Source organism: Squalius cephalus (genome assembly GCF_949319135.1).
Source record: "Squalius cephalus genome assembly, chromosome: 4".
In the NCBI taxonomy this organism is placed as follows: Eukaryota; Metazoa; Chordata; class Actinopteri; order Cypriniformes; family Leuciscidae; genus Squalius; species Squalius cephalus.
The window spans coordinates 3999445-4071533 of record NC_137125.1 but is presented as its reverse complement, the minus strand read 5'-3'; the positions used below and the strand labels follow the sequence as shown (position 1 = coordinate 4071533).

At 39.8% G+C, this 72089-nt stretch overlaps 2 protein-coding genes across 2 annotated transcripts; one reads left to right on the top strand and one right to left on the bottom strand.

The window, feature by feature from the left end:
* Positions 1-28666: 28666 nt before the first annotated feature.
* Positions 28667-29695, top strand: LOC307157914 (histone-lysine N-methyltransferase Set8-like). Its single transcript, XM_079869905.1, has 3 exons — positions 28667-28824; positions 28940-29158; positions 29289-29695. Exons 1-3 carry the CDS (start codon positions 28740-28742, stop codon positions 29639-29641), a joined length of 657 nt encoding a protein of 218 aa, XP_079726031.1. The 5' UTR covers positions 28667-28739; the 3' UTR covers positions 29642-29695.
* A 33017-nt stretch (positions 29696-62712) lies between these two features.
* On the bottom strand, positions 62713-63488 carry LOC307157601 (uncharacterized protein; the record flags this gene model as incomplete). Its single annotated transcript, XM_079869531.1, has 3 exons — positions 63472-63488; positions 63079-63229; positions 62713-62982 (listed from the first exon to the last, which is right to left on the bottom strand). Exons 2-3 carry the CDS (start codon positions 63193-63195, stop codon positions 62713-62715), a joined length of 387 nt encoding a protein of 128 aa, XP_079725657.1. The 5' UTR covers positions 63196-63229; positions 63472-63488.
* Between the last annotated feature and the right edge of the window lie 8601 nt (positions 63489-72089).

Sequence of the window (72089 nt, the reverse complement as noted above, 5' to 3'; positions counted from 1 at the left end):
GTGCACCTAAATAAAAAAGTTAGGCGCACCAGTGCAACCAAGGCAAAAAGTTAGTCTGGAGCCCTGCAGATTAGATAACATAACACAGACTGAAACTGCACACCAGCGAGGCACACTCCACTGTGATGTGCTCTTCAGCTTCCTGGGCTTTGGCAGCATTTCCAAATGCCACATTGTTGAACCTTGGGTCCAGCAGTGTAGCCAGTGCCAAGGCTCTAAAACTCTCATAACCTCCACATCTGGAGTGCAGACCTTCTTGCAGATGTGAGCCTATGAGCCAAAACAGGAGAAAAACATATTTATAATAATGACAATAATATGACAGTTATGGCCAATTACATGGGTAGTATTGTCATTGTGGCCTGCCTAATTGTACAGTTGATTCCTGCGTTGCATGTGCTTTTTTCTGTGCAAGCTTGTGCTGCATCATCCTGTACAGTGGTATAAGCTTTGAAGCAGACACTCTTTTCCTCTGACATCTCTGTTTTGACATCTCAGTTTGAATGGTTGCAGTTGTGACAATGATTGTTGAATAATGTCATAATCAAGACTTGTCAGGGGAGCAGTATCATTGTTTAAGTTGGAAAGTGCAGCAGCCACTGGTTCACGTTGCTCACACAAGCGTTGAAGCATGTCGAATGTGCTGTCCCATCTCGTGTCAACCTCCTGTATCAGTTTCAGAGTTGGTCTTCCCATCAAGCCCTGCATCTCCTCAAGCTTGTCCTTTGCTGTGCAGCCGGATCTGAACAACCCCTCTATCTGTCTGGCTTTCTGGCGTATTTTATTGAGGACTGGGGTTTGACCTAGGGCCTTTTTCACAATCAAATTTAAAGTATGAGCAAAACATGGGACATGGCGAAGGTGGAGTAGCTGGGCATTTAGGACCATGTTGGATGCATTGTCAGTCACCATGCACTGAACTTTGGAGGTTATTCCCCACTCAGCCATTAGCAAGGTTTTAGCCTCCATGAGATGCTGGGCTGTGTGGGTTTGGTAAAACCTCCTTACACCCAGTACAACAGTTGCCATTTTTGCCTCTGGTGTTATGTAATGGCAAGTCACACCAAGATATCGGTCCATATTAATGGAGGACCACATGTCAGCCGTAAGGCTAACAAATTCGGCCTTTTGCAGGTCCTCCATTGTCTTCTCCTTGGCTTTGTCGTACCTTTCGCTGACCATTGTTTTAAGCACCTTTCGGGATGGGAGGACATTGCTTGGATCAAGCTTGTTCACAAAGGCCCTGAATCCCTCATCCTCCACGATGGTGAAAGGCTGCAGATCCTTCAACACCATGTTTAGAAGAGCCTCATCCAATTCCCTCTGACTTTTAAAAAAGATGAAACATACTTAAAAAAAAAAAAAACAGCTTCAAATAGTGCACTGTGCACAGCTATTAAAAGTAGCCTACTCGTTCATTATTTGGAAACCTTTCTAAACAAAGTTAGGTTATGAACGTTTGTGCTCAGTGTGCAGAGAAAAATGTAATGGAATGTAGAACTACAACAAATAGGAAAACCAAAATTATGTTGTCACTGGCTGTAGATTGGGTACTCGTATGTAGACCTAATATTATATTCACATTGAAGCTATTTTTAACATGATAGGCAGTTGTGATTGGGACATTAGGTTGTAGGGCATAGGGCTATGGACTTTCTAAACAGTGTCCCAAAAGTTTGAAATATAAATATAATAATAATTGAAATATAATCACAAACAATGCATACCTTGCTTAGATGGCCCAGCAGTGTCAGTAGCAGGCCTAGGTACAGGGGGAATGCTACCATCCTCTGCACCCTGCACAATGGCAGGATGAGTGCTCCTCAAATGGCGCATCATGGATGATGTATTGTTGCAGTAGGCTAGCTGCCGATCACAATACACACATCTCACTTTATTTGGGGTTTCTAAATGTAAGTGCTCCCACACCACAGATGTACGGCATCGCTTCTGGTGAGCCTCCATTTTATCTATATGGATATCTATGTGTCTAGATATGTATCTAAAATCTTTTGTGTTTTGTGTTATGGTCAAAAACTTTGCATCCGTTATTTTTTAATGCATAGCGTTTGTTCAAATTTATAAAGAAACGTGATTGGTTGTTAAAAACACCAATCACTATGTTTATTGGTTGAGTTGATGACCGTTTGGACGAGTCTGGGCATGGGGGTGGGACTAAGCATCAACAATCGTTCCTGTTTGGCTCAGAGAAAGAAACCACATGTGTTTCCTTGACGAATCACTGCTGCAGATTTTGATGACGCAATTACCGGCACCACGGAGCCACTGAATGACCAATAGAGACAACCGCGATAACACGGGAAAGCTGAGAATCTCATCTTTACGGTGCATTTTAAAGCATACTAATTGGATTAGTGACTCAAAAAGTTATTAACATTAACATTAATATGCCGCAGGCGGCTGTATCGGTCTTTAACTGTCACAGTCCCGTATACGGGACGCCTATGTTTACTTCACTATATTACAATTAAATCCTAATTTAATCATGACAAACTATATATCGTTGACAAGGTCGAAAACTCCTTAATAGATATTTCAGCACTGTTTTTTGTTACAATTTATGCAGGAACAGTAATAGATGAATTTATGACAAGAGCGCAACTCAAAAAATCTACATCATAACAGTTGAGTTCTGGCGTTTGTCACAAAGTCGACGCACACACTTTTAATAATTGAAACTTTGGTTTTCATGCTAAAAGTTCATAATAAAACATTTAATCTATTTTTCAATAAAAAAATATAAAATATTATTCTCTAAAAAGTATAATATACATATTATCCTCTATAATATAATATCTTTTTTATTGCCTTTTTATTGCATCACATTTTTTAGTAGTTATCATAAATTAGGTATCATTTGAAAGCTTACAAACTATTCATCCTGTGAAAATTGTTTTGAAATTGGACGTTGTGTATCCATAGAAACAGTACTCTAAATTATTTGTGAAGGCTCCTCCCCTTTTGGGCGTCGTCATGTTTCATAATTTATGATCAAAACCTTTTCTAATCTTGACAAAACACATTGTCAGGAAGGTCTGAGTCTCAATGTTCTATATTTTGTGACAGAAGTGTTATTTGGACAGAAATGTATTAATTTATGGCAGAATGCATACAATTAAATTCAATAGAATGTATGTCTGGGGTAAGGTGGCTATTGGTGGCTATTTCTGGTATTACGCCTAAACAAAATCTCATGGGAACTTCAATTTTTGTGATATCAACTTAAATTTATATCACAAGTTCGTTAGATATATGGCTTTGATTTAAAAAAAAAAAAATTCTAAAAAAGAATTTGTAAAGAATATATTTTAAATAAAATAAAAAAATATTAAATAAATTATATTTGATTTTATGTACATTTAAACTTACATAACTTTTTCATACTTTAATATTCGTGTGAGAGGGAAACATTCAAGACACTTTCGTCAGTGGTGTACCTCAGGCTCCTTGGGTGTTTCGGCTCTTTAAACACCAGATACCCTCCTCTGAGGCGGCCTATCCTGGATGATCAGTCCAGGACGAGTGTCCCATGACCAGTTTCTAATTGAACTAGACCAGATCCTCAAGGACCCTGTGGTTGGGTTCTGGTTCTCGGATTTTACCGATACTGATAAATCTCCTGAAATTAACCACCCTTTTCTTTCTCATTACAGGACAACCTTACTGGCAGTGCTAACCTCCGGACCGGAATCACCAATTAAGAAAGCATGACTTTCTGATCCTAACACTGTTACCTGCCATCTAGCTTTAGGAGACGTTCAATATCGAACTAACTTCCCAAGCTCTTTACCCGGTCAAAAGAAAGCTTCCCAATGATGCGGGCGTTGAGACTGGCGGATGCGGAGCATCAAGCTTCTACCAGGTCTTCGCCCTAAAAGCCAAGACTAACAGACCGACATCATCCCATTACAGGACAACCGCTGGCAACGTTGACTCCTGAATTGGAGCTCCCAGGTAAGAGATCCCGTCCCCCTACCGTAACTGAAGACGATACTACAATCAGTGTGTAAGTATGTTGTTTGCAAGATGTGCTGTTGCATGGAAGGCGCTAACCACCCGTAGAAGATTGGGCACCATTTAAGACCTGTTCGCCCCAGGTCACCTTCCCTGCGTGCTATCCAAGTGGACCCAGGGAGGCTGGATACGTACCGCTCTCCCAGGTAACCCTTCGTTAAAGGGGGGGTGAAATGCTATTTCATTCATACTGAGTTTTTTACACTGTTAAAGAGTTGGATTCCCATGCTAAAAATGGACAAAGTTTCAAAAATTTAGTTATATGTTTGAAGGAAAAATACTTCCGGTTTGTCACAAGTTTCGGAAAGTTTTTTTCGAGTATGGGCATGTGTGACGTCAGATGTGACGGAATTTCCTTATATGGGTCCTAAGGGCACTTCTCACGGAAGAGCGCGCGCGCACACGTAGACCAGAGCAGAGACATTCACTGACCAGAGCGAGAGAGCGAAATGTCACCAAAGTGTGTTTTTGGTTGCCAGGGCAAGACAATCCTGCACAGATTACCAAAAAAAACAGCATTAAAGGGGTGATGAACTGAGAAATCAAAATTTCCTTGAGCTTTTGACATACAAGAGATCATCATACTATAATAATATCCTTTAAGTTTCAGAACTGAAAACTACCTTGTTAGTCCAATAAAAGCTTTTATAGACATCAGGCTCAGCAAACGACTTGTTTTTCAAAGTGGGGAACTATGACGTCAAAGAGGATAAAACACCGCCTCCACAAAAGAAGATCAACGCCTACTTCAACACGGCCTGTTTAGCCCCGCCCACCGATTCGCCCAAACATGCTAAATAACATAGGACGACATGATGATTGCTAAACTGGATCGAGCTACTTCCAAGCAATAAACATGCTGTTGACTAAATATTGTACAGCGCCTGTTTGTGGAAGAAGACAGTCTGCATTTAGCTTCCTTCGGATTCCAGCATGGTTAAACTTTATTAAATCAGTCAATCACAATTTCCCGACACGGATCTGCCAGCAACATGTAAGTAACCATGTGTATTCTAATGCCTGATCTGCGATCAGTGATTTCTGATGTGTAATTATTCAAGTTCAGATATCTTTCTCTTAAAATTGTTCAATACTGTTTATGCATCAGTGACTAAACGATCAACTTCACATAATTTCTCGTAGTATTATGAAAATAACCTTTTTTAAACTGTTAATAAATTATATACAGAAAGCGATCAAAGAACGATCCCTTTCCAATCGCCCAAGCTGTCAATCAAACAGCACAGCGCGAGCCGCGAGAGCTTATCTGGACACTTACCAAACTCGTGATGAAATAATGACACTGTTACACTACACAACGAAGCTCTTACTGTGTTTTCACATCGTGTTTGAATTGTGATTTGGTGTAAGCATTTGTGAGAGAGCAAAAATTGCGTTGCAATGATAAGATCTTTATTCACGCGATCAACAGACTGTCTGTCATCTGCTCAGTGCTCATCATGCTGCAACCTTTCATGTGATGGAATAGATTTAAATATAATGCTTTAAACGATACTTTTCACGATTTGTTAATCTCGATAGCTGTAATAGTAAAAACGTAGTAAAAGTTTTCGAGAGAGTTCATGTAATACTAGCTATTTCATATGCAAGAATGTCAGCCAATCAAAGCAGTGGGCGTTTGCACTACAGTCTCACTGCAGACACTTAGTGCACTTAAAACAGAGCGTTCAAATCTTAGGCTGAAATCAGGCTTGGAAAAATGGCTTTTATTTATAAATTATGACAATTTATGATGTAAAAATCATACTAACATTATAAGGGCACCCCAGGCAACATTATAAAATAATAAAACAATCCAGTTCATGACCCCTTTAAGGTACCAGTGGATGGAGTTTATTTTTACAGAGCATCAACAGAGTTGTGCAAGTGTTTTTGTTTGTTCCCTGCATTTCGAAGATGCTTGTTTTATAAACAAGGCCCAGTTCGATGCCGGATTTGCAAATCGTTTATTACTTAAGGATGATGCAGTCCCAACGAAAAAGGGTCACGATCGTGCGTTGGAACCGCAGGCGGTAAGTAAAACTGCTTCAAATATCTCTGTGTTGTTAACTTAGCTATCGGCGCATAAGCACAGCAAGTAAACAACATGATCACGTATAGTTAAAGAAAAAAAAATACAACAACATAAAGTGGAACTTAGTCATTTACAAAAACTGCTAAGCAAATATATACAGTTTCAATACATACCACATAGAGACGTCCTGCTGTAGTCGTTGCTGCTGCTGCTCGTGTTCAATTTCAGCTTCGGGATCTGATTCTGGATCATAAATGTATGGCTGAATCTGACTGTTAGCCATGGTTTGTTTTGGATGATGTTTTTTTCACGGTAAAGGATGTCACAGCATCCAGACGCTCTCAACGCAAAAACCTATGCGCGCTCGTGATTCTTTAGAAAAAAGCCTGTGAGGAATGGTCTTCATCCGGGGGCCCTTTGTCAGTACCACTGACTTAACCCAAGGAGTTCTGCCCAGGAAGTCCCCAAATAGCAACCAACCTTGCTAGGTCCTTCTAACTCCAAAGGCAAGACTCCCGTGTCCACTCTTGATCGAGGGTCAAGACTGGCAGATTCACATTTCTGCATACCAAGCTTCTACCAGCCTCTTCCCTCAAGAGCAGAAGGGAAAGAGAGACTGAACAATTTAAGTCCTTACCCAAGGAATGAAATCGTCAGTCGCCGATATCACCAGATGGCGCCTCTTTGACCTATACCTTTTGAATGTGGTAACCTCAACCTCAAATTTTTTTTTTTAATTTTAATTTTTAATTTCTTTATTATTCCCAGTTCTTGCTCAAACTGATTTATCCAGAAACAAAAACCTGTCCCTCTCCTGCTCTATTAAGAGCTATCTTAGGGAAATACCAACTCCCTAAAAAAGCAAAAATTCGATTTCGCAGGGGAAAAAAGCGATTTCCCCCCCAAAAAATGATTTTGTTATGATACTCGGTTCCCAATCAAACCGATTTTTGTTTACTGACTTACTGATTTTTCGGAAGAATCGATTTCTCATGAAAAAATTGTTATGATATCCTCAAACCGATTTTTTGGTATTTAACTACCAGGTCTTATCCAGACTAAGATCTTGTCCATAAGGTTGTTATGGGCAGGTTAAGAGTATTATCCATAAGGCTATGGGTAGGTTTAGAACAAGAATTGGTGCAGACCTAGATCTAAACTGATCAAACACAACCAGGTGTATTCTCCATAGGGTAATTATGGGTAGGTTTAGGGCAGGAGTCGGTGCAAGCCTAGATCTAAACTGATCAAACACCACCAAGTGTATTATCCATAGTTACTATGGGTAGGTTTTAGGGCACCAGGTCCTATTATCCATAAGGTTGCTATGGGTAGGTTTAGGGCAGAAGTCGGTGCAAGCCTAGATCTAAACTGATCAAACACCCCCAAGTGTATTATCCATAGAGTTACTATGGGTAGGTTTTAGGGCACCAGGTTCTATTATCCATAAGGCTGCTATGGGTAGGTTTAGGGCAGGAGTCGGTGCAAGCCTAGATCTAAAACTGATCAAACCCAACCAAGTGTATTATCCATAGAGTTACTATGGGTAGGTTTTAGGGCACCAGGTCCTATTTATCCATAAGGCTGCTATGGGTAGATTTAGGGCAGAAGTCAGTGCAGGCCTAAATCTAAATTAGTAAAGCAAATTGCAAATCCAAATAATAACACTACCAGGTGTATCATTCCATAAGATTACCATGGGTAGGTTTTAAAACCAAAACTGGTACAGGCTCAGGTCCATCTAGACCAACCAGATGTATTATCTATTGGACTACTACAGGTAGGTTTTAAAGCAGAACACGGGCTCAGATTGAGAAGTAATTTCTGGAACATTCTTCCAAGGACATTTCCCCATCATCACATCATGCCCCAAATTTTTTTTAAATTTTTTTTATATTTTTTAAAATGTAAAAGCTGCCTTATTTCCTGTCCCCAATCCAATCCTCTGAATCCAAACTTGAGTTTAAGGAAAAGATGAACCAGAAGATGCTGAACATGTTTAGGAACAACACCTCCCTAAGAGCTGGCTTAGGCCCATATTCATCCTCCTCATCCAGCCCCCACCCCGACCCAGTAAGTCAGAGAGGGGCCAGAGAGGGTGTATTGTAGTTTCTTCCATCCAACCTCTGTTTTTCTGATGTGAAGAAGCTGAACTGTTATCCTGTCCAAGATCCAATCTTCTATCTCCAGTCTGATTTTAAGCAAAAGATCAACCAGAAGATGCTGAACCTGTTTAGGAACAACACCTCTCTAAGGGCCGGCTTAGGCCCGTATTCATCCGGCCCCCACCCCAACCCGGTAAGTCAGAGAGGGGCCGGAGAGGGTATATTGTAGTTTCTTCTATCCCACGATCTGTTCTTCCTTAAATTGTTTCCACTCCAGATTATGCTGCTACATCTCCTTTCTCTCGTTAAGACCATTTGGGGTCCAAGTTCCTAATTTTCTGATCCAAATGTATTCCTTGTACAAATGTATTCCTTGTACAACCTGTGTCTTAAAGTCCACTTCGGGTTATGTTCCAAACCCCTTATTCTCAACTTCTGCAGTCCATGTCTTCTAAAATGCTCAATCAGTACTCTCCTACTGGCACTCAAAACTCCCTTCCGGATCACATACCTATGTTGATATAGACGAGTCCTGATGGAATTCTTCGTCTGATCGACATATTGCTTACCACACCGGCCACACTGAATCGCATAAATACAGTTCTTCAGTTCTTCTCAGAGGAATTCTAGATAGAAAGAATGCCCTTCCTTGACACCGAGCTTTAATGACCCGAGGTCTATATATTGCTGGCGATTTCCTTCCCTCTTTTCTAGAAAGCCGGCTATGGACCAAGAAATCTCGTAAATTTGTATTCCTCTTGTAGGCTGCAAGGAGAGCAATATCCTGACCTTCCGGGATATCTCCCAATGTCCCCTCAAAATTCTCCCTGATCTCTTTATTAAGTCTAACAGCCTCCGGAGTATATGGAAAAATGGCGGGAACTAGAACCTTACCCACTCCCGAGGGCCTGGGCTCTGGGTTCTCCTCCAACCAACAATGTTCTTTATAAATTCCCCTAAGCTGTGATCTAGAGTAACCTCTCGCCCGAAGTGCACAAAACAATATGCGTTTAGCTTCCTGGAAGTCATCTTCTCTAGAACAAATCCTCCTAAATCTGAGAAGCTGAGATAACACTATACCTCTAAATGTATGTCTCGGATGGTAACTCTGATGATGCAATAAGGCATGGGTATCTGTCTCTTTAAAGAATATCCTAAAATCCAACTGACCCGTAGAAAGAAAATCCGGTCCTTTATATACCGTTGTATCCAGAAACTCAATAGTCTGTTCATTAACCACCGCTTGTACCTTAATTGAGGCATGATGAGCATTTAATACTCCCAAAAAGGTTTCAAAATCCTGTTGACTATGGATCCACACCCCCCAGACATCATCCAAAAACCGCAAGTATGATAAGGGAGTCTTTTCACACTTGGGAAAAACAGTCTCTTCCCATTGAGCCATGTATATATTTGCATATGCTGGTGCAAAGACTAAGACTTTCAGACTCTTGACTTTAACAAAAAATCATAAGTGTACCTAATATAACTAGAATGTCTAGTGGATAAGGGATTCAAATAAAAATCAATCAATTCCGCAATCCTGTGACTCTCACTTCCACAATCCGATACTATTGGACGATCCGGGGGCATGAAGGGATTAAGCCATTTCTTCTTAGGTTTGTGCACCTTTGGCAATAAATAAAACCGTCTAGGTCTAGGTGTAACTGCTCCCAGTAGGTAATTTGCCTGCCGTTTGCAAATAAAACCTGTCCTCTCCAAAGAATCCACCACCCCCTCAATGCGAGGCACTGATTCCATAAAAATGGGAGCCGTTAGCTTACGATAAAAGGATCCATCAGTCAACTGTCTCTGCGCTTCTTGCACATAACGCTCCCTATCCATAATGACCACTGTACTTCCCTTGTCTGCCGGTTTAATAACTGTCACGCCTAGAGATCAACTCCTCTAGAGCTTTGACCTCTTCCCGGAGCAAATTCTGTCTTGGAGTCCGTGCTCCCGATAAAGCTATCTGGACCCCCTCCACATTTGTCAAAAAATTCTCCCCTGGTAATTGCTGGGGCCTAGGCACCCAGCCCGATCTCTCACAAAAAGGCCGAATCTGAACATCTCTCTCTTCTCTAGGGCCAAAAAATACCGCTCTCTGTACTTTGGCATGAAACTGACCCAAATCCGCCAGAAGAGACCCCCTATCAGCCTTTTTCATTAAATGGGAAGGATTAAAGGATAAACCCCTGTCCAATAGGCTAACTTGTGCTGATGTCAATACCCTGGGACAAGTTAAATCCGCATTATGCACGGGGCCCTGACGGAATGGCCCCTTCAATCTTTTAGACTCTTCTGCCAATGTCTCAAGATTTCCTTTGCTGTTGCTGATGTCCAGTGCAGTTTGTCCGGTCCTACTTTAAATTGCCCCTCCGGGAGAAGGGGAATGCTACATCCCAACTCCAATATTTTTTTATTGAGAGCAGTTAGTCTAGCCTTCTGGTCCCCCGGAAGGGTTCGATCAAAATTGATCAGAGGGACATACACCTTAGCCCCTGGAAACGCCACCTTGGTTGTTTCTATCAGCATTTCCAGCATCCTCCCCAAAACTGTTATATTACCCTTGTTTCTGTCATTCAGGCCAAATGAGAGGACCACATGCTCCGTCACTTCTGACCCCTTTGTCCTATGCTTTAGGACTGCATATGCATCCACTATTGAGGCGCCCGGAGAGCTGTGGACCTCCACATCCCATGCCTCCGTCTTTGGCAATCAATTGAGGTTTGAGTCCCCAATGAAAAGAATGGGACTGACCGGGGATAGAGACCACTTCCCCGCATTTCCTCTACCCCCATGATTAATGTGAATGCTCCATTTTGAAGCTTCCTCACTTTCTGTTTTTTTATCCTTTTCTACCCCCTGAGGTGGCCTTTCTGAGTCCTCGCCCTCAAAGAGCCAGTCCAGGGCCCCTTCCTCCACCTCAATCACTTGAGGGCTCCCCTCATTTTCTTTGTTGTTGTTCTCTCGAGGTTGAAAAGGGTTCAGGGCCAGTAGTGTCGGCAGAGACACCCCTGCCCTATTTTTACTGGGGCCTAGCCCTTTCTTAGTCCTTGGTGTTTTTTGGCCACCTCCCAGAGGATTCTGTACCTCCTCGGTTTCCTCCTGTACTGTAGGAATTGCCAAGGAGGCGGCCCCCATAGGTTGGTCCACTTCCATGGGGACCGCCACCGTGTCCTTCTGACCCTGCTGATCCTGCTCCTGAGGAATCTCGGGCTCAGCTCGAGTTTCCAAACACCCACTTGTCCCTTCTCCTGCCTCCTCCTCAGGCTTCCTCTGGGACATAAGGGTCTTCACAAGTCTCCAGGCCCGCTGAACTGTGTCTTCTCTCAGCCTTTTATATCGCCTGCGGGTCCACTTGACTGCTACTTGCCAAGCTTCTTTCCACTCCAGGCCCAGGCTATTAACCATCTCTCGACTTGCCCTCCTTAAAGCCCCTTGATAATGTTCCTCCAAGATTGCTAGGCCATTCTGTAACCATTCGTTTGTATTATCCTGAAGCCTACACTCCGTTCTGACCGATTGGAAGGCCGGCTGTACTTTTTTTGCCTGTGCTGCTAGTTTAGTAAGCCTTCCAGGCGGGCCCTCTCGGCCTTCCTCCACTCCCACCGTGCAATGAAAGAGCTTCAGAAATGAATGGAACGCTCTTACTGCGTTCTTAAATTCTGGGTCACCTGCAGCCTTCTTCCCTTCATTTCCTCTCTCCTGCCCAAATCTCCTTTCTCCGTCCCTGGGCTCCTTTTCACGCCTCCTTTCTCCCACATCTGTGGCTCTTCTTCTATTATCCATGTTCCTCGTCCACCTCCTCTCCGTCTCTGGCTGTCTCCTCTCCCTCCTATTCCCCCATCCTTCTCTCCGTACATCCATCTACTCCTTCCTGTTCCCCCTTGATCACTGATCCATCTTCTCCCCCCGGAAGCTGTCTCCCTCCTCCATTCTCTTCGCCCACTTTCCTCTCTTCGACCACTCCTTCCTCCTTTGTTCACTCCTTCTACCAAAATATCCTCTTCTGGTCTGTTCTCTCCATTCTCTTCGACCACTCCTTCCGCTTTGTTCACTCCTTCCACCAAAATATCGTGTCACACCGCCTCTGCTTCTGCTACGGCAGCGCGGGCGCAGCCAGATCTGCCTCGCCCGCGCGCCGAGTGTGCACAACTCTGACTACTGTCATTGTCATTGCAACTCCCCACCCTGCCTACACGTTGCCCCCTAACTGTCCTATGAATACTTCGACCTCGTCTAACATACCCAGTGACATTAGACAAAGCCTCCACCACAATACTGTCGCCGCGATTGCGGAGAGGCACACGGTCACCATGGCTAGCGCGTTAAAAATCTCCCGCCTCGTTCCCCACAACACTAACACGCCTGCTAACTTGAATAACACGATGAACACTCCGACCCCGGGAAACATTGTTCCCACCACTGACATTGGGCAAAGGACCATCTATATTGGCCAAAGGATTCACCGTTTGTGCTTGATGTAGGGCCATACTTTCACTTTCAGAATCACCGTCATTTTCTGAAGGCAGATAACGTTATTCCCCTTCAGAATCAGGGTCCGCGAATAGAAGACCCAACACTTCATTGCGGGTAAGCTTTATTGATGCCATTAGATAATAATAATAATAATAATAATAATAATAATAATAATCTAATGCAAATACTCACTGACGCTGACAATATTGCTCTGATAAAATGGCTCACTCGAACACTAGCTCCGCTTTTGTTCGCACTGATTCAATGCACTCTAGCTCGAAGATTTTGTATAGAAAGGTTAAGAAGGATTTCAATTAACTTTTTGAAACACTTAAAAGACTGAAAGTTCAAACATTCATCAGTGGACCACTCCCAGCAAGAGGAACAAACAGGTTTACATGGCTGCTTGAGCTTAATACATGGCTGCAAAAAACCTGCAATATAAAAGGAGTAAACTTCATAAACAATTTCAATCTTTTCTGGAGTCAGAGACAACTTTTTCATCAGGATGGCCATCACCCAAACAAACTTGGTTCAAGAGTGTTAAAGGACAAAATGTACTTCTTCCTCAGTCATCCTTCTGCAGTATGTGCCAATCCACTCAATCTGAATGGCATAAACACACACCATGGGGGGTCCTGGTCATTTCAAGAGGGGGTCTCATGAAAACCAACAAAAAATACAGTCGACACGGCTAATAACTGCATTTTACTGCTACTAAACAACAAAATCAACAGAGCATATAAACTACTTTGTTTTTAATTAATCAATTGCAGTTTGCAAACAATATGCCACTGAATAATAAATAAATAATAATAATTGCGACTTTTTCTCTCACAATTCTGACTTTTTTTCACACAATTGCGATATATCAAATCAGAATTGTGACTTTTTTTCTAAGAATAGAGAAATACGAAGTTGTAATTCTGAGAAAAAGTCACAATTGGGAGATATAAAGTCAGAATTGCATGATATAAAGTCGCAATTGCGTGTTATAAAGTCAAAATATTATATAATACTACAAATATAATAAATATAAAGTGAGATATTTACTATTCTGAGGTAAAACAAAGAAAAGAAAAAAAGTCCATCTTTTTTTCCTTTAGAATTTGACTTTATCTAACAAATTGTGAGTTTATATCTCACAATTCTGAGAAAAGATGTCAGAATTCTGAGATATAAACTCGTAAGTGTGTGTTATAAAGTCAGAATTGCGTGATATAAAGTCGCAATTGTGAGAAAAAAAACCCAGAATTCTGACTTTAAGACGCAATTGCTACGTTATTTCTGAGAAATAAAGACAGACCGTTCGCAAAGACCCGCCCCCCTTAGTTACTGTCGCTATGTCCGACAAGCTACTACGCCGTTCTCACGCCACACCATGTTCTCACGCAGTGAAAAATACATCGCGGAGCAGAGAGGAGACTGACAACACGCTGACAGACAGGACAGACCAGGTTACTTTTCGGTTACGTTTGATATTAAACATATTAAACAAAGTCTCACCTTTCAAATTTGGTCATTTTTAAAAAGAAATTTCAACAATAAATACCGTTTTGTGGCTCTTTAATGTGTCGTGACAGATCGCTGTAGAGCATCAGTTAAAGCTGCTCGTGAACCGATCATCTCTTCCTTCTAGTTAATTTATAGCCTCAAATAAACATGAACAAACATAAGAAGGAATGATGTTTTAACCGCGGAAAGGCATCAGTAAACTCCGTTTTTCAAGTTCAAATCCTCCCATATTAATCTACTAACTGCTTTGTCGGACAAAATGGCGGATGGCGAAGTATGATTGGTCAGATCACCAGTCAATCAAGCTCCCTGCGAAGGGTGAGATAAAAAGTCGCAATTTTCTTTTAAAATGTTTTATTCTGTGGCGGAAACAATTCCATAATTCGCATACTCTCACCACCTTTTGATTAGTTTGAAGAGAAACATTTTTAAATCTTTATCCCGGGTATATATATATTTTTAATCAGGGGGTGGGGGGTCAAATGGGGGGGCAAGGCGTTTTTTGGGAGGGTCTTGAGACCCCCCAAGACCCCCCCTGGTGCCGCCGGTGCTCTTCGGCCTCTGCCACAACGCCAGGGCCCCTGCCACAACGCCAGGGCCCACACCCTCCTCCATCTGCTCGAGGTGAACCAAAAACAATTGATACCAGCTCTGTGATTTGTGTTGGGTCCCCGCTATGATAACAATAACTTTCTCAAATGTTTACAGAACAAGCGGGAACTCAGTGTGCCTGTATCTTTCTCTATTGCTGTTCTATTACAAGATAGAAAATCTAAGGCCTTCAATAGCCGTACAGCAAACCCAACTAATCTGGTGCCTATTACACGTCAAACTAAGATTGATGTGGGGACAAAAAGTAAGACTGTTAAGTTAGCACTTTTAAACATTCGTTCACTTAAAAATAAATCTCTTCTAGTCAACGACTTAAACGTACAGTAAGGAATTTTCAGCCGCTAGGGGTCGCTAACTTCTTTACAATAACAAAGGCGTAGTTTGATGACGCAACACATGCTAAGAATTATGGATGTTGTCGTCAACGTCAAGCCGGCCGATCTAATAATGTGTATGGTTGACTGAATACATCGATGCTTTTATCATGACTGTGATATGAAGCAGTTCGGGATTGCTAAGAGACAGCTATCAGCTCCACACGCGACACTAGCTCCCATGGATATAAAAGGATTACGGAATATATTCTTTGATATATTGATCTCTCCTGCCACTGAAGCTAGATCTGGGTCTGTCAAGAAGAGATGCTTAAATGAGAACACTAGTGTACTATTTAAGGCTATATCCTTAACACCAAGCATATCTGCAGACTCAGTTGATTTTCTCCTTGATTCTTTAAACTCAAAAGTTAAAAGTGCAATTGATGATATTGCTCCTGTTAAAATCAGGAAGAAGAGTGGCAGACAAAAAGCACCTTGGAGAAACTCAACAGCAGTGCAAAATATGAAAAGATAATGCAGAAAAGCAGAGCGCATGTGGTGGAAGACAAAACTTGTAGTCCATTATAACATCTACAAAGACAGCCTTCATGCTTTCAATATGGAACTAGGCAAAGCTAGACAGACTTTCTTCTCAAATATTATAAACAGCAATTTAAACAACACACGCACTCTTTTTGCTACTGTAGAGAGATTGACAACCCCCCCAAGTCAGATTCCCCGTGAAATGCTCTCAGACAGCAAGTGTAGTGAGAGTTTGCTTCTTTCTTTGAGAAAATCAATAATATCAGAAAGGTGATCAGCACATCCTTGAGTTGCACTGAGGTCAGACAGATCAGACCACCTGATAAAGTAGTTACTATGTCTGATTTCAAAGAAATTGATGGCAAAATTTCTTAAGAAAACTTAAGAATCTCAGTACTTAAGTAAAAGTACAAATAACCAGAGATATATTTAATCTCAGTACTTAAGTAAAAGTACAAATAACCAGAGATATATTTACTTTAGTAAAAGTAAAAGTACCACAATGAAAACCCTACTTAAGTAAAAAGTACCTGATTTAAAATGTACTTTAAGTATTAAAAGTAAAAGTACTTTCATAACAATTTATTCTCTTGATGTCTATATTCTAATAATTAGGGCTGTAAAAATATGCAATATGAAACCGAAATCGCGACACTCGGATCCACGAACCTGTGTCGCGGTGTGAGTGTGAGAAGCCAGAATCACAACACACCCCTTATTTGAAGTTAACATTATACAATACTTAGACCTGGATAAATTCTTTAAAATTGGACACAAAAAAAACTTTAACTTTTAGGAGGCAAAATATATTTTAGTAATTCTGTGAATTTCACTGCGCAAACCAAAAGTAATATACCCACCGGATGAAGAAGGGTTGGCTCTCCACAGAACATAAAATATTCATTTTATTTTTTGTTCACATATAGCCTATGAGGAAAAAACAATGTTATTGACATGAGCGCTCTGAAAGCGGCACTAAAATACAGCTTCAAAATGTTCACAGAGACCTCAAAAGCCCTTCTTTAAAGTGAATTTCGTTTCGTATTAATTGTATCTTAATTTTAATCAATGTTTTAATAAATAAGTAAATATAGCAGAAAATAGATCAGGACACGGAGGCATCATCAATACGTGCCATTGCCAGAAGGTTTGCTGTGTCTCCCAGCACACTCTCAAGAACATGGAGGAGATTCCAGGAAGACAGACAGCTACTCTAGGAGAACTGGACAGGGCCGTAGAAGGTCCTTAACCCATCAGCAGGACCGGTATCTGCTCCTTTGTGCGAGGAGGAACATGATGAGCACTGCCAGAGCCCTATAAAATGACCTCCAGCAGGCCACTGGTGTGAATGTCTCTGACCAAACAATCAGAAACAGACTTCATGAGGGTGGCCTGAGGGCCCGACGTCCTCTAGTGGGCCCTGTGCTCACTGCCCAGCACCAGGGAGCTCGATTGGCATTTCCCGTTGAACACCAGAATTGGCAGGTCCGCCACTGGTGCCCTGTGGTTTTCACAAATGAGAGCAGGTTCACCCTGAGCATGACAGACAGGAAAGGGTCTGGAGAAGCCGTGGAGAATGTTATGCTGCCTGTAACATCGTTCAGCATGACCGGTTTGGTGCTGGGTCAGTGATGGTCTGGGGAGGCATATCCATGGAGGGACGCACAGACCTCTGCAGGCTAGACAATGGCACCCTGACTGCCATTAGGTATCGGGATGAAATCCTTGGATCCATTGTCAGACCCTATGCTGGTGCAGTGGGTCCTGGATTCCTCCTGGTGCACAACAATGCCCGGCCTCATGTGGCGAGAGCATGCAGGCAGTTCCTGGAGGATGAAGGAATGATACCATTGAAGGGCCACCACGCTCACCTGACCTACGTCCAATAGAACAGCTCTGGAACATTGTGTTTCGGTCCATCTGACATCACCTGGTTGCACCTCAGACTGTCCAGGAGCTCAGTGATGCGCTGGTCCAGATCTGGGAGGAAATACCCCAGGACACCATCCGTCGTCTCATTAGGAGCATGCCCCAACGTTGTTAGGCATGCATACAAGCACGTGGGGGCCATACAAACTACTGAGTACCATTTTGAGTTGCTGCAATGAACTTTCAGAAAAATTGACAAGCCTGCTGCGTCATTTTTTCACTTAGATTTCCGGGGTGTCTTTGAATTCAATCCTCTGTAGGTTGATAATTTTCATTTCCATCAAACGATGTGGCATCCTTTCGTTCATAACACATTACCCAGTCCATATTAGTATAGATATCCAGCATTATATTTTTCCCCATTGAGATCTGATGTGTTTTCAAAGTGTTCCTTAAATTTTTTTGAGCAGTGTGTGTATATATATATATATATATATATATATATATATATATATATATATATATATATATATATATATATATCAAAAGCTTGAAATGTGTACTTTTAAACAGAACAATTCAAAACGAAAGAAAACAGACTGTTCTCTGCATGTAATCCCTATGAAATGGGCATTTCTCTCTGGCGCGTTCACTGCAAAGATCGCGCGTCAGCATCAATTATAATGTCTCCTTGCTATATTTTACATATTCATAATCATTACTTTTGCCGGTTCTTTGTGACAGCTTTTAGGTGCTTTATTGGCAGTGCCACAGTTACATGTTACATGAACGCGTCAGGACCGAAACATGGAGATTTTTTTTCAATCCCTGTTTTGGCAAGGGGAAAAACTGATCAGAAAATGTAACGAAATGTTGTAGAAATGTAGTTTAGTAGAAAGTATAATAATTGCTGCAAAAAGTAACAAAGTAAAAGTCAAAAGTATGCACTATTGATTCTACTTAAAGGTATAGCGGAGGATGTTTTACTTCCTGGTGGGTAACCTATACTATTGGTCCTCCTAATTGTCAATCATTCTGGTGAATCAATCAAACTTTTCAAAAAGTGGAGAGGGCGGGTCTTATCTAAAATTTGGAAAGATCCTCCGCTATACCTTTAAGTAAAGTACAGATACGTGAAAAATGTACTTAAGTAAAGTAACGAAGTATTTTTACTTCGTTACATTCCACCACTGCTGAATATAAACCCAACAGATCACTCAGATCATTAGGATCATATCAGCTAGAAATTTTTAGCTATTATGCCAGCCGCAGCTGGAACCAGCTTCCAGAGGAGATCAGATGTGCTCCTACAGTAGTCACTTTCAAATCCAGACACAAAACACTTCTGTTTAGCTATGCATTTACTGAATGAGCACTGTGTCCCTATTCATCCGACTGTTTGTACTGTACTCTATTTTATTTACTAAACTGTTTTAATTATTCTTATTTCTTTTTATTATTTTAATTTCTTCTATGTAAAGCACTTTGAATTGCCACTGCGTATGAAATGTGCTATATAAATAAACTTGCCTTGACTTGCCTATGGAATGGCCTCAGATAAGGCCAGAAGACAGAAAAGGATTGAATGCTTTTGCTTTGTTCTTGGTTGGATGTTGTAACACAGTGAATGATGTGGACTACATGGACGAAATGAACAATCCTACCAACATGAAGTCCATTTTATCCAAACTTCCATTCAAACTGTAAAAAAGATAGAGAAGTTATGCTTATGACATTCAAGAAAAATAATTTTGAAGAAAAAAACTCTAGGCGACAATACCATTATTCAGAAGTCTTGTGGACACATATTTAGTATGTGTTTTGTGACCTTATTTCAGAAACTTAGTTTTTTCAATAATCATGCATAAACATTATTCTCTCAAAAATACAAACATGTACATACATGTTGCTCACATATTATGGTAGCCTTGTTTCTGCTAAATAGTGTAATTATACCTTTGCCATTAATATGTTCATAAGCAACTGAAAAAAACACAAATGTCAGGGCATGTCAGAACATCTCAAGGACCCAAAAACACCTTAGACCCCAGAGGGTTAAACTGAGTTTAGAGTTGAAAGTCTAGTTTTGAACGTATCATCCAGACATGTTTCAGTGAGTCTCATTGTGTCTCATATTTCCTCTCTCATATTTCCTCTCTCTTCTCTGTGTATCATTGTGTGTTTCTCCTTATTTCACTGACAGAAGTTCAGCTGTGTTATTAATGTAATGAAGAGACAATAAGAGACTCTAGAACATCTCACTGTCACTGATTTATCATGCAGCTCAAAGCATTATGGGTAGAGTCTCTCATCAGTCTATTCACCTTATTTTCCACGACAACAAGGTTGACGCCATTACGTTCGTTTTGTCATCTTACTTTCGGCTGAGAGGGACTTCAACTTCCGGCTGAAAGGTCCTATGCTAGTTTCTAGACGTAATTCTATAGATGTAACAGTAAAATATATCAAGTATTATAAGCTCAGTTAGGGGCTGCCATAGCAACTGGATTAAGAGGATCAATTTATCTGCGGTAAAACGGTGTTACAAACACAATGTAAAGCAATCGGAATGTTGTGGTGTACTTTACGATTTACACCCACCACCACCTGAAGACGTTGCCGAAGCACCAACAGCTTTCAGCTACACACTTGGTATCAGCTCCTGATGACTCTGATGAAGCTGCATCTTAATTTATTGAAGGGTAATCTTGCCGAAAGTTTTGGTGTTTCTAAGTCCATTGTAAGCAAGGTGATTTAGCGTTGGCTTGACATCATGGAGGAGAGTGTTTCAGATAGCAATTTCCAGACACAACATGTAGGTCTGCACAATATATCAAAATATCGCAAATGTATATATCGCAATATGCTTAACTTTTTTAGCTTTAATAAGAATCAGTATATATATTTAATTCATACAGTGAAAAACTAAGCAGTTTTATTTTTACATTTGATTATTCAGTTTCTGTTGTTAAATATATCGCATATTGCATTATGAAGTAATGGCAGACAGAGGTTCACCATTACTGATCTCCTCTATGAAAAGAAGGTGAAACTTGTCCTTCCTGTAAACCTTTGCAATGTGACCAGATTTTACCTGTTATGAATAGTTAATTTTATAAACTTTTACAATGTGCCCAGATGTTACCTGTTATGAATAGTTAATTTTTATAAACCTTTACAAATGTGCCCAGATTTTACCTGTTATGAATAGTTCATTTTTTATAAACCTTTACAATGTGCCCAGATTTTACCTGTTATGAATAGTTCATTTTTTATAAACCTTTACAATGTGCCCAGATTTTACCTGTTATGAATAGTTCATTTTTAGGAGACTTTTTACTACACATTTAAAAGATGGGATTTTGACATAATGCAACCAATTTAAATATTACTCATGGTTTAGAAGTTGTGATTTGAGTAAATGCATGTTGTACTGTATGTACTGCAACTATTGCGGTTCATGAACATTTGTTTACCGTCTTAATAATAGCCGTCTAATCAGATGAGTAGCTGGATTATTGCTGTCCATCTAATCATGTGCTGAAGGATTTCTTTCCTTGTCATTTTAGATGCCCCAAAGAAGATGTCTCCATAAGTGACATCTAAGAACTTGGTGAAAAGATCAAAAGCACATGCATTTGCAAGTTCAATATAAATAGTGCAGCAGTGCTTGATGGAGCTTTTCAAGGCTTTCGAAGAATGTCGTACAACCCAAACCACAAAATGTGCATTAAGTTCTCTGATGACAAGGGCATAACCCAAACCACAACATGTGCATTAAGTTCTCTGATGACAAGGGCATAACCAAAGAGGCTGTTGATCTTGGTGGCCCTCGATGAGAATTTCTACGGCTTCTAATGGAAGCACTATCTCACTCTGAGATGTTGGAGGGACATGAGGGACACTTGAACTTGGCCCCTTGATTCCTTTGGTATATATAATTGCATTGAGTCAGTTAAAATGATAGTAATAATGAATATGCTGTATGAATTTTATTGATTTATTTTGGGCCACAGAATTATAACAAAGTGGTAGTTGCCAGATTGGACTTTTATTCAGCTTATTTTACAGCTGTGCGGGATGACAGATATTTTTTTGCTGGTCAATCCATTGCTGTCAGTCTGGTTCATGGAGGCCCACCACCATGTTTCCTCTCTGAAACTCTTTTCAGCTGCTTAGTTAAAGGACCAGAGATGAGCAGGCCAGTCATTGAGGACATTGCAGACAACAAACTCTATGAAAAGAGGGTTTTTTTTGGAACCAGATTTCTGAATCCAGAACAGTGGAGGAGCTTCAGACATCTACTGAGCCTTAGGCAGCCAGCATGAGACATGTAATCTGTCAAAGACCTCTTACAAGTCTGATGGACAAGAATCCGTTACTGGAGGATGTTCTGATGTTTCAAGCTGTTCATCGTGTCCGTGGTCCCTTTGAAAGGTACATCTTTTCTCAGTGAATACTGTGCTCTCTTAAGCGGGTCGCACACCGGACGCGCAGCTCAGCGCCGCGCCGCGCCACGTCTAGGACAACTGTCAACTGAAAATCCGATAACATCAGCAATTTTCTGATTTCTGTAAATAAATATAAAACTTAAATGTATATTGCAGCACAGGGTAAAGTCCGTATATACATTAACTACGATTTGAGACACATAAATGTAAATTTAATATAAAACTATGTAAATGGCGCTCTGTTGCGCGGCAGGATTTTGAACACGGTCCTGAGCCGTTGCTGGGCGCCGCGGACAGACGCCGCCGGTGTGTGTACTCTCATAGAGAATAATGTGTTCGAATTTAAAAGACGTGGTGCTGCGCGGCGCGGCGCTGAGCTGCGCGTCCGGTGTGCGACCCCCTTAAGTCTAGTGGACAAATAGGTTTACATGTGTTTTTGCAAGTTTATTATTTTAGCTACTCTTTTAGGTCTACCTCTGTAGTTGCAATTGTAATAAAAAAGCAATAAGGGTTTAAGTGACTGTCATGAGAAGATGATGAAGATGAGGGTAGATGGGACCCAATAAGAAGTGGTTTTAATAACAATAAACAAAATAACAGTGCGGTTAATTGTTTAAACAAGGGGTAAACACACAAACATCAACCGACACTAAAGAATGAAAACAGAGAAACTAAATACACAGACAAAAGTAAATGATGAACAGCTGTGGTGGAGGATGAGTGTCTATGGTGACTGATGAGTGGCGGGAAAATCAAACAAAGGAAACATGTGACTGACAAGTCTAGTCACCTTCATTTATGCTTAAGAAAAGCTTAAGCAAGTTTTTGATTGAATAATTTCTGTTGTAAAAAAACTGATAAGTTATTTAATTTGGCGCCACTTAAACAACACCACCCTCAGCTCAAACAGAGCCCCCCCCTTTCACTCACTCACACTAAAGCTCAGTTTAGACTTCTGCGTTGAACTCCTGCCATAGCTATGCTGGGCTGTGTGTAGCTGACATGCACCTCTCCAAAAATGTAACAGTTGTGATTGGTCTGCTAGAACCCCTCCCTCGGGTTTCTACACGCTCCCTCTGCATGTGTAATTGCGCATCAAAACAGACAACAGCGCAGAAGTATAAATCTGCCTTTAGACTCAAACTCACATAACACGACTCACATACTCTCACACACTTAGACTCTGACTAAAACTCACTCTCTCTCTCACACACACACACAAACACAGACTCACACACACTCTCACTTACACACTCTCACTCACACAAACTCGTGCACTCACTCACTAGAGACCAGAGCATGTGAGCGGAGTGGAGCGGGCAGATCTTGGACAGTGCGCAGAGCGGCATTTTTAAAAGGACGGAGCGTCGCCTTATTTCCTGCTCCAATTTCGCTCCGCTCACACCACGAGTCTGAAGCATGTTCAGTCAAACCTAAACCAGGATCCATCTGTCTTGCACAGTCATCAATAGTAGACTATTTTCAGTCAAAACTCGGATCAATAATGGAGTTCAAAAAGTAGGCTACTTCAAAAAGGAAAATGAGAAGTCATACAGGTCAGGTGTAGGCTACTATAACTAACTAAAAATGATAATGTGGTAGGCCTACAAGAAAACGAATGTGGAGACATCGTTTCAGTCAGCAAAGATTCATTTTGGAATCTCAAGACACATCTCTCGAAAACATGAACGTGAGCTATGCGAACATGCTGAGAAAAAAACAAAAGGTTAGCAAATTGAATACGGTAACTTGTAACAAAGTGTAAATTAAATATAGCGTAATATTCAAACAAATTCGTTTTTTTGTTCAATAATATTTATATTATTAGGCCCATTTATTCGTTTAATTTTACAGCAGTTTGTGTGTATGGAAGCCAATTTAAATTTTAATCGTGCGCGTTGTGCAAAAGTTCACTTATCAAAATTCTGGCCTTATAGTTAACTTACTTTTAAAAAATTTATGTATATTTTTGTTTATTTAAATTTTATTTATATTATTAAGCCTATTTATTTGTTTAATTTTACAGGACTTTTTACATTTCTATTTGAAAAATGTTGTTGTTACTCTTTAGTTCTTTAGGAGGTAAGGCTGTGGTCTAAGCTAAAAGTGATATACATGTAGATTTTTTTCCTTTTTTGGAGCGAGCGGGGGCGATTTGAGTGGAGCGCGAAGCAACATTCGTTGAGCGCTGAGCGATAATGAGCGGAGCAGCCTGATGTAGCTTTGAGCGGGGGAGCGGAGGGGTGAACAGTTCCGTGAGCGATGAGCGGAGATTCTCACCGCTCCACTCCGCTCACATGCTCTGCTAGAGACTACATTAACTATGAATAAAATATAAACTATTAGTTTGGAAATGATTTGTAAGTACTTTATTACTGTATACTTGTTGTAAAATTTTACAAATACAGAATTTGGTGCCTGAAGCTTTTTTTTTTAATTTATACATGTTCAGAGGGGGGATAGGTTTTTTTTTTTTTTTTTAATGTTTGTTCCCTAGGAATCAAACCTATAATATAGGCATTGTGAAATGGAATCCCCATTTGAGCTACTGGAAATCCATTTTATGCTTGTCTTGTAGATAAGTGTTTAGTGTAAGCCACTGCATACAGTATTAGTTATTAATCTTGTCAGCATGTTTAATGTTTTCTGTGCTACATTTCCATCAGAGGAGGAAGGGCCAACAAAGCTGGAGGACATTTTAACATTTGCAACAGGATCAAATGTGGTGCCACCCATTGGTTTTTCTCCTCAGTTCTCTGTGGAATTCCTTCACAATGAAGGAAAATATCCAGTTGCCAACACCTGCATCAATTTCCTTCCACTTCCCATCCACAAAAGTTACGAGGATTTCAAAAACGACATGGACTTTGGAATCCAAAACACTCAAGGTTTTGGAATGGAATAGAAGCTTGCCCTGAAAGCATTAGTTTCTTTTGCTTGTTTTGTTGAAAAGTGTACCGTTTACTCCAGGTAAAGGACATTTGTGTTAAGTTATACCTTGTTAGACAGTGCAATTATTTGACTAAACACTTTAAGACAAAAAGCACAACTTAAATTTGCACTACTATGCACCTGCAACTTTGTAAGTGAAGATGCACAATTTTGTATGTTTTGTTAAAATAAATATTACATGTTCTGAGGCTCTTGACATCTTTATTGTATGGTAAAATAAGCAATTAAATTAATGAACATAATGAACATGACATTTTCCTAGTGTGTTTTGAATATTTTCAGTTCAATTATCACTATTCAATACAGAACATAAAAGAGATAACACTTGACTTTGTTTAAGGTACTTGCAAAAACAAATTTACAATTACTGTCTCGTTTCAAGAAAATTTACAAGAGCCAAGAAAATGTCAATTCTGTGATTACCATCATCTTGTAAAGGATCAAACATCTGGTGGATTTCATTGAGGGTAGAGTTGTTCACATGAAAAGTGGTTTCAGGAATTGAAACTTGGTTGCTGAGCACATCTTCTGCCAAGGGTCCAGTATCAACATTAATTGAAGAGTCATTTGTGTCAAATACACTTTTCACTGCCACGTTATTCTGTCCAACACGACAAATCACTCCTCTGTGCCAATCTACAATTACATTAATTTTGTAATTTAATAACAGAAATTTCATTTCACGTAACTATTTACTCCTCAACCCTGTATACATTTTGTTCTAAAATAGATATTGATAAAATTCTTGAAATAATTAAATGTTGTTTAATTAGTTTTGTTCCAATGTAATTTTCATTTCAAAGTAATCACACAAACACAAAGTTGTTGTAAATCCAGTTATCATTTAGTCCAATGCAAAAAATTACTGAGCAACACTGTTGCATCTAATTCTCAATAGCTCCTCAAATGTTTTTTCATTGAGTCTGTACCGTTCTGGTCTGTATATCTTTCATGCAACACTAAAGATTATCTCAACAGGTGCAGAGTGAAGTTGTAAGGGACTTCTGAAACTTAAAAAGTCCAGTGTTGCCCATTAAATTGTGCTTTCAAACAAATGTCCACCTCAAATTGTTTAGCAACCATTTTAAATACTTGGTTAAAGTAAAGCATTCTGGGAAATGGAGTCATATTCCGTCATGTTCCACAAAATTACAATTACAATAAATCAAACTAAATTATTTGTTCTGTGACTAGAGCTTTTAAAATTCATTGCTGGGGGAAAACATATCCTTTTAATGTAATCTGTACAAGTAGTTCAAACTAATATCATTTATAATGCAATCATATCTGACATATACTGTAAAGCTTCATTGTTAAACACTTCACTTAAAATATGTATATGAATTTCTTTGAATTTTTATTGAATTGCAATTCTGCTTCCTTTAATTCAAGTTCGAATTGTAATTCTAGATCCTGTTTTTGACATCAATTCAAATTCAAGAATTGAATTGGAATTAAGGAGTCATTCTCAATTCAATTCTGAATTGTGCACAAGCCTGATAGTTAGGTTATTTTAAATCATTGTTTTTTTTTTAATAATTTCTCATTCTTTCAGATCTTTGTTTGTATAATTTATTTTATATCGTTTCATTTTCCATTAAAGGTCTGCTGATCGCCATGTGCTGTACTGTCTGCTGTGCCACAAGCCGCAGGACAGCCTTTCTGCTCACCTGAACCGGGTGTGCATGAAAAATAGCACGCCCGAACAAAGAGAAGCCGAGCTAAAAAAAGCCAAGGTTTCACACAGGGAGTGGGTCCGCCACAACAGATGCTGGGACTACAACCAGCTCTGTGTGATCTTGCCTGACCAACGCTCTCGCATGGCCATGTTAATGGAGCTTCTTCGGTGTGGCTTCTTTGTTAAAAACCAGCCCCAGGAAGTTGAAGATGAAGAAGCTCGCCCTGCTTCTGCTGCTGCTGCTGCTGCTGCTGCTGATCCTCCAGAGTAAGTGCAGTAATCCGAGTACTTATTACATGTTTATTACATGATAATAAAGGATATATTTTATTGTTCTAAATTGAAGAATCTTTCACAACTTGGGTTTTATTCTTCAAAAGTCTCATTTGTTATGTTTAATCCAAACAGAGTTCAGCTGGCTCCTGGGATTGAAGATTGCCAGAAGATTATAACGCTGGCAAAGTCTGACGTCCTCAGGATCCAGAGGGACCTGAACATGGACAAGGAGAGCCCACGGACGGACAAGACCTTGTACCGGTATTTCTGTGAAGCGCTCTTGGTCTTCAAACACATCCAGTGTCCACAAACTATGGAAGCATTTACAGTAAGTTCATATATTTTAATAACTGTCCCAGCTATTTAGAACTGATGAGTTATAAGAAAAAAGGGGGGATCATATTTGCAAAACAAGACCTGTGAAGGATATAACGTTTTTCAAGAAATCAAACAAAAAAAGTAATGGTAATAAACACTCAAAAGAGCATAAACTCTTTTTAAACATGTATTGAAGCATAGACACAAGCATGTGTCTATGAATCATCAGCCAAATAAACTGTCCAAATCAAAACTGTAGGTGAGCAAAGAGGATACTGAGTCAATGTCAATTCCCACAGGATGAGACCAGACTTGGTCATTAGTCTTTAAATGGTCGCATAATGTCTTTCGTTGGATAAGGGCATTTCTGCCTCCAAAGACAGTCAATGAAATTGTTCTTCTGGTAAGTAGTCCAGCAGAATCATAATAGCACAAAAAATCATTTGGGCAGCAAACAATAAGTTTCCCAAGTCAGGATTTTCCACGACAGCAGTGAACAGGTGAAGGTGTGCTGTGGTATAATTCTCCTTCTACTACTTCCCCTTTTGACTCTAAACATGGGGTCCTATTAGTGACACCTAGTGGCTAGGATGAACATATCCCAAGAAAAAGATAGCCTGCCTTGTAATAGGCTGTGACTGTTACAGAGTATATAGTTGTGATATACTGTAATATTTGCACATGTATGCATTAGTAACTACAACATTTTCAATGTTTTCCAGGACGAAGAGTGGGTAAACAGGAAAGAGCTGGGAAACAGGGTTGTGGTGGGTGTACGGGGGGATAGAGCCTCAAGTATGCGAATAGCTCTGAGCAAAGAGGAGGAAGCTGTAAGTTTTAATTTGATGCAAACAGTAGATTTCTTACCACCATTCTTTTACATTTATTAACTTGTTTGTCTTTTTTTGTAGTTCTTGGAGCTTTGTAAAGATCAGGCCTGAGAACCTGCAGCCTCAGAAAGAAACCAACAGTTTTTTGTTTCCTCTGACGGCAACGCAGTTCACAGTGTATCACGGGACATGAACCGCCTCCATGAATTGGAAGTACTGTACATACACAGATTCATGTGCATGTGTGTTAATGGATCCACATTTTGTCAGTCACACCACAATTAACATTTCCTTTTTCATTTTCTTTCTGCAGGTATAAGATCCCAGTGTGTGAGGAGGGCTGTGGAAACAGCTGCCAATAACCTCCCAGCTGAACAAAAGGGGGCCCTTCTTCACTACATGGGCCTCAGCGCTGGTGTTTTCCAGCTCCAGGATGTCTCGGACGCAGCTCTGCTGCTGGAATCATTGGCCAGGTATGTCTCTTCATCCAAACAAGACATAACTCATCACAGCACATATTTTTCAGAGCAGATTAGCAAGTTTTCATTCATATTTTTGTGCATATTATAAACCTTGTATTCCTCACTTACACAGCAGGTCTGCGGACGAGACATCATTGGATACACGTGGTGCAGCTGGAGGACCGCGGAGAGACTTTCTGGCGTTCGTAGACAGATTTCCGGTGTCGCTGGAGGGTGTGCCGCCATCCAAAAAGAAATGGATGGAGTCCGGTTTCCCAGAAGACCGGATCTTCTACGACAAGTGGAGGGCCACCCAGTACGCCCAGCGCGAGAAAAATCTGCTGTGTAAGTCTCTGAATCCATCAATACAGCATTGACACGCATTGACTCAACACAAACTAGGCCATTTATTTACAGTGACAAGTAAAACTAGTAAATTTATTTTGATTCTGCATTTCAGCATACTACAAACTCCGCAAGCCGTCCGCAGCAAAGGTGGCACGATTAATTGCCCAGGAGGGTTGGAAGGTGAACTGCCCGAGGCCGGAGGACATCGTGCACCTATGGAAACCAGCCCCAAATAAAGTTCTGGAAAGTGACGATTTTGTCATTCGGTGTGTGTCCGAGCAGACCTGGACGGGGCTGGCCATAAAGGATTTTGGCGCACTGGAAGGTCTAGGTAAGAAAACATTTCATTTTTCTTGTCAGGGCAGAAAAAAACAATAATTTAAAATGTACATTTCAACAACAATGAATTACATGTAATGTTTTTTCACTAACTAAAAAATTTAATGTTCTCTTTATTATAGGGGTCGTCGCAACCCGACACTTTTCCAAAGACGATATCCTTTGTGACTACCATGGCAAGGTAGTCACAACTGCGGAAGGGAGGGCCAATGTGGAGAGCCAGCACAATGAGCCTGGATATGTGTATTTATTTAAATCCGATGGAAAAGAACTATGCATAGATGCACAGACCTCCACCTGCTCGTGCCACCCTCACACAAAAACTTTTGGAAGAATGATCAACCATTCTCGGAAGAACCCTAACCTCAAGCCATTCCACTGCAAAATGAATGTACATGGGCAGGACCAGGATGTCATCCTGTTCAAGGCTAACAGGGACATTAGTGTGGGGACTCAAATCAAATATGATTATTGAGTCAGGAGACATTCCTTCAAAGGAGAGGCCCTGGCCTTTGAATGGCTGGACGAATAGGCCATTCCAAATAGTGTTTTTTTTTTAACCTTTTTTTTATTACTCATTTAATAATTTATTCTTTACTTGTTTAAGTTTTTTCATCTTTATGTTGATTGTAAATAGTTTTGTACAGTTGTATTTTCTTCTAATTCATAATAAAATTGTTGTCATGAAAAAAAAGTTGCAAAAGTTGTCAAGTTTAATCATTACATTATATGCTTTTATTGGGTAAGACCTAATCCAAACCACACAGTAATTGCAATATAAACACACTGATGTGCATTACAGCTAATAATTATGAATCATTATTGTTGAAATGAACAGTATACAGACTGCTCACTGTCAGATAAGTACATATGCACCATATCTGTCCCAGTCTAATAGGTTGCTTATGGACTTAATAATTTAAGATTATGTGTGCTTACTACATAGATGGAGACAATGTATGCCTGAATGTAATTTTGAAGTAAGTCATGCATGTACTTAATTCAAAATATACTAGAGATCTGAATGTAATTTTGAAATAAGTAACTATGCAATGCTTGGAAAATCACTGCATTAAACAGCGTCTTACTTCAAAATATACTAGGGGTGTGAATGTAATTTTGAATTAACTGTATAGTGGTTTCAAGTTACATTCTAATTGACATAGCTTCTGCAAGCACCTCCTTCATGCACTCACTACTGAGTTCAGCATCGGTTGAAGCAGACGTCATTGTGATTTTGCTCTACAGGATTTTGTACACTTTTTAATCAGAAAAAGATTTATTCAAGTTTCTTTAAGATTTTGTCCCGTTTTAAAAAATGCCTGTGTCATCTTGCCCGCTGTGTAGTAGAATGTATGCTCGGATGAGCCAGCATCTGGTGGTTTTCCACAAGATTCAGAACAAGAAGGAGAGAAAGCTCCTTCTGTCACTGGAGTCCGGGAGGGTTAACATCCAGAGTTGCCTTTGCCCAGTTGCTGGCTGTGGCAAGGCAACAACCCGGATAGACCGGCACATGAAGATGCATACTGAGCTGTCCAGTGCTGAAAAAGAGACCGCAGTCTGGACGTGCAAGAGGAAGAAGGTGATTGGACAGCTTGCAGCACTTAGGGCAACTAACCCGGAGCTGACACTGGTGAGTACCCTGGATTTAGAACTGGACTTGGGGGTGTTACAGTTTTGTGTTTCTGAGTTCTGTTTTTGAATCTGTCTGAGTGTTTTTTTGTTACTGATCACATGTCTTCCTTTGTTCTGTTTTCCCACCACTCCTTGGTTTCCACAGCAACTGTCATTTAGTTCATCTGTCACACCTGGTTCCTCGTTAGGGCTTAAATACAAGGGAGAACAGATCAGGAAAACAAGACACAGCTGACAGCTGAGTGTTTCAGTCTTCAGTGTCGGTTCTACGTTTAAGTAAGGTGTTTTGTGTGAGTGTTCCTGCCTGTCTGTAACTGAGAGTTTTTTGAAGTAAATTGTTTGCATTGAAGCCTTTTGACTTTGAGTTTCCTTCCACCTGCACAACACCCGTAACAGAAGAACCGACCCAAAAGACCGTCGATCATGGATCCAGCGGTACAGATCCTCCTTTTCTCCCAGGAAGATCAGTCCCTCGAGGCCCACACACAGAGGTATTTGGACTTACGACCTTATGTTCATTATGATGACATCAGCCTCTGTGTGTTCTTCCGGGCAGGTCTCAACGCTGAGACCAAAGCACGCCTGCCCGGTGATGGGCCTCGGGGGAACTTCGTTGAGTTTGTGGATTGGGTGCTGTGGCATAATGGGTGTTCCTTCACCGTGGGCCCGCCAGAGCCAGTCGCCTGCCCGCCAGAGCCAGAGCCAGTCGCCTGCCCGCCAGAGCCAGAGCCAGAGCCAGTCGCCTGCCCGCCAGAACTAGAGCCAGTTGCCCGCCTGCTAGAGTCTGTGAACGTCGAGATAGTGCCTTCATCTCCGCTGGTTCCGTCCAGCACAGAGCCTTCTTCTCCGCTGGTCCCGTCCAGCACAGAGTCTTCACAGCTGGTCCCGTCCAGCACAGAGACTTCTTCTCCGCTGGTCCCATCCAGCACAGAGCCTTTCTCCCCGCTGGTCCCGTCCAGCACAGAGCCTTCTTCTCCGCTGGTCCCATCCAGCACAGAGCCTTTCTCCCCGCTGGTCCCGTCCAGCACAGAGCCTTCTTCTCCGCTGGTCCCGTCAAGCACAGAGCCTTCTTCTCCGCTGGTCCCGTCCAGCACAGAGACTTCTTCTCCGCTGGTCCCGTCCAGCACAGAGACTTCTTCTCCGCTGGTCCCGTCCAGCACAGAGACTTCTTCTCCGCTGGTCCCGTCCATCACAGAGCCTTCTTCACCGCTGGTCCCGTCCAGCACAGAGCCTTCTTCACTGCTGGTCCTGCCCAGCACAAAGCCTTCACCGCTGGTCCTGCCCAGCACAAAGCCTTCATCGCTGGATCTGCCCAGCACCGAGCCCTCATCGCTGGATCTGCCCAGCACAGAGCCCTCATCGCTCCCCAGCCCAGTATTCTCCAAGTGGCTGTTCCCACCCAGCCTCCCTCTCCCACCCAGCCTCCCTCTCCCACCCAGCCTCCCTCTCCCACCCAGCCTCCCTCTCCCACCTCCTCTGTTTGAGTCATCCTGTTCTCCTGCCCTGCCTCTGCTGAGCCCTGTCGACCCTGCTGCCCATCCACAGCTACCCGCCAGTGTTGCTGTGGAGCCGCCTCCGAGACTCCAGGCCTCAGCATCGCCCTGGTCAGTGGATCCCCTGTCCTCGCCTCTGTCCCTTGAACCTCAGACTCCACCTTGCTCCTCTGACCCTTCAGCTTCTCCTCAGCCCATAGTGCACTCCTCTCCGCCGTGTCCTGTCAGCCCTCTAGCTCCGCTAGGCTCTCTCGTCCTTCCATCGTCGCATTGGTCAGCCGTCACCCTGGCTCCACCACGGGACTCCGAGCTACCGGCTGCGCCTCTGCCCTTCGTCCCTTCAGCTCCACCGGGCTCCGTCTTCCCTCCTGCTCCACTGTCGTCCTCATTCGCACTGGCCTCACTGTGGCCTTCCAGAGCCCCTTCTCCGCCTCGGTCACATGTGCCTTCAGATCCGCCTTGGCCCTGTGGACCTGTGGTGTCGCCTCGGCTCCGGGTCCTTCCGGCTGGATGGGGTATCCTTGAAGCCCCGGATCTGCCGTCTCCGCCGTGGCCACACCCACAGCCTGTTCCGCCATGGCCACCCGAAGGGTCCGCACCGCCATGGCCGCCCGAGGGGTCTTCTCCGCCATGGCCACCTGAAGGGACCGCACCGCCATGGCCACCCGAGGGGTCGTCTCCGCCATGGCCGCCCGAAGGGTCGTCTCCGCCATGGCCACACCCACAGCCTGGTCAGCCGTGTCCATGCCCACAGTCTGCTCCGCCGTGGCCACGCCCGCAACCTGCTCCGCCCTGGAGGCTTCCTGCCTTGTCTCCCTTGCCTTGTCTCCCCCGTCAGCCTCCAGGGCAAATTAGCAATCTTAATCAAAGCAATGACACAATGACCGATGCCCTGCGCAACGTGACCCAAAAGTACCGCCGTTTACAGAGGAGGTCAGAATCCAGGGGTGCGGGCCGTTTGAGCAAATCGACCAGGAGACTGATCTCTTCACTCGGGTCTGGACCTGGAGGTGACCCTTCTGCAGATATGTTCACCGTGCAGCCGTCTAGCGATTTGGAGCCCTCCACAAGCCAGCAGCCACCCAGCTTTGAGGAGCCTGATGAAAGTGATCATGGGTCGACATTGAGTGAGAACACTTGCATTGTTTTAACTTGATGTTTTCTTAAATGTCATTGTCGGTGTGCATTAAACAGTGACTTCAAAATATACTAGATACGCAAATGTATAGTCACTGTAATGCATGCACAATGAGTGTGTACAGAGTTTTGACTGACAATTGGCTCTCCTCACTAGCAAATTTTGAAATAATATACATGTAGTTGCATTGACTTACTTTAAATTATCAGCACACCTCTTCTAGTAAATTTTTAAGTAATTGTACATGCTATAACAGTGTATTACTTGAAATTGTACCTGCAGACCTCCACTGGTAAATTTTGAAGTAATATACATGTAGTTGCATTGACTTACTTTAAATTATTAGCACACCTCTGCTAGGACATTTAATAGTAATTTATTATTAATAAATATTATTTATTATTAAATAGTAATTTTACATGTAATAACAGACTTAAAAATATACTGAGACGTGAATTTATACTAAGTCACTATGTAATGCATGCGCAATGGCCATGTATAGTGTGTTGACTGACAATTGGCTCTCCTCATTATTCTTTATTCTGCACAGAAAACATCATGGAGGAGTACAAAATGAACCAGCTAGGTCCTGACCCATCTTCAAAACACAGAGACAACGTCAATGCAAAAATGTTTCGGATAAAAAAGTTTCTCACCTACATGGCTCAGGGAAAAGCTAAACTGAGCACCCTGCTGTTTTTAAACGAAACAAGCAAGATTCATGCGTAAGTAATTTTCTTATTATATGTACCTCTTTTAATAATGTTTAAAAAAAATATTCAGTTTGTTTGTTTTTTATAATTTGTTTGTTTGTGTGCAGGTGGGTCAAGTCCTTGCGTCATGAACATATGAAGGAAACCACCAATGATTACTATGTTCAGAATGTTTCCGATTTTATTACCTTCATCTCACAAACTCCACCACCTTTCTGTCGGCTTTCCAAAACTGTCCTGAATGGGCTTCAGCGGGAGATGCAGACGGTCAAGAAGTCTATGAAGAGGAGAGTGGCAATGCACAGGACATCGGTGAAGACCGAAAAACAAAATAGGGTATTGAGCAAAGGCACTATCCTGAAGTGCCTGAGCCAGGCCAAGCAGGCCATACCCAATATTCTGAGTAAGTTTTTCCCCCCATTTTAACTCATTGTACTGACATATTGTAAAATGCAGAAGATATGTGTGACATGAACTGACATTTTAACTGAGATTGTGCTCTGTGTTGTTTATAGCCCTCCTGGAAAGTGATGTGATTATTCCATAATTCCTATTCCTACCTGCAGTTTTAGTTGTGGAAGCTCAAATAATTTCTCCATCTCTCTGAGACTGCTAGTTCTTGTACTGCTTGCTTGATAGAACCAAAACATTGTCGACATGGTTCTGCAGTATTTGGTTAGGTAAGACACCCCCTTTTTGTTCATGCAATCTGACACTGCAAGATTGAGACGATGGGCAACACAATGGACAGTGATAAGTCCAGGGAAATGGTCCTTAAGCCTCTTACTCACTCCAGTTTTCTTGCCTTCAAAGTAAATTCAAAAGTTAAAATTTACAACATTAAATATTATATTCTAAGAGAAGTTAGAACTATCATTTTCAAAGCTTACCAATCATAACAGAAGCACCATCACTGGCAAATGATGCAAGAGTGGCTGTTGGAAGGCATTTTTCTACTGTTATGTTCAGTATGGTTTCTGTTATGGTGGCAGCATCTCCAGCCTTAACCTTTGCCACCTGTAAAACTTTTGATTTTGGCACTATCTGACCAACATCATCTAAACCAAGAAAGCTGAAAAGATTATATGCTTATTAATTAGTGCATAGATTAAAAGTAATGAAAATGTTGCATTTTCTTTGGAAGTTTTGGCTAAAATAAATCCTACTTGATAAGTTGTTTTTCAACGGCGATGTCTGTGGTCTCATCCACCATGAGGCCCCAGGCAGGTGACTTCGAAACTTCTTTCAGTAGCTGTTCATCCATCCACTTCCCTATTATTTGTAACTGCTCATCGATAATGTGGCTGCTAGTATATGTTGTGTTTGAGCTATGCTAAAAGAAGTGCATTAGATTCCTATTAAATCATACAGTTTTGTTTAGTAAAAACAAAAGAAAAATACCTGCAGTCCCTGAAAGTAAGTGCATCCAAGTCTCTTGCTCAGTTGTAGTAATGGTTCGTAACTGGCATGATGGGGCCATTTACGTTTCAAACACTCATACAATATATTAAAGCACCCTTCAAGTGCTTTGTGTTCCATGTCCACTTGTGGTGCAAAGGCCTTTTCTAAAGTTTTCCCTTTTAAAGGTGCCATATGTAAAAATTGAGGTAAAAATATCCCAAAAATGAGCTACACACATCAAAAGAATGAGAAGAAATAAGGGCGATGATGTCATTAAAAAAATGTCAAGTTATAGTGCTGCAGAGATATCAACCTTAATTAGCATTAGCATTACTAGCCACGGCCCGACAGGTGTCGTAATACCAGTTTCGGCCATGGGAAGCGGTATACGGGCAACATAACCACCAGCCAAACATGCAATACACGAATAACTCGCACGGCTTGTGGGCGTACTTGAACCTGATGTGGAAAGTACAGCCCACTACTACATTTCAGTTCAGGGAAGAGAGCGGAAGGATGGCTGAAGCCCTTGGCAAAAGACCCCTACCACCACCCGCTGCAGGGAAAAAACCGCGCTCTGAAGCACAAATAAAATCTCAAAAGGCTATCCGCCACACTGGCGGGTGAACGATCATACCAAAATATGACATTTTAAGCGCGCACGCGCTCTTCTGCCTCTAAGAACTAGCAGAGAGAGAGAGCGAGCCCCGGCCGCGCGCGCGCGCACTCACTCACTATATTCAGAGCGGTCAAGTTTCCCCGTACTTTTTGACAAGCGTCCTTGACAGGGCGGCCAGAGCTTCTTTGCAGCTCAAGTCGGCGGCGGTGTATACAGTTTTAGTAACGCTCTATCTGTTGACCGCGCTGAGGAAAAAGCTCCCGCCACTGGAAGAAGCTGTCGCCGCCCATTTGTGTCCTCCTGCGCACCCATCAAAGCCGTGCAGAACGTCTTCAGCACTCACGTATCGCGCATACTCCGCCGCTGGCCAGGCTGCTTCTGCTTTACACACCCTGGACGCACGAAACGTAACGGAAAACATTGCAAGGTGTAATGAGACCGAATGTTTTTTGGTGACTAATGATAACTTAGCTAGAAGTGGTATTGCTAATGAAAATCAAACTTGATATATGCTGCTAAATTAGCTTCAGGCGGGCAGCGTAACACTCTAAATAGATGTTGTCCCTATTTTAACTTGTATATGTGCAGCTAAGAAGGTAGGGGCGGAGCATAGACCAATTCACTTTCTGGAGGTATACTGCCCCCATCTGGTATGGAATGTGGAGTATGACTTGATTTTTTTTTGCCAGACATGACACATGGCACCTTTAAAAGAAAAATATATATATAGATAAGATCTAAAAGACAGAGATAGAAAGGCAATGTAGTTGTAAAATAACTTGTTGCAATATTTTAATAAAATTAATGAAAATTTCATTTACATTAAAAGCCAAACAATACCTTTTTTTAGGAGCTCTTCTTTCTTTGTTGCTTCCATGTGAATTCCTGATGCAGTGTGGCTGGTCAGTGTATCTAGTCTGTAGCAAGTACTGGGTTGTTTTACCCATACACCTGTCTTGTTGTGTTTGTGTCAAAGGATGTGTCAAAACCACTGTGTCAAAGGATGTGTCAAAACCACTGGTACGATGTTTACTATAGTTTAAAATAAAAAAATTAAAAAAAAAAGTTTAAATTTCACTTACAGCAAAACCTACAATCAAAGGCTTTCATGAGATTTCATATTATGTATGATCTCTTACCTTGATGTTTGTTTCTTTTGTTCTTCGTTGTTAATATTTGGTTGTTCATTCTTTTTATTTTATTTTTTTGGGGGGCCATCATTTTCTTCCAGACTGTGGCTGAGAATTATTCAATTTTAAACCTCTTCCAAATTATAGATATTTATATATGCAATTATTAGACACAGATATTACCTGTCACTCTCACTGTCATCCTTTCTTGCCCTCTTTGCAAAAAAAGCTGTGATTTTTGCATGACTGGCTTTCATTGTTTTGAAAGATAAAATCCTTTTTTGATAGACCTGATAATTATTTTAGTATAATCATATAAATTAAAAAGTAACATTAAAAACGTAGCGTTAAGATGTGTAATAGTGCAATTTTTTACCATATAAAATTAGCAGCTAGCTAGCAACAGCTTGATTTGTGCTTTGATCTAGTTTCATCTCACTCCAGTCTAACTTTAAACTAAATGATTTTATAGGTAATTTACTACACATTGTCATAGGCCTATACATACTGTGGATTATTAAGGCTAAATTTTACTAAATACTCTTGCTAAATGAGGTAAGCACACTTACTTTCTCATTTCAGATGTGTATGTTCTTCTAAGTAATGATTTGTTATACACCGTTTCAGACACTGACGGGCAGACCAATTGCTTTAACCATTCATTATAATGAATCGGCTCAAAGGAGTCATTAGGTCGCGAATCGGACTTTAGCGGACGTGTTGTGTGGGAATCCTGGCTGTTAGGACATCACGAAAGATTTGTCAACACACACACAAAAAAACACTTCAAACTGGATAGATTTTTTTTTTGCGTTTTTTTTTAAGTTATGTCAGCTGCATGTGCGGAATGCTTGTCACAAGTTGTAAGAGAAGATAAGGCAACTTTTTTTTGACTGCAATTCACACCCAGCGCTAATTCAGCAAAATTATTCTCCGAATGGACCACGTGAAACATGGATTCGGTTTTCCGACCTTTAGGATCAGTTGATTTTGATGCGAGGGAGAGAGCAAATACAGAACTGAAGACGGAGAGTGCGCGCGCGGGGGTGGGGCGCTGTGATCGTTCTCTCCGTCACTCCGTCAGTAGCCTGCTTCACTCACAAAACCCAATCACAGATCAAATAAGGCTTTGGCGGGACGAAAAATCGTTTTGGCAGCCGCCAAAAAATTTTCAATGTAGGAAAAACCCTGATTGTGCTCTGTGTTGTTTATAGCCCTCCTGGAAAGTGATGTGGCCACCACAGCCCTTCAGTGTGAATTTTATGGCCACATGTCTGCATACCTGGCAGTCCTCTACGGGCACAGAGGCGGTGTATTTCAGAACATGACAATCAAGGAGTTCGAAGAGGCCCAGGAATCCCCATCGGACAATGTTTTCTGTATCAACGTGAGCGGATTACTTCCTTTTTATGCACCAGGAGACCTTAATTTATTTGATCTCTGTTCTGATTTGCCCTGTTTTTTTTAGTTTTTTTTTGTGTCAACAGATAAAGTTTCACAAAACAAACCAGATGTTCGGACCTGCACAGATTGCTGTAATGACTGAGAGTATGGATGGATGCAGCGATTCCTAAAAATCAGGAGAAGGCTTCCGGGTGGCAGCACTGCAAAATATTTCTTTTTCACCTCCACATCAAACATATGTAAAAAGCTGATTACATACTTTCGCAGCTCTTGGAAGGCGATGGGCCTACCTGGCAGCCCAGAGACATCATTTCAGAGACATTTAGTTAGGTGTTGTATCCTCAAACTGTTTTTGTTATCTCCTCCTTTCTCTTTATTTCTAGGCCAAATTCACTCATTCTGAGTCAGAAAGACTGAAGATATCGAAATTTATGTGGCATGATGTTCAGACGGCGGACAGGTTTTATGTAACTAACCTGTCCGCCAAGCAGGCAGTTGAACACAGAAGACTTTTTGAGGCTGCTTTGGAAGGCAAGGACAACAGTGCTGCGGGGTTAAAGCAAGTACGCCGTGGCGTAACGGACGAACCTAGGAAGAGGGTGAAGAAGGCATCAGAAGAAGCCTCAGAAGAAGCCTCGGGGGACACATCAGCCACTCCTGAGAGTCCCGAGACCAGCCAGGTAAATATATATCCTGTAAACATACTGAGTCTATAATACTGTATTTATTGGCACAATGATGATCAATCCTTCACCATGTATTTTCTTTGGAAGGGTGAAGAGGACCTATCAAAAGGTGACGCACCAGGGCAGAGTGGAGAAGGCTCAGCGGAGGAAGACCAGTCCCCCTCTCCAAAGAAAACCCCAATTGTTTTGGTTACACCTTTACAGTTGTAACGTAAACGCATTAGCTCAAATGATATACAGGGAATTTTAATAATTAATCAGGAATATGATTCATATATATTGCATTTTACAGTTACATTAACCTGTTAACCGTTGCCAGTGCGCGGGCGCACTGAAGCGGTTTTTTATATATATATAGTTCAAAGTTACTATCAGATTTAATGTTATACCTTGACAAACTATACATCATTAAAAAGATATAATACTCAAGTTTCAGTATTTGACCAATATTGTATTCTGAGAAACTTATAGCGACAGTTATTTCTTAATTTGTGTCAGGAGTTATGAAATGAAAAATTGAGTCGATACCTTTGATATGAATTATGCCCGTTAGCCGCTTTCATTCATAAAAAAACTCCCGTGCTGTCGTCATGACAGCGATACACAAAACAACGTCCCTCAGGGCTTTATCTAAAAATGTGCATATTTGGAGAAATATTGATATATTCTTATAGGTTTACATCAGATTTCTATAGACAGGAATAATATTTATTGAATTTATACCCAAATGCGTCGATGTAATCATTATGAGCGATTGGATACTCTGATACTATGTTTTCAATTCATACCAATAGCCTGAGGGCGCTATTATGCACAATAATAGTCCATATATGGAACATGAAGAAGAGCCATAATCATGTGACATTCCAGGACGTCACTGATACACACAAAGCTACAGATATCGCGCTGTTAAATGCAGATAAAGATGTGTTGAAGACAATAAACATGATTGCAATGATATTTGAGTTACCTGTGTTTTTCAAGCTATGCCAGATATTTTCATAATAATAGATTATATTTATAATGTAATGCTAATCTATATAGACTGTCATTGTGCAGAATACCATACAATAGTATATTTTCTTTCAGATTTTTTTATCTGAAGCCAAATTAGATCACAGAAGATTATTTAAAATACTCGTCTTGCGTTATAAAGTAAGTTTGAAGCACAAACATGGTTTTATTCTCATAAATTGTCGTGTATTGATGGTGTGCTAAGCTAACATGCTAGCTAGCCTTAGGTGCACCTGCAGCCTAGAAGTTATACTTTTATGATGTTTTGAATGCTTTCTGAAATGTTTCTTTATTCAAGAAATGCATTTGATACAGTTTAAAATGTGAGGTGAACTTTGAGAAAAGAAATTAGGGACTGAAACCCTATGAATAGCGTGTGAATAGCCAGTCGTTAGTAACAATAATGCAGACAAAAGAAATGCATATTTAGAGCCATAACCAGGCTGGAGAGGTGTGAATGTGTGCAGAGGGAGACAGACTGAATGGGGCTCATTTGCACCACAAAACAATAGAGACAATATACTGGATAGATGCTTAGAAGATGGCAATAAACATCAGAAGCATTTTAGCGTCAAATCAAAGTCATTGACATGGTCTTGAAAAACATGTAACTAAATACAGAGTTTTGGACTTATTATCTTCAGATTTTAAACATAAAATGTTTAGACATGTGGCATTAGCTGTAGTGCATTTCTAGATTGCTACAGTGCCAACTTCAATTTTATTTTCATGAGGATGTTTAATAAAAATTAATTTCTAATAACTTTACATAACTTTGAAGCTATTTTAACAATTTTTGTCATTATGAAAATAATTCTACATTTACAATAAACTGCCAGGTGTCAGCTTTCAAATGAGATCATACTTGTGCTTTTAGTACAAAGGGTTCATGAACTGTATCTGTTTAAGTTTGGGTATGTCATTTCTGGGGATTTTTCAAAAGTGGGCTTGCAGCTTAACAGGTTAAAATGATGAAAAATAGATAAATTGAATATATCAATATACTATTCTTCAGATCAGTTATCCTGAGATCTTTTACTGGAAATTAATGTAATTATCGAACAGTTAATCTTACGGTCTTTGCTGGACAAACAACTATCTAATTAACAAACTAATTAAGATCAAAACATTTCAGGGACCCATAATGTGAGGAATATAGACAGAATCAATCTAGGATATAATGGATTTTTAATCATTAAACTAATAATACATACTACAGTTATACACGGAATATATGTAGCCTATATACAGAAACATTAAAACAACACACATTGTTGACAAAACACATTACAAGAAGATGAATAACGAGTAACGATAGGATGAGAGAGTGAGGATGAGCGAGGGAATGTGAAAGCAAAATGAACGATCAGAGTAAGAGAGAGAGAGAGATCGGAGAGAGAGAATTGAAGAAGAGCCTGGCAACTTATTACAAACAAATAACCCTTTTGAGAGACACCTAGATTCAGCTTCAAAATATCGATCGGGGATCGGTGTGTCCCTTTTAGAGCTGAGCTGCGTGTCATGGTTTCTTCCGGAGTTGTGTAGCGGGAAGATTTGAAGGTTCACTTGAACGTAACGTTACCGAGAAGGATTCAGGCTAAGTTCATTCAGCTCGTGAATGAACAGAGGCGAATAGGAAAACGAAACTAGACTACAGAAAACATCCAAAGAAATAAAAGAGAAGAGAAGCAGGCCGAAGCCGGTCCGGACTTGGGTTTCTAAAGTTTTCGGAGTCGTCGAAGGAGGAAGAAGAGAGGAGAAGAGAGAGAGAAACGGGGAAGTTCCGTCTTTCGAGGGAAACCTGTCCCCGCCCCATTTTGCGTGGAGGACGAATCATCTTAGAGCATTTCGAGCGTAAGGTTTTCCTCTGTCCTGTTAGACACGCCCACTCGAATGAGTCATGAGTGAGATCGAATTTGAGAAGATTTGCTCAAGACATATGAAATGTGTCAAATGAAACAAATTACTGCAATTGGTTATCGAAATTCAACTCCATCAGGTCAAAAGGATCGCACAGCTATCAAAAATAGAATATAGATGTTGTAGCAATGCAAAGATACATTATTATGCATTAGTATAGGCATTTGCAGTTCGATTAATGTTACAATAGGACATATATATATATGCTTTCCTATGGTTTAGAAACATCTTAACACAAAAGGGATATATTTAGTACATTTAAGAGTGACTTCATGGGTAAAAAGTCCTTTTCTGTAGTAGGTTTCTGCGTGTTTGTGCATGATTGTGTGTGTGTGTGTGTGTGTGTGTGTGTGTGTGTGTGTGTGTGTGTGTGTGTGTGTGTGTGTGTGTGTGTCCCGTGGTACGCGTACCACGTGAGGGGTTGGGGGTTTAATTTGAAAATGGCAGTCTCAGAGACAAAGGTAGTATTGTATGCACCTTCACTTATCAGCCTGAGGAGTTGTAAAAAATTGATGAGGGAAGCAATTAGTCCTGGACACTGAATGAAGCCAGTCTTTGTAATTTGCCTTCAGTTCACAAAGAACAAAAGTTAGACACAGGCGAATCCTGATTTTCAAGAACAACTCCCTACTAATTCAGACCATCTGGCCGGATGCCAAGTCAGTGTGGCTACACAGTCAATAAGACGGAAATTAAGACCGCGTCGCATTTCCCCCATAAAGACCGAACAGGTTAAAAAAATGGCCAAGCAGAAGAAAGTCGCAGAGAAGGTGAAGAGGGCCATACAAAAGACGGGGGAAAAAATAAAGAATTTTTGCTCCCCCTTTCCCTTCCCTGCCCCTGATTGACCAGTGTTTAATAAAAATTTTTCATTTTTTCTAAAATCTTTATTTTATTTATATACTATCTATATAATATTTGATTAGTTTGTTTAATAATCTTAATATTAAAGTAATATTATTAAGGTCTTAATAAATAAATAAAAGTAATTATTGTGTGTGATTTGGCTTTATAATAAAACTTGTTTGCTGTGTAAAAATTTTGTCTGTCATTTTTTTCCTTCAATTATTGTTGGTTAAATGCATCATAGTCACTTATCTAGGTCTTTGACATAAATCCCAGGTAACTTATGTGGTGAGGTAACCCAGGTAAGCTTATCTGACAAAACTGTATGATGTACTGTAGGTTTCACACTTTTTTAGTAACACTTTATAATAATTTTAGGGAAGAGGAAGGACAGGCATCATTAATCATATTACTATATTTACATTATTCATCATTAGTTAGGCATTACTAAACAGTTAAACAATCATTCATAAATCAATAATATACATTAATGGGTGATTCTCCAACTTGGAGCACTTTTTGCATGTGATCTTATGTAAAATTCACTCTCTTAAAGGTCCCGTTCTGCGTGATCCCATGTTTCAAACTTTAGTTAGTGTGTAATGTTGCTGTTAGAGCATAAATAATATCTGTAAAATTATAAAGCTCAAAGTTCAATGCCAAGCGAGATATTTTATTTAACAGAAGTTGACTACAAAAAACGGCTCGATTGGACTACACACCTCTACTTCCTTCTTTAGTGATGTCACCAGAACCGTTTCTTGACTAACCTCCGCCCACAGGAATGCTCCCTCAACTCTACTGGCTACTTGCGCACTTCTTATAACTTAGCCTACTGTGTTTACTCAGCTCTTACGGTGATTTTCTGAAGTAAAACTGACGCTTCATCTTTTGTGTGATGTACAATAAACTTTATTAAACTCATCAGTACATGTTTGATCATCATTCAGACAGCAGACTTGTAGGCTATTAATAAATAATGGATACATAGCCTACAAGCAGATGACAAATACGTTATAATAACCGTAATTAAACTACTAAACCATACCTGTTTCATCTCTATACAGCACTCTGACTCTGTAGGCATTATTGTCCGACTCGAAATGAACGCCGTTACTGAGAGTTTCTGATATTATCATCATTCCGTGAGATGAATTTTTCCTGACAGACTGTGCGCGAGCTCTTGAAGCTCCGCCCCCTGTGTCGTCCAGCAGCACCTCATTTGCATTTAAAGGGCACACACTGAAACAGCTCGTTTTTCTGAGCCCCAAAAAATGTCAATTTAAACATGCTGTAAAAAATGATCTGTTGGGTATTTTGAGCTCAAACTTCACATACACACTCTGGGGACATCAGAGACTTATTTTACATCTTGTGAAAAGGGGCATATAACGGGACCTTTAATGAGCTTCATACATTCAATAAAGTTGCCTTGATTCTGGCTAGATTCCTGCTCATCATGCCCCCGGAATGGGCTGCCTTGTTTTCCTAAAAAGGTGGTTGCTGCCACAATACGGTGAAGGTACTGGCGCCTCTCTGAGATTTCTGCTGCACTAGCAGTTTTCAGCTGCTCAATTACATCCCCATGAGTTTTTTTGCTTTTAAAACTCTGCCAGCATGTCATGGTGGGAATGTGGAGGGCACTTCTTTCATGCTCCCGGAAGGATTCCTAAGCCCTCTTCCAATCTGAAAACCCAGAGCAACTGAGTGCATCTTTATTAGCCTAAATATTTTGCCTTCCGTACAGGCAACATGAAAAACAAAATGTGCAGTTTCTGGTTACAAAATAAGTCCATAGATCACTAACTGCAGTTAATCCACCTGCTGTCCCTTGCTGTGATGCCTGTCCTTCCTCTTCCCTAGCTGACTCATCTGTGTGACAAAATAGTCCCTCAAACACTGTAAAATCAGAAAACATTAGCTAGCGAGTAGTGATGGGTGGATGAAGCATTATGAAGCTTTGGGGCTTTTTTTTCTATTCGTGCCGAAAAAGAGTGGAAGCTCGGGGGGCTTCAAACTCGGCAAACACAGTGGTATCTGTTGCCATGTAAAACTTAAAACAGCCCTTTTAGACTGGGGCCAAAACACCACAATAACTCGCTGATAATAATTTAAGTCTCGTGTGCAATAAAAGTTCCAAAGAACTGTGTCTTATTATTAAATATGTATACTTTTTGTTCAGAATTGCTGCATTAAATATAGATGATATTGTGCAATACGTTACAGTAATAAAGATGAAAAACTGCACTCTCAAAGTATAATTTCATAGATTTATTGTTACCATGTCCACACAGACGCGTTTCGCCATAAGCCATCATCAGTGTGTACTGTGAAACACCGAAAAGATTGTTTTTTAAAAACATCACAGGTGAACCTCATTCCTCAAATCATCAGCACCGTCAAGTGCATCAAGTTACCAACATTGTGGAAACACAAGGAATAACAAACAAAAACAAAAAAAATGAAAGAGAATTTTTTTCCAGATAAAATAAATAAATAAATATACATATATATATATATATATATACATATATATATATATATATATATATATATATACATACATACATACATACACATATACATATACATATATATACACATATGTATATGTATATATGTGTATGTATGTGTGTGTATATACTGTATATATATATATATATATAGATTTTTTTTTTTTATCTGATAATTTAGTTTTTTTGGTAATTGTTCATAAGAGTCACATGTGAACATTATCTATGGCCTGTTTTGTTGTGTTAGATTATTCCTTGTGTGTCCACAAAATTGATAACTTGATGCATTCACGGATGTTACTCCATGTTGTAGACAACAAATCCGTTTTCTTGCTGCTACAAACAAACGTTTTGTAAGGAAAAGTCTAAATATAAATGAAATTAGTACATAGAATGCATAATATTAAAGCTGAACGAGAAACAGCGAGTGCTCTTTGCCATCGCGGCTATTTAACTGCAGCGAACTGGCAAATGCCGGTTCAACCCGCCCATCCCGAGGGTGGGATCTCACTCACAGAATGTACACACAGTGTTAGCCGTCTTTCTTTGGAAGCTAAGCTAGCAGGCTCTTGTTCTGTGGAGAAAACTGAGTAGTAGGAGAAAGCTGAATAGTAGGGGTTACCATCCTCCTTTTCCCGGACTTGTCCGGCGGGAGAGATCGTTCAAAATGTCCGGGATTCGGCTTTTGCATTCTGCGGTCGCCATTCATTGTTTACATGCACACATTTTGTTTCAATCTGAATTCTGAATTCATTCCGATTGGTGAATCTGAATGTAGTGTTTACATGAACGCTAAACAAGTGATCGGTTGATGTGCGTTTTACCATTGCTAAGAAAATTCCCGCTCCTCTGTGAGAGATAAGAGACCGGCGCGTCTCAGTAATCACACCACCGGCCTCGCGCCGTTCTCCCGCGGCCGTCAGCCTCGTCCTGTTTGCCACAGTAAACATGATGAATGGCGACTGTAGAACGCAAAAGCCGAATCCCGGACATTTTGGGCTATCTCGAAATCACGGGCAAACTCATTACGGAGTCTTAATAGTAGCCTAGCCTTGTTGTTTTCAACTGCGCTCTCTAACCGGTAGGCGTGGCCTCCTAGGGCAGCGAAGCAAGTGCATTCTGGGAGTTGTTCTCTTTCATCCTCATAAGCCAAAAATACATTTTCTGGATTTTCTCAGTCTAGAAAGCTTCAAATTCAAAAATTTCTTCACATTTCTTCTACATAAATGACCTATTTTAAATACACATTCATCTTCCCAGAGGTGAAGTATCCCTTTAAACTGTATCCATTTTATAAACTTCATTTCGATGGTAAATCTTATTATGCTATATTAAAACTAACGTAGTTTTAATCTGATAGGCTGCCTTTTGTTTACAAAAAACATTAACTGGATTTCAGCGAATCAGAAACAAGCAGACGTATACGACATCTCAATTTGAAAAATACGGATATAAAACCCGCAATATTAAAAAACAGCTTCACTTGCGCTCAAGAAGACACCAGCCCGCCAAATTGGCAACACTTCTAAAGAAACATTTAGAAATTGAGAAAAACGCAAACAAAGAGGACGACCCAATAACTGGATGTTTTCATTCAGTTTCGCCGATAAAAACATCTAAAAAAAATAACCAGTATTTTAATTGTACAATACAAACATCGAGACAAGAATACCATCAGGCTGTATTCTTCACGCCAGAAAAAACATAACAGCGTCATCACGGCAGAGAGAAACAAGACCCCGGTCAAACTCAGAAATGCAAGAAAAACAATTGGTAAGTATGTGTATTGTAACTTTACAATAAAAAAATTTAAAATTATTATCCCATTTATCAACATTACACAATATTTTATTCTATGCAAACTATTACAAATGTATTAATTAGTACCAAAACAGTACACATTTTGTTTGTTAACTGAATACTAGAGTTGAGCCGGATACTCAGCTGAAACAAGCACTTTTGTCGAGTATGAGTATTATACGAGTAATACGAGTCAATATCTGTGCTCGGATTTAAAAAAAAAAAAAAAAGTTATGTGGGCGATATATCGATGTAAAGAATATATATATATTATTTTTATCTTCAATATGATTATTACATATCTTCAAAATGGAATTAGACCATATCGCATATATCAATAGCCTATAGTTCAAATCTGCGCTGTCTCCAAGCAAGCTGACCCGGAGCTCTCTGCACTGCTCCCTCTTCCATGTTTTATTAACAGTTCTTGCTAGTATTCACCATGGTAACTGTCGTTTCCATATTAACCCCAAAATGCCATATTTTTCTTTGTGTTTTTTTTAAATATTTTTTAATTACTGTGGTGGCTCATACCAACATTGTATTAACAAAAACTAGTTTGGGACTGCTATTTAATACCTTTAGCATAGGCCTAATGTTTATTACTACTGCAAACTAGTCTTTAGACATATTCTTACAATTTATGTTAAGTAAAGGGGGACAGTACTAGTGTGTGTGTTAACAAATTTTGAAAAAAATAAAACATGAAAAATAAAAAATATTGGGATATATATATCGAAATTCAGCCTAAATGTATCGGGATATGACTTTGGGTCCATATCACCCAGCCCTAGTAGAGATGAAAACTCTTGTTCATTACATTTTACTTCATAATTGCAACCGCATGTGTTGTAGCCTATTCATTGTTGCAAAACTTGTTCTGTAGTTTGTTTGAGCTTCAGATCAATGGTTTTGATCACGATAACAATGCTGATGCTGTCATGTAAATAGTTTTCTAATCAGCAATAAATATAACAATTTCTGATCAACCCATATCAATTGCATGCTTAAAATAACATACCGGTTAAAGCCCCGCCAATTTCAAGACAACCGGTCCCACTTCCGGGTTAAATCCCGCCCACTTCTGGGTTAGGCCCCGCCCAGTCCGAGTACAGATACAGATAATTCATATGATTAACAGATACAGATAATGCTGTACTCGCTCATCCCTACTGAATACACAATTAGGTTAAATTACAAGAAATACATCATCTCTTCGTTATTACACAGCGGGCTTTTTTTGAATAGTTCCTGCAAACTGTACCATTTTCAGTAAGGGGTTAAACGGATCGTACTTGATCCGTGAACCAGCATGTGATTCGAGAAACGTTATCATTTGCATTTTTTTTTTCTTAGTCGTTTAACTTTTACCTATTTAATGATTTTAAACGAGACTACGTCTGGAAAAGACAGTGGTGTTTAATTACTCGCTCACAACCGCACCCAAAGCGCGCACACTCACAGAGTGGATTACATTCAGATAGAGCGCGAACTCCGAATTGATTATCTTTTGAGTATCCATGTACATTGATGGACACACAACATGTCAAAATACCCATATCTGCAACTATTGTGTCTCAAGTGATCGCGAAGAGTTGAAAAATAAATCAGGTGTATCAATCTGTGCATTCATTGTCTTAATTGCCTTCACATTATAAATACCTACTGTCTTACTGTAATTCATGTTAATCAAACAAAACTGCAAAGCTTTTTCTATATTAAATTCATACTGATCAGTTGTTACATTTACATTTCTGTACCCAATATAATTGCTACATTTATAATGAATACAATTACAAAATGGACTACCTGTTTTCTTATTGTTCCCATATAAATGATCTCACAATACATCTACGTACTCTACTTTTTAGCTCACAACGAAGATTTCGACATACAATGCACACAAGAAACAACTGTAGACGTGACAAGTGGACTGGACTTCACCTACAGACCACCGCAAGAGACTCAGCTGAGCATAGCTGACATATCCAAAATGCCAAGTCGCCAATTGGTAAGTGAATAATATAAAGTTCTGATATAGTAATGTAGAAATAAAAATACAGCTTATTAAATGATCCATTTAACTAATATATTATAAAGCTGTAGCCTAGATACAATAAATGTATTATAGTATGATTTTATTATTATTATTATTATTATTATTATTATGTAATGTTTATAAACTAAAACTTTCAAACCCAGTTTCACAAACAGGGCTTATATTAAGCCAGGATTATGCCTTTGTTTTGACATCAAATAGGACATTAAAATAGGTCAGTGCCATTGTTTTGTCTCAAGATGCACACCAGTACATTTTTAAAAAGGTACAATTATAAAAGCTACTTGAAACTCCTATTTGAACTAAAGCCTAATCCTGGCTTAGTTTTAACCCTATCTTTTAAACCAAACCATAATATTTAACCATCATAACTGTACTGCTTTAAATTGAAATAAAAATTGTTACAAATGCTTACATATATTTTACAGAATCTGCTAAATGTTTGTAAAGAGGCTGAAGGGTTACAAATTTAAGAATCTATTTCAGATATGCTTCATTACATAACATCACGGTGAGGAATACTGATTTTAGCTTTTAAGGTTAAGATCTCAGCAAAGTTGCATGTCTTTAATGGCTCTTCGAGTCCCAGTTTCACTCAGACTGATGGGATTAGCACACGAATGATTCACTGAGAATCTCACCTTTTGTTCTGCAAATGGATTTCGGACCCAAATGGCTCTTGGAGCCTTATGCTGATTGAATTAGGATTGGCCAGACACTCACAGTCTAGGGTGTTACCTTAACCTGTATACTCATTTACATGCTTTGCTTGAATTTGTCTCCCCCTCCAAAAGTCCCTCTCTCTTGGAAGGTATATAACTTACAATGTATAATGTTTGAGTTAAATCATGTTGGAAGTACTACAGCAACGTACAGCGGAGTTCTCAATAAAGAATAACTTCCGTTGAACACGATCCCAACTGTCTCCTGGTCTCTGCTTCGAAGAAAGAAAACTTTCCAACAAGGCATAACAAAACTACATGGTTTTAACTTACAGTATGCCATGAATAAAGTATTTCACAAATGTTAGTCCACAAAACACAGTCTTTATTAAAATTATTTTGTGTGTGTGTGTATATATATATATATATACAAAATAGGAGTAGTGTATCGGTACTGGCTGAACGTTGGACCTTCCTGGATGCTCAGTACTGACTGGCTGACTTGCTTTGTCTTCGTTGATGTGTCTCTCTGTTCAGTTGCCATCATGGGCTCCCTAACCCTTTCCAGCATGTTCCCACTGCTGGAATTAGCCTCCATGAAAGGGTTGAGAAAGCCCATGATGGCACTGTACTTCCACGGTTTGTGACCCTCCGCTGCTGACCCACTTCTCTTTTGGTCTTTTGTTTTATTAACCTCCCTCCTATATGCGTCACAGAGGTTCTTCCACTTTTTTCTACACTCCTCCACTAAAAATACAAAACACAATCATACACATCACACACACATTATCATTATGTATAATGATAGCTGCATCACCTGTTATATATATATATATATATATATATATATCTACAGTTGAAACCAGATATTTACATACACTTCAGAAAAAAACACAAACTTTTATTTCTTTACTGTCTATAAGGCTGAAGGCCGCGGGAGAACGGCGCGAGGCTGGTGGCGTCATTACTGAGATTTCTGATTTGAAAACACAGTGGATGTGTGGTTCACCAGCTGCAGTATGTATACAGCACCAGTTGTGTGATGTCACTGTCAAACAGACCAATCAGGTTGATTGCTATTGTTTATTAGATGGGAGGAGCCAGCATCTGGAAAATGCTCTGGTTAATAAATATTCAGGTTAATAAAGTTGTAATGTAACTTTTGATTAATATTGTAATTGATAAAATAGTATAAAGTCAAACTATTAACACATTAAATGCAAGTTTATACATAACTGCCCATTCTTTTTATTGCAAACTATTAGCTATACCATTTTATACTTGTATTGATCTTTCAACCCCATCTGTTCACTTTGCTTTGAGAAACAAGTTTAATCAGACTGTTATAAATATTGAGAGAGTCAAACATAAAAAAAATAAAAATAAAATAAAATAAAATAAGAATATATTTATTAAATGTGTGATCATGCTTCCTTCCCTGATAGGGTCTTAAAATAGGCTTCATAAAGTACTTTATACTATTTTATTAATTACAATATTAATCAAAGGTTACATTACAACTTTATTAACTTATATAATTAAAAATTTTATACTTGTATTGATTTTTTTTAACCCCAGTTTACAGTTCAAGACTCAGAATTAATCAGACTGTTATAAATATAAAAATAATAATAATATATTTATTAAATGTATCAAATATTTTTTGAATGTAGGATATCATCATCATCATCATTATTTATTTGAGCATCTGAGTTCCACAAGGTTCTACACATTAACAAGGTTCAGCACAATAGGCAGAACAAAAGAAAGATACATACGCAAATGAATAAGTAAGTAAATAAAAAAATAAATAAAAAAAATGTGGATATGATGCTCAAAAGGAGTAGGCAGAAGCTTAAGCTTATTGAAGCCTACCCCCTTTTATACATTTAAGCCATGGGTCACCAAACTAAGGCCTGCGGGCCGACTCAGACCCGCCACCCCCCTTTGACTGGCCCCCCAGCCCCTCTGCCCCCCACTACTTGAACCAGCCCTATGAGGCAATCCCCAAAAGTCGTCATGGACGGTACGTCATGGTACGGTAGTCACAGTTTGGTGCATACATTTACACGGAGAATACACGGTATAAAAAATTTAATTAATGTAATGCGTAACTACTGTTAGATACGCGGGTTCTTAGGGACACCTAATCTGTAGCTCCGCCTTAGCTCTGAAGCAGGCTGCGGTGAAAAGATTGCAATGCTGGAATATGTTGAGAGAGAGGTGTGGGCGCGATCGAAAAGTCGTAAAGTGTTTACTTATATTTGTGTGTGTGTGTGTGTGTGTGTGTGTGTGTGTGTGTGTGTGTGTGTGTGTGTGTGTGTGTGTGTGTGTGTGTGTGTGTGTGTGTGTGTGTGTGTGTGAGTGAGTGAGTGAGTGAGTGAGTGAGTGTGTGAGGCGCGGCTGCGATCGAACAGTGGAAACATAACATACTCCGTCATTTAGTTTATGCAGGACAACATTTAAACTGCAAAGTGCTTAAGTTACTGTTATTTACATTTTTAAGGAAAACAAATATATTAATCTGAAATGTAGCAGATTAATTTTCAATTAATTCAGGTACAATTAATTACCAAACATATCAAGGTATTTTTATTAATTGAATTAATGAACTAATTATATAAAACTATTGTCAGTGCATTACAAAATAAACTGGTTCTATGCCTTTACTTTATTAATAAAACTTTTTTTTTTTTAAATACAAGGCTTAAGACATTTATTTTTCTTTTGGTGGTCCAGCCTGAGACATGCACAAGCCTTCTGCATTTCTGTTTTGATTTTCCCTCCATTGTACCGAACTCGTACCGAACCGTGATTTCTGAACCGAGGTATGAACCGAACCGTGACTTCTGTGTACCGTTCCACCCCTAAAAGAGAGTGCAGAGTTTTCAAAGAACAGTGGACCAACGATTATTTGTGAAGAATAACTTTAATTAAAACAAAGTTTGAAGACTCGATTACAACTTTTGCAAACCACTAGTAAAGATAAAGAAATATGTGCCAGGAATCAAGTGTTGATATAGTAGTGTGGATATAGTAGTGGGGATGGCTGTGCCAGGCTAGTAATCTCTACAACACAATAAGGCCTGCTGGTGGTCATTTTGGTCTGGGTCATACAATTCTATGTTATATAGCTGACCCGGCCCCGGCCCCCCATCACAGTCAGGAACGATAATGTGGCCCCCAGAGAAAAAAGTTTGGTGACCCCTTTAAGCAATAGATACATTTACTATAATCAAGAAGACAATTGACACACAATTATGTTGTCCTATTCCAGTAACTATACAATCAACAATATTAACTGACAACCATACTGCTGATTCCAAGACAAGTGAAGAAGACTCCTCAATAAGTACAAAAACCCATCATTGCCAGTAACAACTAGTCACCAATCTTTTAATTTGATCTTTTGTTCCTTGTTGTTATTAATTCAATGCATTTAATGGCCACAATTATTTATAATTATAAATAGTTTAATTATATTATCTTTATTATCTTATATTATCTTTTTAGTTTGCCGGTCACAAAAAAACCCAACACAAATAGATTGCTCCACAACTAATTTCCACACTTAAGAACATTCTTCCATCCTGTACTTAGACAGTATGACTTGTTTATACTTTGATTTGAATTGATAAATGAATGGGCACTGCTTGAGTTGGGCTCTCCACCACACCACACAGGGATATCAACTTTAAACCACAACGGCTTCATCAAATGCATGATTTTATAATTTTGTATAAATGCATAATTTTCATCTTGAGATTTGAAATTATTTGGAGAAGTTTTAGAAATGGGCTGATAAGGTATTTTATTGCCCTGTAAACAACCATTGATGGCCCAATGATCACAACCATGATGGCCCAATGATCACAACCATGATGGCCCAGTTTTGTTTGAAAATGGTCCATAATTTGTGTAGATGGCCCACTAAGTGGTTTAAAATTGGCCCATTTTCATCCTGTGATTGGGCCTATTCAGGTAAAGGTTTAAAAAATTGTATCACCTGCTGCAGAAAAAGGGGTGGTACTCCAAGTGGTCAATAAAGGTGAGGCTCAGAGGCACCAGTTACTCAGTTCTTCAAGAACAGGGTGAAGACAACAGATTCCTCCTGCACTTTCTGCTTGTTGAAACCAGCTTTTTCATCTGTGAAGAATGGCTCCCAAGTGGTAAGTTCAAATCATTTGATATACCTGACATGATAAACTGTAAACATTTGAATTTATTCTACGAATTTAATATGAATTTTGTTTGTATATGACAAAACACAACAGCATGTTGAAACTTTGCATGCATGTTCATGATGATAAATGAGAAAACGGTTCCACTTTATATTGTGGCTCTAATACCCGTGAACTTACATATACACTATGTACACATGTAGTACAAATGTGTAACAGAACATTATTATTAACATTTTTTTTTTTTCACTTCAGTAAGTATACATGTAACAGGAATTATGTAACTATATTTTGTTACAACAATCAAAAATATACAGTATTTAAGATTCCATGTGGAAGTGAAACAACTTGTGTAAAATATTTATGTTACAAAATGTAGTTACTTAATTCCTGTTACACATGTGTGTACTTACTGAAGTGAAAAAGTGTTGTTAACAATGTCCTGTTACACATTTGTTCTTACATACTATGAACACATGTAGTTACTATGCAAGTTCACAGGTATTTGGGCCACTTAATATAAAGTGGGACCAAAGTCACCAAATATCAAGAATAGCTTTCACAAGTCAACTCTCTGGATTCTTTTTCTTTCTCTCACAGTGACAAGGATCGTCGCATCATTTCCTGTCTGCAGTGTTTCAAGCCACAGGAGATGCTGCCTAACCACCTGTTGAGGGTCTGCATGAAGGACCAGACTGATGAGGAGAGGAAAGCAGAGGTGGAGAGAGCCAAAAAGTCCATGAAGGCCTGGACCCTCGTAGGCAGAACCTGGGACTACAACGCCATGGTCAAGCGGTACCCTGATGAGGCATCCAGACAGGCTCTTCTGGAAGACCTTCGTGAAAGGCATTTTTTGATCCTGAATGACCCCATGGACGCACAGGCTGAATCCAGTCACAGACCACCAGGCGCTGCAAAGTGAGTTGTTATTCACTAGTATTACTTTTCATTTAATGCAGAAATGCATTTAAATTTAATATTGGAACGCTGCCAGGCACACATACAGAAACATCTCTAACTCGCCTCCTTATTTGTTTTTTGTTTCATCTAATCATTCTAGGTCTGCTCAGCCGACTCTCCAAGACTGCCAGAGAGTCCTCAGAGTGTCACAGACGGACATGCTGGGCATCCACAGGAAGCTCCTGGACCAGCAGCATGTGGAAGAAGACCAAAGGACGCTGTTCCGGTACTTCTGCGAAGCCATCCTGGTGCTGAGATACTTCCAGCGACCAGAAGCAGTGATGGCATTTACAGTAAGTACTTTGATTTTATACACACTGAAGAAACACTGTAAAGTAAGTCACTCACTGTGTTCTTTATTTGTTTTCCAGGCTTCAGACTGGATCAACAAGAGAAATGTTGATGGACGAATCCACATGAAGGTGCAATCCACAAAGCAGAGTGCAACATTTTCCCTCACAGAGGAGGACTCTGCTGTAAGTTCTCTAACAGGATTTCTGCCCAGCATTTTCAAATATATGGTTAATGATACACACATTTAAAGCTTAACAAATAAATTATACTAATAAACTATACTAGTTAATTCATTTGAAGACTAATAAAGAAAATGTGCATTGTCCCTTTTAAAATAAAGAATAAAAAGAATGTGCAGTTAGGTGGTATGCAATTTATACTTTAAAATAAACTGGGTCAAATTTGGTGAGAGCATGATAAGGATGCAGCACCTGGGGAGAATCTTATCAGGGTCAGAGGTCAGATCTCTTAAAGTTTTCTGTATGCATTAAAGGTCCCGTTCTTCGTGATCCCATGGTTCAAACTTTAGTTAGTGTGTAATGTTGTTAGAGTATAAACAATATCTGTAAAATTAAAAAGCTCAAAGTTCAATGCCAAGCAAGATATTTTATTAAACAGAAGTCGCCTACAGTGAACGGCTCGTTTGGACTACACCCCTCTACTTCCTTCTTTAATGACGTCACTAGAACCGTTTTTTGACTAACCTCCGCCCACAGGAATGCTCCCTCAACTCTACCGAAATTCGTTTATGTACTTGCGCACTTCTAATAACTTACTGTGTTTACTCAGCTCTTACGGTGATTTTCTGAAGTAAAACTGACGCTTCATCTTTTGTGTGATGTAGAATAAACTTTATTAAACTCATCAGTATATGTTTGATCATCATTCGGACCTGGTCCGAAACAGCAGACTTGTAGGCTATTAATAAATAATGGATACATAGCCTACAAGCAGATGACAAACACGTTATAATAACCGTAATTAAACTACTGAACTATACCTGTTCCATCTCTATACAGCACTCTGACTCTGTAGGCATTATTGTCCGACTCGAAATGAACATTTCTGATATTATCATCATTCCGTGAGATGAAATTGTCCTGAGAGACTGAGCGCAAGCTCGTGAGGCTCCGCCCCTGGGTCGTCCAGCAGCAGCTCATTTGCATTTAAAGGGCACACACTAAAACAGCGTGTTTTTCTGAGCCCCAAAAATTGACAATTTAAACATGCTGTAAAAAATGATCTGTTGGGTATTTTGAGCTGAAACTTCACATACACACTCTGGGGACATCAGAGACTTATTTTACATCTTGTGAAAAGGGGCATAAAACGGGACCTTTAACTTCATATCTGATCTCCACAGATGCTGGATGCATACTTCCAGAAGATTCGTCCAGGATGTCTGCAGGACAGTGTGGACGACCAGGGCAGATTTTTCCTGTCCAAACAAGGGATACCAGTTGGCAACGTCACGAGCGACCTCAGGCGTCTTCATGAACAGTAAGTTTTAGCAAAATCATGTATAATAGTGTATGCATTTATACGCACTGTACAGAGAAATATAAAATGATTAAGTTGATAGTCTGGCTTATGTACTACATAAAGTTGAAAGAATTGAGGATTAATCTGAGATTTGTTCTTCATTGCAGGTACGATTTGCCAAGCTTTTCAAGCCAGCAAGCCAGAAGAGCCCAAAGTACTATGACATGGTATGTCATCATCCAAAACACACAACATTCATATATTTTCTGTTTGTCAGCTGCTTCCAAGGTCTGTCTAGCTTTTTGTCAGAGTTTGAACATGAAATCTTCTCATATTTTCAGCTCTTCTTCTGATGAGCCGGCCGATGAGAGGAGAGGTCGGAAACAGAAGAGAGGCAGAGGCGCAGCTGACCAGGATGACAAGGACTTTGGAGCGTTTCTCCTGCAGTTTCCAGCGACGGCGAGTAGCAGCCCGCCCACGAAAAAGAAGCGGACCGCTGCGGGGTTTCCACCTGACAGAGTGTTCTATGACAGGTGGAGGGCTGTGCAGTTTGCCAAGCGAGAGGAGCGCCTCTTGTGTAAGTTCATGTGCTTTATTATAAAAAAATGTATACATATTTCTATAATCAAAGTAACATAATTCACATTTTGGACAAGAATGTTAATTTAACATTTGTCTTTGACAGCCCAGTGTTCAAGACGGCCCCCGACTGTCAGCAAGGTGTCACTGCTGATCCAAAAAGAGGGTTGGACTGGCAACTGTCCTCACCCCGAGGACGTAGTGGCAAAGTGGAGACCCGTCACGAGGGTGCAGGTGGAGTCGGATCCATGGATCATCACTACAGTCCGGAGCCAAAAGTGGACAGGCCTGGCCCTCAAGGACTTTGGCACAAAAGGACAAGGTATGTAAACATGTCTTGTGAGCAGATATTTATACTCCTGGAGTGAAGACTAATTGCACCTTCTTTTGACCACAGGAGTTGTTGCCACCAAAGCCTTTGCCATGGGCTCCATCGTTTGTGATTACCATGGCAAGGTAATCACAGGAGCAGAGGGCCAGAAGATGGTCGAGTCCATCAAGGGTGACACGGCCCACCTTTTCTTTTTCCACGCTGGTGGTCGGGACCTCTGTGTGGACGCTGAGACTTTCCCCTGTGAGTGTCACCCAACAGAAAACACCATGGGTCGGATGATCAACCATTCCTCCAAGAGAGCAAACCTGAGGCCAGTCCACTGCATGATGAACTTCCCTGAAGGACATAGGGATGTCATCCTGTTCCAGGCAAAGAGAGACATTCGTTTGTGCGAGGAGCTGCTGTTTGACTACTAAGTCTTTTCGAGGAGAAGCAATAATCCTCGACTGGCTGAATGACTGAACACATCAGGCCATTCATTCACCAGTAGATTTTGTTTTATGTCACAATACTGGGAGCTTGCGTATGGAGTATCGATGTGTCATAACATTGGTAGTTCATGTAAATGGAGCATCAGTGTGAACATTGAAATGATTGACTACATCTATGTCCTGGAGCTGGAGTGGCTGGATGTTTTTTTTTGTAAATAAAAATAAATAATTTATACATGCCTTTAATATGATTTTTGATTTTCTTGCAAAACAAAACACCAGTGAAAGGCCTGAATCTAGGCTATATGTTACCCTTAGAAAGCATCAAATCACTTGGGTCAATAGCTTCAGCCAGGACCATAGAAATAATTAGGTTACCCTTTTAGCCTTTTGAAAGGTTCTTTGTCACGTACATGTGGAATGTACATCTCATCTGTTGAATAACTTGAGCATTAGATTCATTGGACTCTATGCTAGGAGGATGAGAGACTACAAGAATACTATTAAACACAAACAATACATTCTCTTATTGACAATATATCATTGAACTTAAAATATACATGGCTGAACAGACATGACACAGACAATAGGTACTGCCTCCTGGTTCAACTCTCTTCAGCCCCTGGATCACTGGCTTAACGTCACGGTGTTCATCAGCTAAATGCATTGTGCATAAGTTCGAAAGTGACACACAATCATTCACTACATCATATCTGTATAAGACATGTGAGACATGCCCCTCCCACGATGGTTGATTGACAGTTAGCGTTTCAACACAGACCTGCCCTCGCGCCCTCGTGAGCGAGCTGTCAATCATAGCATAGCAGAGTAGAATGGCGTCGGTCTAAGAGATTGTGGTGTTCTGTTCTTGGGTGTAATAACGAACACAGCAGTCATATTGATGTTTCTAAATCTGTACAGCTGAAGACGCAGTGGCTGAGTTTGTTTTCGAAAGGAATATTCCCCACGATCAACGTCAATGCTTTCATGTTTGCGCAAATCATTTCACCAGACTGCTTTACAAACGAGGATCAGTAAAAAGCTGGTTATTTGCTAAGAAGCTGCTCCTGAAAAGAGGATTAGTACCAACTATTCGTGTTCCTGCTGCACCTCCAGAAGAACAAGTGAGTGTAACGTTTTATTGACCTTTATATTAATCTTTATATTGATCTTTGCAAATCGCTAGCAGCTTCACAATGAATGCGGCTATTTTTACACTCAGGGTACATTAGGGCATGTTTTCTATGTTCGACGTTCTCAATATAATTCATAATCCCACGTTTATAATGAACGACGCGTTAGGTTTATTGTGTTAGAAACGGTGTACGCACAGAGCAGAAGGGTGGGGTGAGCAAAGCTCATTATCATTTAAAGACACATGCACTGAAACGGCGTGCTGAAAACAGAGCTGTTTTTGACCAGGTAAAATGAGTGTTTTCTTACAATACTAATGAGAATTTTTAATTAAAGTATATTACAAACTTTTAATTTAGACCCTATAGAATCATATTAGCTTGTACAAAAATGATATTATATGACCCCTTTAAATGTATGCTACTTGTAAAGTGTGATTGTCAGCTAATAATACTACAGCTTAGCTTACATACATCTTTTCCAATGTTTCTATCTAAATAGAGAGAGGTGTGAAAGTGCCCCAGGTTGATCGTGCAGTTGGGGTCTACAAGAGAATCGTGAGTACCTTCTCAAATACTTGGAAAAGACAGCGTGAACTGGCCATTGCTCAGGCACAACTAGGCTTGCCTGCTCATAAACTCATCACTGAGACTCCAACCAGATGGGCCTCCAGGCAACAAATGATCGAAAGGGTCATAGAGCAGGAAAAAGCTCTAACACAAGTCCTGCAAGCTGACAAAAAGACCAGACATCTAGCTCTAACATGGCAGGACATGGATGTACTTGAATCTGTGAATAAAGTATTAAGCCCTCTTGTTGAGTTCACAGATGCCTTGTCTGGGGAACAGTAGGTGAGTGTTTCATACTTGAAACCTGTGCTTCATCTTTGCAATGAGCAGGTTCTGAAGCCACAGGATGACGATACCCAGCTCACCAAGGACATCAAGGTGAGGATTCTTGACTATCTGAATGAGAAATATGCCAACCAATCCACCCAGGAGCTGCTTGACATGGCTTCCCTTCTCGACCCTCGCTTTAAAACCACATACATAGAAGCAGAGAGAGTGGACTACATGAAGGTCAAAGCTGCAGCAGAGATGGAGAGTCTTGGAGCTGATCAAAGTAAGTCTGCAGAGGGAGCGTCATTGCCACCAGTCGAAGCTGCTGAAGAAATTCGTGCTAAGAAAAATAAGAAGAGTTTGGGCAGCTTCTTCAAAATAAAATCCCGTAAATGCCAAGCTGACCCTCAGTCAGAAAGAGAGTCCATTGAAATGGAGCTTAACAGCTATTTACAGACAGTTGAAGTTGATGGTGAGACAAACCCCCTGGAATGGTGGAGGCAGCACGAGGCCAATTTTCCACAAGTGGCCAGCCTGGCAAAAAAATATCTCTGTATTCCTGCCACAAGTGCTCCATCCGAGCGGGCTTTCAGCACAAGTGGGAATATTATCACATGCCGCAGATCAGCATTGAAACCTGAGACCGTTGACCAGCTTGTATTCCTCGCTCACAATTTATAATTGTTTTGATTGAGATTCTCAAAGCACATTACAAATTACAAATCATGACCAAGTAAAAATTATTATATTTATTTTTTCCTTATTTATTTATTGAAGTGTTTATTTATTTATTTATTTATTTTTGCTGCAAAAAGATTTTACATTTTTATACTTTCAGCAAGAAGTGATTACTTTGTTTTAATATTTTATACAAGACGTGTTTATGTTTGGTATTTTTTTTGAGGAAAATATCGTTTTCTTAAAAATACCTTTACATATTTATATTTTCTGCAGTATTTTTTCCCCGTTACTTAAGTTTTATTTATTTTATAGCTGTGAGAAGATTACTTGAGGAAAGTTATAGTAATAAGATCTGTCCACATCAAACTGTGAAATTTGTTATATTATGGTTCATCTAAATGTTGAGTTTTTCATTTACTATATTTATCAAGTTCCAAATAAAAGAAAGTAATCAAACAAGGTGAAGTATTTTTCATTTAAGTTTACTTAATATATAAAGCTCTATTTGTCGAATTTCCAGAAAAACAACAAATAAATAACTATATTGTGATATATATCGTTACCGTGAAATAAAATCACTCATACCGTGAAATAGAATTTTGGTCATACTGCCCACCCCTAGTGTGTATATATATACACACACACATATTATTGCAAATAACATACAATATATATATATATATATATATATATATATATATATATATATATATATATATATATATATATTAGTTCTAACTTTATCTATGTTCTTACTTTATCTGTGTATATATGTTATTTGCAATAATAAATAATAAAATGTTTTCAAACATATTGCATGGTGAATTGTGTATCTGTTTACAGGTATTTTACTGTTTTGGTACTGTTATTGATGCCCAGAAACGCCTTTTTTAAGAACCTTTTTTAAGAAACAACAATGTTTATTTTAGATAGATAATACAGATAAATACAGAACAGCATATAAAACAAAAACAATGTGCAAAATAGAACAGCATATAAAACAAAAACAATTTGTTCAAAATAGAACAGCATATTGTTGTAAAGTTTTTCTTTCTTCAAAGCAGTGACCAGGAGACTTGAGATGGATCTTATAAGCAGAAGAGATTTATTCTTCCAAGTAGTCTGTAGTTCATCATCATCATCAAGACTAACTCAAGAGAGTTGCCTTGCAAATTTATAGACATTTAGGGGGAGGGATTTACATTGAGGTTGAACAAAGCATGCAAATTAGGTTTACAGGTTAAGGAACCAGCCCCAGACACAGCGTGTTAGCAGTATCAATTTAATCAGCATACCTATTCAAATGCTGATACTGGCCAGGAACTCTGGTTCCACGGGCCATCCCAGAGCCATTAAAGACAAAAGGTGCGTCTTGAGTCTTTAATGGCTCTAGCCAGTAGCTCCATTTAAAACACAATAGAGAAAACAGGGCTGGCAGGAACTGTTGATCCCATTATCCTAACCTAACCTTAAAATACTAACTTCAATATACTCAACTTTTACTGTTGCAAACTAAATTAAACATTTAATCAAATATGTAATCCAACAATATAAAACAAAAACAATTTGTGCAAAATTGAGCAGCACATGAAAGACAACTACATTTTGTCTATCAATTTTTTAACGAGACACAAGAACCTCTCAGTCTTGGCCTCACTCTCCTTGTGGCGTTTCTGCTCCTCACGGGACTCCTCAATTAAAAATTCCAAAATTGGATTAGTTTGCCGCTTTCTTTTCCTGGGTGAAGGAGTTAAGGGGCTTGGTGTGGCCATGGGGGATGCTGCATTGGGAGAGGCTGTGGCTCCTGTATTTGGCAAAGGTGAGGAGGCTCCTATGGTGTTGGATGCAGTACTGGGCTCAACAATCTCCTAGGACAACAAGACAATACAGAAGTAATCACAATACAGAAATGGGTAATATATCTTGACTAGTATATCAGTTTATATCAACAATTAAAACCTTACCATGAGGATTGTTACTGGATCCTCATCATTGAATGATGCAACAACCACAGGAGGGGCCACCGAAGGCCTGGCACCCAGCACCTCGTGCATATCCTCGTAGTACTGCCTCTCCAGCATCTGTTCCTGAACCAGTTTTAGGTGTTTTTAGGTCCTGGAGGAAAGACAAGCCCATTACTCATAATTATATAATCCTCATAATTATTCCTTTCATTTAACATGTTTTACATTAATAATTAAATGAAAGTGACAAATACATCTTGTAAGAAATGACAGCTTCTCCTGCTAAAACGTGTGTGTTCATTTAACAAGGTTAAATATAAAACATGTTGTGAAAATAAATGACTAGTATTGAGATTGTTAAAGATTTGATTTTCATAACACTACATTGATTACCTTATATTTTCTCTTTAGATTCTCCCACTTCTTGGATGCTTGTTGGCCGTTCAGCTTTCCTTCCAACCCCATTTCTTTTACTAGGGCCCTGTAACATTTAACCAATATAAACAGTAATGAATTAGAATCAGAAAGAGCTTTATTGACACATAGAATGAATTTGTTTTCAGAAGCTTCCACAGCACAAACAGAATGAGTGACAAGGCATAGATAATGAAAAGAATAAAAATATAAGTAAAAATGTTTAAAAAAAATACACAATATACAAACATTGACAATAGACGGTATATATAGTATACAGGTGTGTTATGTACAAACGCAAGGAAATGCAATAAGAAGGATGTGTGTTAAATCAAATGTAGCCTATAAATAGTGTGTGGTGCAAATTAAGTGCACATATCTAACAGAAGCAAGCACAGTAACGTTTAACAGATTACTCACTCCCAAAGTTGTTTTGCCTTGTATTTGGACTTGAGGAAACGTTGCTCATTTTCAGCGCGAAATCTGTTTGATAAAGACCATACAAGACTGGTTAATCTGATCATGTTGCAAGCACGAAACTGTAAGCACTGTTCATTTAACGTTATATTGTTTATATCGAAAATATATTGCGGGACTATCGTTTGCAAACTTCAGCGATTTTTTTTTTTTTTACAAACGTTTCTTTGAAAAACTGTAACCGCACTGGGTAGTACGTAAACATTAGCTCAAATGATCTGTAGGGAATTTTAATAATTAATCATGAATATGATTAATATATTGCATATTACAGTTACATTAAATTATCGAATTTGAAAACAGATCCGATTGTATATATGAATAATCATTTACAACAAATTATAATTCCTCATTCATATATCAATAGTCTTATTTCAGATCGATTTATGCGAGACAACCCTAAATGGAAATTAATATAATTATCAAACAGTTGTTTGTCCCGCAAAACGGCCGTAAGATTAACTTATCAACTACTCAATAAAGTTATCACTTCTTATAATTTCAGGAAGAATAGTTTCTGGCCATTGAAACAACTCTCCTGTCCTTATAAAATTTAGGTTACTGAAACCGTAACAAGATAAAGCGTGTAGCTTAAGATCAAAACATCTCATTGACTTAGTTATATGAGCATTTAAAACAGAGACAGTCAGGAATATATGGAATTTAATAGTGGAACTAATGAATACCTAACTACGATTCACACAGAGTAAATATGCGCATAACAAAACAAACAATAAAACAATACAAGACAAACGGATAACAGATGAGAGAGAGAGAGAGGATGAAAGAGTGAGTGAGGATGAGAATGAGAATCTGCAATCCGAGAGAGATCACGGAATGGCAAAACTCACATATGCAACCTTTTGAGAGAGACAACAAGGAATCACATCAATCAAATCAAATCAATACTTGCGTATGGTTCTCTTTGTATTTGCTTGAGGAAAGAAGGCGAGTGTGTTGTTTTCTTGGAGCTAGTTCTCTCGTGTCTTCCGGGCGAGCGCGCAAAGATTTAAAGGTTCACCGAAATAATTCAGAGTTCATCTCCCTTGTGGAGGGAGATGCGAATATGAAAATAAAACTTAGTAAAGGAAAGAAAAACGGAGATGTTGAGCCATGTGCTCAAGCGTGCTTCTTTAAGAGCAGCGTGCATGTGTTTCCTTAAAGGAACACTCCGACTTTTTGGGACTTTAGCTTATTCACAGTATCCCCCAAAGTTAGATAAGTCCATACATACCTTTTTTATTTCTGTGCGTTCTGTAAGTGTTATTTGATGCACCCACCGCTAGCCTAGCTTAGCACAAAGACTGGATGTAAATGGATAATGGTAGCATACTAATCCCAATAAGTGACAAAATAATGCAAACATTTTCCTATTGACATGTTGTGATCTGTATAGTCACAGCGTGTACAAATAACAAGGCTATATGAGACAGAGACCATTTTTACTCGTATAAATACTGGGAACTATATTCTCACTAGGCGTAGGAGCACAGCTAACGTTACTTGGGCGGAGTGGCTACTTGGGCGGAGTGATTAGCGCAGCACACGAGGCGCCCTGTTGATGGTTCCGTAAACAAAACAAACGTGACTAACTAGCTAGACGCAACTCGTGATCATGGCTGACTTTGAGGAATTGTCAGAGGAATTTTACTGTGTATCAAACCAAGATCCCGAACCATACAGTTTTGAGCCAGAATACACAGACGAGGAGTTACAAACTTTGGAAGCTGTTCATTAGCAAGTTGAATGTTACAGTCCTGAGAGTTACATTTAGCGCCGCTCATTTGTTATTGAGCGATACAGTGTGTTCATGACAACACAATAATAACAATAAAGGGGATACACGGAGCCCCTATTCACGTTATAGTGTCACTACTAAGGTCACATTACATCAGCATGGCACTGTTACAGTATGGCTAATGTTAATCATCTCAAAAATAACGGAACACTTACCGCAGCAACAGGTGATCCAATTTGTCCTGTCTTTATTATCGATGAGATGGCTGTATCCTTCACGTTTCATGGTCCGTGTGGCAACTTGCATTTTTTCAAAATAGTCGTCTATAGTAAAACGTTCAGAGCAAACAAAATACTTTGTGATGCTGTTTACAGGTGTGTTTGTAGCCATCGATTCATCAGGTCAGCGTTTTGGTTGGAATTCTATGAAACATCATAGTATTACCTGGTCTCCCCTGTTTATTGCCGCCGCTCTTTACAATACAGCGAACACCCATGATTGTAAACTATAAATTTACTATCTAGTAATTGCTGACTCTACTACTCCAACTCTCTGCTCCTCACCACAGGGCGCCTCGTGTGCTGCGCTAATCACTCCACCCAAGTAGCCACTCCGCCCAAGTAACGTTAGCTGTGCTCCTACGCCTAGTGGGAATAGAGACCATTTTTAACCGTATAAATACTGGGAACTATGTCTCATATAGCCTTGTTATTTGTACACGCTGTGACTATACAGATCACAACATGTAAATAGGAAAATGTTTGCATTATTTTGTCACTTATTGGGAGATTAGTATGCTACCATTATCCATTTACATCCAGTCTTTGTGCTAAGCTAGGCTAGCGGTGGGTGCGTCAAATAACACTTACAGAACGCACAGAAATGAAAAAGGTATGTATGGACTTATCTAACTCCGGGGGATACTGTGAATAAGCTAAAGTCCCAAAAAGTCGGAGTGTTTCTTTAAAATTAATGTTTAAATTGCATTTATTTTTGTATTGTGTTAAATTTTTATGCTATAAGTGGTGTTAAAAATTATTCTGCACATTATTGTGCCAATGTGTTATGATGTGGGATGTGGTGGGCTGCTGTGGGCCAGAAAGTCCAGGGCCACTTTTTGGTCCCAGTTCGCCCCTGGGTCACTTGACAAGAAAATTGTCCGAGCCACTTGAAATTTCAAGATGGCGGCCATTTTCCAAGATGGCCGACACCTTGGTGGAGCAATTAGGCTTAAGAAATCATTTAGTTGGTGATAGGCTCATGGCAATTTTCATGCTTGTAATTGCTCCACTAAGGTGGTGGCCATCTTGAAAAATGGCCGCCATCTTGAAATTTCAAGTAGCTGTGGGTGGCGTATTGTCAAGTGACCCACAGAGACTGCTCATGCCAATTTTCATGCTTGTATCACCAAATAAACCACTATATCACTTAACTGCTCCACTAAGGTGTCGGCCATCTTGAAAAATGATAAATCTTGAAATTTCAAGTGGCTCGGACAATTTTCTTGTCAAGTGACCCATGGAGACTGCTTACGCCAATTTTCACGCTTGTATCATAAACTGAACGATTATATCACTTAGCCGCTCCACTATTATGAGCAACTGAAAACAGCACAAATGTCAGGGCATGTCAAAACATCTCAAGGGCCCCAAAACACGTTGGACCCCTAAGGGTTAAACCTGTTATATTTGTTTTCTTTGAGACAGAAACTAAATCTGACTTAATAGCAACAAACTGAATGTCAGAAGTACAGCTGAAGTGAACCTGTTTTGCTGGATTTTGCCATTCTCTCAACTGTATGTCTTTCATTTCTCATGTCAGTTCAAAATGTAAAATATGATATGCCTTTACTTTTTCCAGAGAAGCATTTACCATTGCATTTAGAATATTTTTCTCAGGTTTCCTTGTTTACAGCCTCCTCCTCTTGAACTCAATTTTGTGTTCCTGCCACCCAAACCTTCTTCTCTTGTGTGTCTAAATAGATGTTAAACCTCTGGGGTTTGAGGTGTTCTGACATGCTCTGACATTTGTGCTTATTTCTGTTACTTTTAACATTTTCATGGCTAAAGTCTGATTACACTGTGTTCAGCACAAACTCTGCTACAATAATATGTGAACAGCATGTATGTAAAAGTTTGTAGTTTTGAGCAAACAGCGTTTATGCATGGTTAGTGAATTTTTTAAAACTCTTTCAGAAAAATTGACAGAATTTTCCGGCTTTCCGTATTTTCACTGATATATGGTAGGGGGCGCTTTTACACATCTTCTAAAAGAGTACCGAGTCTCCTGATCAATTGTTCTGAATCCCATCGGGATTCTAGTCTTTCACAAAAACGTGATTTTCTCAGCTTTTTTATTAAACTTACACACATCAAGTGTTGATAAAAAACTGTTTTTTTTTTTTTCAGAAAGAGTCTGTTCTTTCTTTTGACATATTGCATTTTCAGATATTCATACAACAAAATATTCTTGTATTCTTGTAATGATCAGAAACGCTGGCGAGGAAAGAGTAAAGGAATCATTGTTTTTAAAGTACACATCTGTCTTGTCCACCCTGGCCACCTGAAATGAGCCCTCAGTACACACACACACACACAGTGCACATGTATACTAAGAATGGAATATCATTCTTTTTACAAATAAAGATGAATGAATTTGATGAATTTGTGTATTGTGTTTAATGGGTATTGGGGAGAGAGTGCTTGGGGAAACAGAGGATGCGCTGGGAAAATATGGCACATGCTTGGTGTGCTTGTGTAACTATGGACAGTGAGTATGTGGGATGGGGAACACTAAAAGATTTTTATTAAGGAAAAATATTTTTTCCAAACTTTTTGGACTGAGCCGGTTTCTTTTTTTACACACAACCTCTCCACATATAGAGAAAATTCATTCAGAGGGAATCAACGTGTGGCGGTGGTCCTGCAAACCACTCGGGTGATTCATTCAGAGAATGAAGCAGTTGTTGCTTCCGACGTCATATCTGATGCGATCTGGGAAAACCCACCACATGGTGAAATTTTACCTATTACAGGTTTTGATATCATATGGAAGCTGGTATCAAGCCCTTTCCAAATCTGTTTTTATTTTTATCATAGCTTGTTGGTAGCAAAAGTTATGTTTATCTGAATTCGGCTGATCGCTATGATTTTCTGGAACGGAATTTTGAGAAAAACAGGTTTAATTAACTCACCGTCGGGACGCTTGTCCTCCATCTCGCGATTGTTACAAAACTGCGTGACGTTATAGTTTAAACAGGATTGGCGCGAAATGCGCACTAATACACATTCACTGTACATGTTATGTGGTTAAACTATCTTTGTAGTGTTAAGAGATGGACAGGTGTATGGGATATACGGCGATTGTTTTTTTTTTCACCTCTGCCGGGCGTTAGAGAAAATGGTCGCATAGAATGCATTAGAGAAAGAGAGTATTTTCAGCTTGACACTATAAATCGCTGTTTTTCTGCACTAAACAAGGGAATTTTGCCAAGATATTTTCAGAGATAAGAGAAAAGATGTTATAGAATAATAATTTAATGGAAAAAACATTTTGACAAAAAAAACTGACATTCAAACTATTTTGGAATTTACTGAAAACAGCCCAGCGCGACATCCGACGGGTTTTCCCAGATCGCATCACATATGTCAAAGTTTGAGAGAAAAAGTTGTCACACTGATAGCAAAAAAGCATTTCATGAGAGAAAAAGCATATTTGAGAGAAAAAGTTTTCATACCAATAGCAAAAAATAATAATATTTGAGACTAAAAAAAGTTTTGTGAGAAAGTATTTTCTCATAGAACATAAAAAAATATAAATTTGAATTTTTTTAAATTATTTCTGAAAAAAAAAACTCTCTCAAAATACTTTGAAAAAACTTTCAGATATATATATTTTGCTATCAGTGTGAAAACATTTTCTCAAAAAAAGTGTTTCTCTCAAAACGCTTTTCTTTGCTCTCGATGCAATTTCTTGCTCTCGTGTCAGGATTCTGCTTTCACTGTGAAAATTGTGTCATGGGCGGGGCCACGTTCCTATTGGCCAGTCGGGGGAGCATCGTCTTGTCTTGGGAGTCGAACTGAATCATTATACCATTGTTCGGTTCACCGGCATAGATGCCGCCTCTGCCTTAGTTGAGCACGGACACTCCAATGTTTGGGTAAGATGACTCACGGTGATCATATGCCTGGTTCAGATTACAAGATTTTTGTGTCTGTTACGATAGTCACGGTGTCAGATTGCACGATTTTGACTCCTAAAAATCTTGTCATGTCGTGGATGGACAAGAAATATGTCAGACTACACGTTGCTTTCCGACCAGTCACCGCGAGCCGTCTCACTCAGATAATTTATTTTCTCGCATGTAATAAAGACACAATTCTAGCTCCATAGTAGTGGTTCAAATGGAATTGTAGTTAATGGTTTGAAGCACGTTTCAAAGCTTCAGTGTCAGACTGCCATCCCTAGTTGTCGGTGAGTTTTATGTTTCTTGATTTGCCAAGTCTTTGTTTTGTATTTAGTTTTTTGTTTTGGATATTTTGAATAAACTGCACTTGGGTTCTACAAACATGCCTCCAGTTAATCCCAACGTTACATAGATTTATTAATAATCATCATCATCATCATCATCAGTCGAGCTGGGCTAGAGGTCGACGAGAGGTTTCCCTCCTTTCGGTTTCTTTTGCCTAGGCGCGGCAAAAAGACAGTTCCATTGTTTCCGGTTCTTTGCCAACTCGCTGATTTCCTTTTCGCTGAGAGTGATCATGCTTTTGTCGGTGATGTGGCGAGATATTTGTTCACGGTACGATGTTCATGGTGCCCCGCGCGTGTTTGTTGGTTTGATCTGTGACTCATATAAGATGAAACGTTTGACCGGTTCGTCTTCTGCCATGCTAATGCAGTGGCCTGTGAACTTAAGCTGGCGATCGCATATAGTTGTGCTTATTGGCACCTGTTGAACCGTCTCGTATAAATGTTCATTTGTGATATGATCGTTCTTCTGGTCTATACCAAGCATGATGCGGTAACAGTTTGTTGCATTTGTATGCGTCGAGTCGTTTCGCTAGATGTTTAGTGAGGATCCATGTTTCGCAGCCATAAAGCAAGATGGAGATGCAAGCGGCTTTGAAGAGTCGAATCTTGAAGTTGATCTTGGTCTTGGGTGCTTTTAGGATGGATTTGAGTTTGTGAAACGCTACCCAAGCTAAACCGATTCGAACATTGACGTCTTTGTTTGTTGATCCTACGTAGGCGCCTAGGTATTTGAAGTCATTTACGATGGCTACCTCTTGGTCATCTATCTTGAGTGCGGGAGCAGGAGTTGCATCTTTCTGTATGTTCAGGCGCATTTGCTCGGTTTTGTTGATATTTATCTCTAAGCCTACTTGGCGTGCTTGTATTTTGAGTGCGGTGACTTGTTTTTGTTGTTGCTCTGCGTTTCCTTCAAGTAGGGCGATGTCGTCGGCAAAAGCTAAGTCATTCACTTTGTGACTTAGCACGCGAGTTGATGCACGTAAAGTTCTGTAACTTCCGTCTGTTTCCTTGCCTTTGTGTGTAAGATATCCAAATTCATTAACTGATAGTTTTGAGACATATTCGATGACTATGATGAATAGAAATGGTGCTAAGACATCACCTTGAAGTACACGGCTCGGAGCACTGGCCTTGCAGGTATACTTGGCTTTTCGAGTCATCGTACAACACCCGAATTGCATCAACGATCTTTGCTGGAATGCCGTAGTGTCGTAGAATGGCGAACATCATTTCCCTGTCGATTGAATCGAAGGCCTTCTTGAAGTCGATGAATGTGATGTAAAGTGGGATATCTTGTGCATATGCTCCATCCATTATTCGTCACAGAATATGAATTTGCTGAATGCAACTGCGGCCTGTTCTGAAGCCTGCTTGGTTCTTTCTGAGCATAATGTCGATGGGCAGACAAATTCGATTTAAGATCATGCGATTGTACACTTTTGCTGCAATTGATGTCAGGGTAATTCCGCGCCAGTTTGTCATTAGATGCCGGTTTCCTTTCTTCGGCAGAGGTATGATGAGATTCGATGTCCATGGAACTGGGTGGACTGTTTGATCTGCGTTTTTGTTTTTGTTGTTTAGCAGTGAATCGAAGTACTCGCACCAGCCTTTGAGTAGATCGTTTTTATCTTTGGGCATTGATCCATTGAGTTTCTTTACTTTGCCTTGTTGTCGTCACCTGAGATCTGATTGACGATCTTCCAGGTTTTGCCGTGTTCTCTCTTGTCTGTGTTCTCAAGCGCTTCAAGCAGGTGGCCGAGATGCGCTTCTTTGTCGTGTGAATGCGTCAGACACTTGGTTCTGCAGGCTTTGCCACGTCATTTTGTGCAAGGGCAATCGTGTTCGCTTG

Coding starts and splice junctions, on each gene's coding strand:
- LOC307157914 (XM_079869905.1), top strand. CDS start 28,740: ATGGAGTCCGGTTTCCCAGAAGACCGGATCTTCTACGACAAGTGGAGG. Junction 28,825..28,939: donor GCGCGAGAAAAATCTGCTGT/GTAAGTCTCTGA, acceptor TCTGCATTTCAG/CATACTACAAACTCCGCAAG. Junction 29,159..29,288: donor TGGCGCACTGGAAGGTCTAG/GTAAGAAAACAT, acceptor TCTTTATTATAG/GGGTCGTCGCAACCCGACAC.